The sequence below is a fragment of the Lactuca sativa genome, chromosome 9, assembly GCF_002870075.4.
Source record: "Lactuca sativa cultivar Salinas chromosome 9, Lsat_Salinas_v11, whole genome shotgun sequence".
NCBI classification, from domain to species: Eukaryota; Viridiplantae; Streptophyta; class Magnoliopsida; order Asterales; family Asteraceae; genus Lactuca; species Lactuca sativa.
This window is the reverse complement of record NC_056631.2, coordinates 96,902,803-96,974,652: the sequence shown is the minus strand read 5'-3', so window position 1 is coordinate 96,974,652 and position 71,850 is coordinate 96,902,803. Positions and strand designations below refer to the sequence as shown.

Here is a 71,850-nt window from a genome sequence, read left to right as displayed (position 1 = left end):
GATGCCAAGATTCAAGCCTCAAAATAGATCTACCAAATAAGGAGTCAAGATAGGAGCTCTTTACCTTGAATAACTGGAAGTGCAACCACAACTTTGGATCCACTGACTTGCTTCTTGATTCACCAAGCTTTCCCTTCCTTCTTCTAACTTCAAACCACAAGGAAAGGCGCAAATTGCTCAAGAATGCTCACAATTGATTAGGGTTTCGGGGACAGATCTTGAAGGTGATGGAGGCTGAGGTGGAAGTCTCATAAGATGTTTAAATTGGGTGTAAACCCTCCAATTTAGGGTTTCACTCAGACAGCTCCTACTCGCCGAGTTGATCCTCCAACTCGTCGAGTAGGTCACTTAGTCCCCCGACCCGGAGTCGATCCTACTCGACGAGTTGGGCCTCCAACTCGCCGAGTCCAAGGGTAAAATATGAAGTTTGGCTTGAATTTAAATGCGTACCTAAGACCAGGTGTTACAAAATATATGACAATTATTAACTAATAGTGATCCATCTATTATTAATCACCATTTGTAGTATAACTAAATTATCACTATATGTTTTAATCTCCACTCAATATCATCGATAATATTTCACCTACCATCAAGCACAACTCTTGGTCCTTTATTATTAGTAGTATTTCACCCACTATTGTCTACAATCAACCACAACTCTCAACTATTTCACTACTAATACTATTCCTTCCACTATTTGTAGCACCTGGTTCCTGGTACGTAAAATTTATCTAAATATTTTGCATTTTTGGCCTTGGACTCGGCGAGTTGTAGGCCCGAATCGCCGAGTAGAGACGGGTTTGGGAGCACGTTTAAGTTGGCGACTCGACGAGTCCCCGCTGTCTGATGAAACCCTAAATTTCAAGGGTTTGCACCCTATTTAAACCAACCTTATGCACCCCAACCTCGCCCCCGTCACCCTCAGAGCTCCCAACATCGTCCAAACCCTTATTCCTTGTGAGATTGAAGTATTTTGGTGTGTTTCTTGAAGATTTTGAGAGAAAAGAAGAGTAGATCAAGAAGAGAAGAAGGAGGCCTGACATCCTTGTGTTATCTCAGTGATTTCCTTGAGGTATAACTCAGTTTCCCTCTGTTTTCATGCTTATATTCCTTTGTAGCTCCATTAAAGTCCTTCTTGATCCATTTCCAAGCTTGATTACGAATTAGGGTTTGTAATAAGTTGATTAACCCTTAGATCTAGGCATGATTGAGCTCCAGGAGCTCGGATCTACTGCCTTTATGGAGCCATATTGCATGCAAGCCCTAAATCTACTCTTTTAGTGCATTTTGAGCCCTAAATCCTTCATTGGTGTTTATTTACACATAAATTTGGAAACTTTACATGTCAATCAGGCCCTAGAAACCCATATCTATGTATGGCATGAGCTGGATTCGAGCAAAATCGAGTATATAGTATTTACATGTGGACGACTCGGCGAGTCGAGTCGCGAGTCCCCGAGTTTTCCCCATTTTGTGTTTGTGGAGTGGGATAGTGAGTCATGGGGTGTGACTCAGTGAGTCCGAAGCCAGACTCACCCATGAAGGAACTCGGCGAGTCAATGCCCTGACTCGGCGAATTCAAGGCAATCTTCTTGCCTCAAGAACAGACTCTGCGAGTTGTTCATACAACTCGGCGAGTCTCAGCATAGCATGTTCTTCGGATGAAGATGAACTCGACGAGTTGTTCATACAACTCGACGAGTAGGAAGAAGGACTATTGGACCTTGGGTTAGAAGGAAAACTCGTCGAGTCAATGCCTAACTCGACGAGTAGAGACGGGGTTATGGTCAGACAAAGGGATAGGGACTCGGCGAGTTAGTAGGCCAACTCGGCGAGTCGGGTCAACTGGAAGTTGACTTTGACTTTGACTCTTGGCTTGGTTAGGGGTAAAAGGTCATTTTACCCTGAGGAAAAAATTTGGAGGTTGTCGAGGCCAACAAAATTAATAACCCTAAATATTACACACTAAAATAGTGTATAGTGTTAAAGGGATCGAATCCACGGAGATTGGTTCAATTTATAACTCTATGAAAGATCTCTTTGTGAAAATACTTGCTAAATGACAATAAATTAAAAATGGGGGTTTTGGTGTTTTGAAGTACTTGAAACAAACTAGAATTAAACTATGATTTAAATTGACAATTTAACAAAAACAATATTTGATGTAAATCAATAAAAGAAGGATGGTTGACTTAAGGTTTCCTCACTTTGACTTTTGAAGAACATATCATTAGAATACAGTGGTGCAATACTTTGATTTAAATCCTTAATTGGCTATAGTAATCCAAGAAGCTTGAGATTACCTAGACTTTTCTTAGTTGTTAAAATGGTTAGAGAAGCTCATAACAATTTCCTTAGTTAAAGTCACAATTTCCATTAAGCATGTAATTAGTGAAAGTCAACTAGCATTAAGAACCAAAAAGTCACCAAATCCAAGAGGGGTCAAATGCTTTCACCACCATGTTGGAGGAAATGTTTTATGATTGTGTGAAGCAAAAACAACACATAAATCATTTGTTGCTTACTAATTTGAGGATCCTTTACTTAATCAAGAAATTAGCCAACTAATCACTACAAACACATTTAAACTCATGAACTAAAACATACAAGTAGTGATAAGATGTTAAAACACAAAACATTCCCATAAAGATTTAAGAACATGTTCATGGATTCTTCAACATTCAACAAAAGTTCAAAGGATTAACCAAAAGTCAACCAAGATTAGTTTAGCCAAGCATGGCTTAACCCAAAGAAACAAAGTTAGAGAAGATTGTACCAAACATTAAGCAAGAATCAAGAGGTAAAAATATGATGTTCTTCAAGTGTTCTTGGCCTTCAAAAGTCTTCAAAACTCCATAGAGAATCTCCAAAAATCAGACGTCCCAGAGTATGCAAAATATGGGCACCAACCTTCCTCAAATAGCTCAAAAGAAGAATTTCCGAAACTGCCCTACAGTGGGTTACGCGACTCGCGTGCTGTTGCGCGGGTGGGTTGCGCGGGTGGTCCCTGGATGTAGCATCTTTGAGCTTTTGGGCCTCCATAGCTTAGCCCACTTGGCCCAGTTCAAGTCCAATCAGCTCCTAGCCCATTTTTCTTCAATTTTTCTTCAATTTAAGCCCAATTTGGCTTCTCCAAATGATTCATAGCTTGTAAACTCGCCCGATTAATAATCTATGCATGCTTGAATATACTCCCGCATCTTGCAAATTTAAAGTTTATTTCTCTCCAAGCCTTCAAATAATCATCAAGCTCGCTCCATGCATCATCTCCACTACCCATCAAGCCTAAGATCCTTGTTGTCTACCAACTCCCATCAATTTCCATATGTCTCGAACACTCCCGCTCCGCTAGACCCGAAAACCTGCAATCATGCTCACAAGGTTCGAAAGTACCCGAAATAGTCATAAAATAGCAAAAAGGAAAATATGCATGGAAATTATCTAAATTATGAATGAAATATGCTAAAATAAACTATAAAAAGAAGTAAACAAAACAAACTATCAGGTCGATTAGCAGTATTTGACTGAGTGTTTTGTGGGGATTTTAGCCGGAGGACTTCCGGGGCAGCAGCAGCAGAAGACAGTCAGTTCCCATGCAGATCAGCAGCTACTTTGAGGTGAGTTACCTTCCAGTAGCGGTGGGTCTACGGCCACAATACCAGTAGCATTCGTATGTTAGATGATTGTCTTTGTGATATCATCTAGGTTTGCTACTACCTGATATGTTATATGTTGGCATGATATGTTATATGTGACAGTAGTAGAGTTCGGTTGTTAGGACCGAAGGGTAGGTCAGACACCCCAGATATGTTTGACAATATGTGATGATATGTTATATGTTGGCATGATATGTTATATGTGATAGTGGTAGTAGGAGGGGAATAGTCCCCAAATTCGGTTGTTAGGACCGAAGGGTAGTTCGGACACCCCATATATGTCTGATAGTATGTTTATGTTATGATATATGTGATAGTAGCAGTAGGGGTGGAATAGTCCCCGAGGGTCGGTTGTTAGGACCGATGGGTAGGTCAGCACCCCAGAATGGCTTGACATAGGTAGTCAGCACCCCAGAACGGCTTGACACGGGTAGGTCGGCACCCCAGAATGGTCGTACCGGGTAGGTCGGGCACCCCAGAATTGCCCGGCAGTATGTATGATATGTGATTGTATGGTATGTGGTAAGATGGGGGAACTCACTAAGCTTCGTGCTTACAGTTTTCAGTTTTGGTTTCAGGTACCTCTTCTTTGAAGGGGAAGGAGCCGACATGGTAGCGGCACATTAGACACACGCTTTGTAGTCCGCACTATGAGATCTTCTTGGGGATTTGTACTCTGACATTATTATGTTTTATAATATGGTTTCCAGACACACAACATCTTTCATGAAATGATATGATCAGTGAATGTTTTATTTCTAATGTTTTGCAAAGTGTATGTTTTAAAAATGAAATTTTTAGCTCGTATTTTTGGGACGTTACAAGTTGGTATCAGAGCCTTGGTTTGAGGGATTCGGACACACCTTTGGGGGTGTCTGAACTCAAATCAAGGGATTAAAAGCTTTTAAAGAAGAAAATATTTTCTGAAAAGCTAAGTAAAGAGTTTTAAGAAGGAACGAAGTGTGTGATGTGCGTGACCGGCCGAGCTCAAGTAAGTATTCCCCAAAGTACCCATACTAGCTTATGCTATGTTTATTAGTTTCAGTAGAACAGCATGCTAGAATAGGACTAAGGATCTAGGAATGATGCCTTATGTGCCTGCTTTATGTACTTCAGTGTATGAAAAATGCATGCTAGAATTGAGTAGACAGCAGTAGGATAGCCTGTTAGGGTTATGCCTGATAGTATGAGTTTAGCATTATATGTTAGTTCAGCTTTTCTCTATGAGGACAGATTTGCTTGAGATTGTTTCCTTTTGTCTGAATGTTGCTTGCTTTGTGCTTCGTGGGACTCTGAGTGATGGGAGTTAGACATTAGATGAATACGTCATGTCACATGTGATCAGGGTGGAATAATCTTAGAGTGTTGGATTTGGCCCTACTGCGCAGCTCTTGTCTGAGTCTAACCATGTAGAGTCGAGTCTGTTACTCGAACGATTATCTGAGCCTCACCACATGTGATGGTATTCAGGTAATGACTAATTGGCATTACAAGGAGGCCTTCAGCAGCTGAGGACCGGGTAGGGTGGAGTTAGAGATTTTCCTGGGGCAAGCCTAGGATGAGTATAGCAGTGATCAGCGGTAGTGAAAGGGACCTGGTGGAGTCAAGGCAATCCTTGGATAAGGTACGGATAGATGTGGAAGGTAGTATGGGCCCGTACTACTGAAAGCAGAGGATCCGTACCCGAACCGAGGAAGGCCAAGATAAGACCACGAAACTAGTAGTAGGTGTGATCCCTCCAGAGGTATCAGTATCGCTAACAATTATTATTTATGTATTTCAGAATGCTACGCTCAAGGCCAGCAGTTGGCAGTTCAGGAAAGGGATCGGGTTCGGGATCAGGTTCCGAGCCAGTAGATGAGGGGCTACGCGAGTTCATCGCGTCAGAGATCACCAGAGGCATCCTTGAGTCGACCCCCATTATCTTCGGGTCGATCAAGGAAGGGATATTGGAGTTGAAGGAGGACCGCCTCAGGGCATTCAGGAGCGACATGGCATCTGGCCAGTCGGAATCTCGCATACTGTCCTTCAAGGACTTCCGGGGCAGTGGTGCACCAGATTTTCACGGGGTGAAGGACCCCATAGCTGCCAGACGATGGATTGCAGACATTGAGTCTACACAGATGATTAGCTTCTGCCCTGAGGGGTCGAAGGTGAGGTTTGCAGCAGCGTGTTTACGAGATCGAGCTAGGGATTGGTGGGAGTCCGTGGATGACTCATTGGGAGCCTCGGCTGTCGAGGCTATGACTTGGTCGGATTTCGCGACCAGGTTCAGGGCAGAGTTCGCGCCAGATGTCGAGCTTCAGAAGCGGGCCATGGAGTTCTTGGATATGAGACAGACGACAGAGACTGTGGAGGAGATCACCGCCAAGTTCCGGGAGAGGGCGTTGCTGGTGCCCCAGTACGCGGGTGATGAGGATATGAGAAGGACCCGCTATCATGACATGCTATGAGCTGATATTCGGGAGCATGTCAGTTTTTTAGCTTGCCCTACCCTGGACTCTATGATTGCCAGGGCAAAGGAGAGGGAGATAGACCTGGAGCACATCCGGAAGAGGAAGACAGAGGAGGGACAGGCAGGAGGGGCTTCGGGGAAGAAGACTATGGATTGGATCTCTGAGATGGAGATGGTGTTTGAAAGTTGCAGCTGTAACGAGAATCAGAAGACTGTCTTCGCTGTAAGACAACTGAAAACTGGAGTCTTGAGCTGGTGGAAGCTATTGGCAGATACGATGCCACAAGGAGAAGCCTTAAGGATGTCGTGGGAAGAGTTTTTGGAACAGTTGAAAATGCAGTACTGCTCAGAGGTAGATCTGATAGACCTAAACAACGAGTTTCAGAACCTGAAGAAAGGGAAGATGAGTGTTGATGAGTATGCCACCGCATTCACTGAGAGGATGAAGCTATTCCCCTACTTGGTGCCTACTGAACTCTCCAAGATTGATAGGTTTGCTAACGGACTGCCCACTGACTTTGGCCCAATGGTCAAGATGGCAACTACCTTGAAAGCAGCTGTTAGGGCAGCTAAGAACGTAGAGGCCCAGATAAGAGAAAAAGGTCTAGAAAAAGATAAGGCAGGAGAGAAGCGGAAGTTTGAAGGATCTTCGAGGTCGAACAAGGAAAGAAAATTCTCAAAGCTTGGAAGAGGAGATGGAGGTGAAGCAAGATGGTGTGATGGATGCAAGAAGAAGCATGGTGGGAAGTGCAATGAAGAAGTGACTTGCTACAAGTGTGGAAGGACTGGTCACTATTCCAAAGACTGCACACATGATGATAAAGTATGCTACGGATGTGGAGGCAAGGGGCATATGTCCAGAAACTGCCCAAAGAAAAATAAAGCAGTAAGACCAGAAACGCCACCAAGGCCAAGGGCATTTCACATGATCCTCGACGAAGCAGAAAACCGTGCGAGGAATCAAGGATGAGGACTTCATATCAGAAGATCAAGTTATATAGTAGCCATAGTATTTTATGATGTAGCCTAGTAGAGGCATAGTCTAGGGTGAGCTTGAACACCTATGTAATCGTTTCAAGAAATAATATAAAACCTTTGTTTTGTTATCTGATGTGTTAAGTTGTTGTGTGATTTGATGTATGATGACTTGGAAAAACTGCGAGACAATACTTGGGACGAGTATGAGTAGGTGTGAATGGTAGTAGAGGCCTATACTACCGGAAGCACAGGACTCACACTTGGATCAGGGAAAGTCACAAGGTTACCAAGAAGCTAGTAATTGATTTCGTTTTATTCAAGTGTGTTGTTACCATCGTTTCGGTAATGACTAAGAAGATTGTTGATATTCCGACCCTTGTGGTCATATCGAATCGAGTCCGACTACGATGAGTATGTTGTGTGGTTCAGAGAACCAAGTTTGATGTAGCGTCTGACATTAAACCAAACGGTTGAAATTAAAGCGATCAATAGAAGTATCGCACTCGTTGTTAAAGAAGTTAGTAGCTAGAAATGCCTAATGTTAAAGTGTGATTATATCACATTAGAACATGAAGGAAGGCATAGTCTGTTTTAGAATTTAGCTCTAAGAGACCTAAGTCTAAGTGTTGCAACATACGATGATAGGTCATTAGAATATGACACATCGATCCATAGTAATAATAAAAGAAGTCATCTCAAGTTCGTATCCAGTAAGGATCGAGATTTTGACTTGAAGATCATAATTTGGAGTCTAGCCTGAAGTAGAGAGCAGGTGCACGATCGAGTACTACATACCATCAATAAGTCTGAGAAATAGACTTGAAGGAATGTAGAAGTTATAATTATTACCTAGGATGAAGAGACGACGTATGGAGTCATTATACGACCATGTTTCGTTGATGATTCCGGGACGTAATCATCCTAAGGGGGAGATAATTGTAACGCCCGCAAATCCAGGCTAGTCAATTTAGAGGCAATAGGGGTCGAAAACGACTTTTCGACAAAAGATTATTTAGAATAAATAATCTTAACCAAGTTGTAGAGTATGTCACAAGGTTTCCGTACATATAAAGAATGCCGAAATCCGAGTTATAACGAAGAAGTTATGACCCGTCGAAATTTTACGGTAAAACCGGCACGGCACCGGGAAGCGTAAATAGTAAATTTACGATAGAGCGAGATTTAGCCTTAGCGATCTAAACGGAAGTCGTAGAATATGTTAAACTAAGAGCGTCGATAAAAAGAACGCCCAAATCTGACTTTGTATGAAGAAGTTATGATTTTTCGAAGTTTCGGAATAGCAGTATACAGCCCGAAATTCGAATATTAGATCGAGCGGTTTTTAGCCGACACGACCTAAACGAGAATCGAAGATCTCATTGAGAGTAGCGTAACGAGAAAAAGATGGGCGAAAACGGATGTCGGATGAAGAAGTTATGAGGATTTAACGGACGAATCGTGTCTCGGCCCGTTAATAATATAAAATTTAAAATCGAGCCAAAATTAGCCGACGAAGTCTAAACGAAAGTTGTAGAGTACGTTCCCACCTTCGCGTGGATATAAAGAACGTCGAAAACGGAGGTCGTACGCGAAAGTTATGAATTTTTAAAGATGGGCATGCAATTTGCGAAATCTGATGCGAGATAGATGACGTGGCCTCATCGCAGCCGTCCATCGTCGATCAACAGAGCGCCCTTCGGATCTCGCCACGTCGCCTCGCTTCGCTTTACGCCCCGCGTCGGAGTTCGGTACGCCCAGCGTACCCTCGGTCCTTATCTCTTCCGATGTTGCGAGCCAGCTGGTGCGAAGCTGGCACCCTTATCCGAGTTACGCGCCGCGTCCGAGGCTACGCCCCGCGTAGTCCGAGGACCTCCGGCCTATAAATTGAATGCGAGATTTCTCGGATTTTCACACCTTTCTTCACTCTCTCTCTAACTTCTTTCTCTCTCTAAGTGTTCTAAACATCCCCAAACCCTAGGGAACCTCCCTAGCACCCTAGGGAAGCCCCGAGGCTCCCGGAGTCCCGAGAAAAAGGAGTTTTTCGGTTTCGAAACGCTGCTCCAATTAAGTCCCGGTTTTCGATAAAATTCGCTGTAAGTGTGCTACGCTTACGCAATTTTTTATATAGCTTTCAAATAATTATAGGAATGTTATTAGGTCCTTAAAATAATTATTTGGGCTATTATTATGAGTTATATTGAGCGTTATTAGCGCTTAATAATAGTCAGACTAATTAATTTGTCGCGGTTATCGTTAAACTAAACCCTAGTGGTATCGAAACTAGGTTTCATCGAAGGAATATCGTTTTGAGAGTATCGAAGCGCTGTCCGAGTGCTGAGTCACCACCTAACCAGGTGAGTGCATGGTCCCTTTCATCTTACACATAGATATGAAGTATTTTATATAAACTACGTGCTATGTGTGCATATTATCTGAATACTTGCTGTCTGTGTTGGATGAACGTTTTATACATGTTTTAAAGGATTTAAAATGTATACGTATTTTATATATACGAATATGTTGGGTACGAGATGGGTAGATGAATGATGAGAGATAGAAGATGACGTGAGTATATATTGGCAGCTATAGACTTAGTGCCTATGAGACGAGCACCGGTAGCTATGGACTTAGTACCTTTTAGACGTTGGTAGCTATGGATTTAGTACCTGTTGGGAATTGGTAGCTATGGACTTAGTACCTATTAGTTAGACGCTGGTAGCTAAGGATTTAGTACCTGTTGAACATTGGTAGCTATGGACTTAGTACCTATTAGATAAAGACTGGTAGCTATGGATTTAGTACCCGATGAATAGACTATAGCAGCTATGGAATTAGTGCTTTATGAACGAACATTGGCAGCTATGGATTTAGTGCCAGTCCTATAACCCTGGAAGTAAGGGACTTCGGAATAAACGAATGCAGGATAGATGACTCTTAGGTTAAATCCTTAAGAGTAAAGAAGATAACGGGGATGGGTAATGGGGTTAATTGTTTGATGATTAAACATAACAATTATATTATTGTGGGTTGAAAACCCTATGTACTCACCAGGTTTCCCAACCTGACCCACTCAGTTTATGTATATCACAGGTGACGAAGTGAAGTGACATTACACTGAGAGATTTAAAGAGATATAGATCACTAGTGTAAATCATTGTAAGTTCTGTTTATGCTTATGTTTCGGTATTAACGATGACATCCCAAACATTTTAAAATGAAATAAATACGTTTCTTCGAAAATGTTTTAATAACGTATTTACCATGTTTTTCTGGGAACAAATTCCGCAACCTTTTTATAAAATGAAGTACTCTGATTTTTATAAAGCATAAACAAAATCGGTCTTTTCTGGCCGTGATTTTGGGGATGTCATATATAAGTGCGGCAAGACGGGGCATTTCAGCAGGGATTGTATCGTCCCTGCACCTATGATTCAGACATCGGAGTTGTTGTGTTTCCACTGCAACCAGAGGGGCCACAAGAAGGCCAATTTCCCCCAATTGACAGCATCAGCACCGGTTAAGGCGCCAGCTCCAGCTACCCTGTGGATTACAGATGGCCGGCAGGTCAAGACAGAGGCTCCAGTGGTGAGGAGCCGGGCATTTCAGCTGACTACTGAGGAGGCTCGCGCCGCACCCGATGTGGTGACGGGTATGATTCTTTCCCTCTATCTTTTTTTTATGATGTTATGATATTGATCTGTGCTCTATGTATATGCGTTAGGATCGTTCCATGTGAACGGTATTCCTGTTCAGGTGTTGTTTGACTCGGGTGCCACCTGATCATTTGTTTCAATTGCGCTTAGCAAGAGGTTTACTGAGTCTTTAGGCATGTTGGATTGCCCTTTAGAGGTAGAGATTGCCGATGATCAATCGGTGCGAGCGTCAGCAGTATTCAGGGATTGTGTCCTAAGGTTATTTGAGGAGCGCTACTTGGTGGATTTGGTTCCCATCCCTTTGCGGGGGAACAAGATGATTATAGGCATGGATTGGTTGAGCCCTAATGTGGTGGTGATAGATTGTGCACAGCAGTTAGTGCGGATCAGGACCCCAAGTTGGGGAGAGTTGGTGATCCACGGCGAGAGGCCACAGCGTGGACCCACAGTATGTTCAGCAGCGAGAGCTAGGCGCTACCTTTAGCAGGGTTGCGCGAGATATGTCGCGTACGTTATGGATACCCCTTCAGCAGGGTTGCGCGAGATATGTCGCGTACGTTATGGATACCCGGGATGCGGGTAAGGCAACGGTGAGCGAGGTTCCAGTGGTGCGAGACTACGCCGATGTGTTCCCAGAGGACCTTCCTGGAATACCTCCGGAGCATCAGGTAGAGTTCGGGATTGACCTAGTTCCTGGTGTGGCTCCGATAGCCAAGGCACTCTATCAGTTGGCTCCTCCCGAGATGCAGGAGTTGTCTACGTAGCTGCAGGAGCTGCTAGACAAGGGATTTATTCGACCGAGCAGTTCCCGATCCTGTTTGTGAAGAAGAAAGATGGGTCGCATCGAATGTGTATAGATTACCGGGAGCTGAATAAGGTAACGGTGAAGAACCGTTACCCACTCCCGAGGATTGATGACCTCTTTGACTAGTTATAGGGAGCATCTTGGTTCTCCAAGATCGATTTGCGTTCAGGTTATCATCAGATGAGGGTCAGAGAGGAGGATGTACAGAAGACCGCGTTTCGGACGCGTTATGGCCATTATGAGTTCGTGGTGATGTCGTTTGGGCTCACCAATGCTCCTGCCGCGTTCATGGACCTCATGAACCGTGTGTGTAGACCGATGTTGGATCGGTCTGTGATATTTTTCATTGATGACATCTTGGTTTATTCCAAGACACAGGAGGAGAACGAGGAGCATATGAGAGAGGTTTTGGAGACCTTGAGGAGGGAGAGCTTGTACGCCAAGTTCTCCAAATGTGAGTTTTGGTTGCGCGAGGTGCAGTTTCTTGGGCACCTCGTCAACCAAAACGGGATTTTAGTAGAACCGGCCAAGGTGGAGGCCGTGATCAGATGGGAGGTTCCGAAGTCTCCATCCGAGATTCGGAGTTTCCTAGGATTAGCAGGCTACTATCGGAGATTCATTCAGGATTTCTCCAAGATAGTCGTACCCCTGACACGGTTGACTAGGAAAGTCGTGGTCCTTCGATGGGGGCCTGAGCAGCAGGCAGTGTTTGAGATTCTGAGGTAGAGATTATGCGAGCCGCTAATCTTAGCCCTGCCCGAGGGCGTAGAGGATTTTGTGGTATACTGTGATGCGTCTATCTCGGGCTTGGGCGCAGTATTGATGCAGAGGGGACATGTCATTGCTTATGCCTCGAGGCAGCTGAAGCCTCACGAGGCGAACTACCCGACGCATGATTTAGAGTTGGGGGTGGTGGTCTTCGCCCTCAAGATTTGGCGGCATTACCTCTACGGGGTTCGATGTACCATTTACACGGACCACAAGAGTTTGAGGTACCTCATGGATCAGTCGAATCTGAACATGAGGCAGCGTCGGTGGTTGGACATGGTGAAGGATTATGATTGCGAGATCCTTTATCACCCGGGGAAGGTCAATGTGGTGTCTGATGCACTTAGTCGTAAGGCGGCACCGATCAGGAATGTGTGCATGAGGATGACGATGGTGACTCCACTGTTAGAGCAGATTCGAGAAGCTCAGCAGGAGGCTATGAAGGAGGAACATTGGAAGAGTGAGCGAATAGTGGGTCAAGTCACCTCCTTCGATTATGATAGCCGAGGATTATTAACACTACACCGTAGGGTGTGGGTGTCGTACCACAGAGGCGTGCACCAGATCTTGATGGAGGAGGCGCACAAATCCCGATTCTCTATCCATCCAGGGGCGACGAAGATGTATAGGGATCTTCGTTTAGACTATTGGTGGCCCTGCATGAAGCGGGATGTGGCGTGGTACGCGAGCGGTGTTTGACCTGCAGGAAGTTCAAGGTCGAGCATCAGAGACCGCACGGCAAGATCCAGCCGTTGGACATCCCATTGTGGAAATGGGAAGATATTACGGTGGATTTTATCACAAAGTTTCCCCGGGCTGCACGAGGAGTAGATTCGATTTGGGTCATCGTGGATCGATTGACCAAGAGCGCCCATTTTATTCCAATCCAGGAGAGTATCTCGGCCGAAAAGTTAGCCGATATCTATATCAGGGAGATAGTGGCGCGGCACGGGGTGCCCACGTCAGTGATATCAGACCGAGATGTGCAGTTCACTTCCAGGTTTTGGAAGAAGTTTCATGATGAGTTGGGCACTTTCCTGCATTTTAGCACCGCCTTTCACCCGCAGACGGATGGTCAGAGCGAGCGGACCATCCAAACTTTGGAGGATATGTTACGGGCATGCGTGCTAGACTTCGGTGGAAGCCGGGATACCTATCTTCCCTTGGCTGAGTTCTCGTACAACAACAGCTACCACGCAAGTATTGACCGTCCCCCATTCGAGATGTTGTACGGATGGAGGTGCAGGACCCCGATATGTTAGGGTGAAGTTGGCCAGAGGGTCATGGGGAGCACCGAGGTGGTGCTCAAGACGACCGAGAGAATCAAGCAGGTTCGAAGCAGGCTGCAGACTGCGCAGAGTCGGCAAAAAAGTTACGCCGACAAGCGTCGGTCAAACCTGGAGTTTCAGGTCGGGGATATGGTTATCCTGAAAGTGTCGCCTTGGAAGGGTGTCATTCGATTCAGGAAGCGGGGCAAGTTGGGCCCAAGATTCATTGGTCCATTCAGGGTTGTAGCCCGGGTGGGCAAGGTGGCATATAGGTTGGATCTACCAGTCAAGCTCAGTCAGATCCACAGCACCTTCCATGTCTCCCAGCTGCGGAAGTGCCTAGTGGATGATTCAGCGGTGGTGCCGCTAGAGGATATACAGGTTGATCACAGCCTGAATTACATTAAGCGCCCAGTCGCAATCCTCGACCGGAAGTCGAAGGATCTGAGGAACAAAAGGGTGGAATTAGTAAAGGTGCAATGGCAGCACCGAAAGCGTTCGGAATGGACTTGGGAGCCGGTGGAAGAGATGATGGAGCATTACCCCGAGTTGTTTCAGGATCGAGCAGCAGACTTCGAGGACGAAGTCTAAAATAAGTGGGGGAGATTTGTAGCACCTGGTTCCTGGTACGTAAAATTTATCTAAATATTTTGCATTTTTGGCCTTGGACTCGGTGAGTTGTAGGCCCGAATCGCCGAGTAGAGACGGGTTTGGGAGCACGTTTAAGTTAGCGACTTGGCGAGTCCACATTTTGGACTCGGCGAGTCCCTGCTGTCTAAGGAAACCTTAAATTTCAAGGGTTTGCACCCTATTTCAACCAACCTTATGCCCCCAACCTCGCCCCCTTCACCCTCAAAGCTCCCAACATCGTCCTAACCCTTATTCCTTGTGAGATTGAAGTGTTTTGGTGTGTTTCTCGAAGATTTTGAGAGAAAAAAAGAGTAGATCAAGAAGAGAAGAAGGAGGCCCGACATCCATGTGTTATCTCAGTGATTTCCTTAAGGTATAACTCAGTTTCCCTCTGTTTTCATGCTTGTATTCCTTTGTAGCTCCATTAAAGTCCTTCTTGAGCCATTTCCAAGCTTGATTACGAATTAGGGTTTGTAATAAGTTGATTAACCCTTAGATCTAGGCATGATTGAGCTCCAAGAGCTCGGATCTACTGCCTTTATGGAGCCATATTGCATAAAAGCCCTAGATCTACTCTTTTAGTGCATTTTGAGCCCTAAATCCTTCATTCGTGTTTATTTACACGTAAAGTTGGAAACTTTACGTGTCAATCAGGCCCTAGAAACCCATATCTATGTATGGCATGAGCTGGATTCGAGAAAAATCGAGTATATAGTATTTACATGTGGACGACTCGGCGAGTCGAGTCGCGAGTCCCCGAGTTTTCCCCTTTTTGTGTTTGCGGAGTGGGATAGTGAGTCATGGGGTGTGACTCAGTGAGTCCGAAGCCAGACTCACCCATGAAGGAACTCGGCGAGTCAATGCCCTGACTCGGCGAGTTCAAGGCAATCTTCTCGCCTCAAGAACAGACTCTGTGAGTTGTTCATACAACTCGGCGAGTCTCAGCATAGCATGTTCTTTGGATGAAGATGAACTCGACGAGTTGTTCATACAACTCGGCGAGTAGGAAGAAGGACTATTGGACCTTGGGTTAGAAGGAAAACTCGTCGAGTCAATGCCTAACTCGACGAGTAGAGACGGGGTTATGGTCAGACAAAGGGATAGGGACTCGGCGAGTTGGTAGACCAACTCGGCAAGTCGGGTCAACTGGAAGTTGACTTTGACTTTGACTCTTGGCTTGGTTAAGGGTAAAAGGTCATTTTACCCTGAGGAAAAAATTTGGTGGTTGTCGAGACCAACAAAATTAATAACCCTAAATATTACACACTAAAATAGTGTATAGCGGTAAAGGGATCGAATCCACGGAGATTGGTTCAATTTATAACTCTATGAAAGATCTCTTTGTGAAAATACTTGCTAAATGACAATAAATTAAAAATGGGTGTTTTGGTGTTTTGAAGTACTTGAAACAAACTAGAATTAAACTATGATTTAAATTGACAATTTAACAAAAACAATATTTGATGTAAATCAATAAAAGAAGGATGGTTGACTTAAGGTTTCCTCACTTTGACTTTTGAAGAACATATCATTAGAATACAATGGTGTAATACTTTGATTTAAATCCTTAATTGGCTATAGTAATCCAAGAAGCTTGAGATTACCTAGACTTTTCTTAGTTGTTAAAATGGTTAGAGAAGCTCATAACAATTTCCTTAGTTAAAGTCACAATTTCCATTAAGCATGTAATTAGTGAAATTCAACTAGCATTAAGAACCAAAAAGTCACCAAATCCAAGAGGGGTCAAATGCTTTCACCACCATGTTGGAGGAAATGTTTTTATGATTGTGTGAAGCAAAAACAACACAAAAATCATTTGTTGCTTGCTAATTTGAGGATCCTTTACTTAATCAAGAAATTAGCCAACTGATCACCACAAACACATTTAAACTCATGAACTAAAACATACAAGTAGTGATAAGATGTTAAAACACAAAACATTCCCATAAAGATTTAAGAACATGTTCATGGATTCTTCAACATTCAACAAAAGTTCAAAGGATTAACCAAAAGTCAACCAAGATTAGTTTAGCCAAGCATGGCTTAACCCAAAGAAACAAAGTTAGAGAAGATTGTACCAAACATTAAGCAAGAATCAAGAGGTAAAAATATGATGTTCTTCAAGTGTTCTTGGCCTTCAAAAGTCTTCAAAACTCCAGAGAGAATCTCCAAAAATCGGATGTCCCAAAGTATGCAAAAGATGGGCACCAACCTTCCTCAAATAGCTCAAAAGAAGAATTTCCGAAACTGCCCCTACAGGAGGTTGCGCGACCCGCGTGCTGTTGCGCGGGTGGGTTGCGCGGGTTGTCCCTGGATGTAGCATCTTTGAGGTTTTGGGCCTCCATAGCTTAGCCCACTTGGCCCAGTTCGAGTCCAATCAGCTCCTAGCCCATTTTTCTTCAAGTTTTCTTCAATTTAAGCCCAATTTGGCTTCTCCAAATGATTCATAGCTTGTAAACTCGCCCGATTAATAATCTGTGCACGCTTGAATATACTCCCGCATCTTGCAAATTTAAAGTTTATTTCTCTCTAAGCCTTCAAATAATCATCAAGCTCGCTCCATGCATCATCTCCACTACCCATCAAGCCTAAGATCCTTGTTGTCTACCAAATCCCATCAATTTCCATATGTCCCGAACACTCCCGCTCTGCTAGACCCGAAAACCTGCAATCATGCTCACAAGGTTCGAAAGTACCCGAAATAGTCATAAAATAGCAAAAAGGAAAATATGCATGGAAATTATCTAAATTATGAATGAAATATGTTAAAATAAACTATAAAAAGAAGTAAACAAAACAAACTATCAGGTCGATTAGCAGTATTTGACTGAGTGTTTTGTGGGGATTTTAGCCGGAGGACTTCCGGGGCAGCAGCAGCAACAGAAGACAGTCAGTTCCCACGCAGATCAACAGCTACTTTGAGGTGAGTTACCTTCCAGTAGCGGTGGGTCTACGGCCACAATGCCGGCCCACCAGTAGGATTCGTATGTTAGATGACTGTCTTTGTGATATCATCTAGGTTTGCTACTACCTGATATGTTATATGCTGGCATGATATGTTATATGTGACAGTAGTAGAGTTCGGTTGTTAGGACCGAAGGGTAGGTCAGACACCCTAGATATGTCTGACCGTATGTGATGATATGTTATATGCTGGCATGATATGTTATATGTGATGGTGGTAGTAGGAGGGGAATAGTCCCCAAATTCGGTTGTTAGGACCGAAGGGTAGTTCGGACACCCCATATATGTCTGTTAGTATGTTTATGTTATGATATATGTGATAGTAGTAGTAGGGGGTGAAATAGTCCCCGAGGGTCGGTTGTTAGGACCGACGGGTAGGTCAGCACCCCAGAATGGCTTGACATGGGTAGTCAGCACCCCAGAATGGCTTGACACGGGTAGGTCGGCACCCCAGAATGGTCGTACCGGGTAGGTCGGGCACCCCAGAATTGCCCGGCAGTATGTATGATATGTGATTGTATGGTATGTGGTAAGATGGGGGAACTCACTAGCTTCGTGCTTACAGTTTTTAGTTTTGGTTTCATGTACCTCTTCTTCGAAGGGGAAGGAGTCGGCACGGTAGCGGCACATCACACACACTCTTTGTAGTATGCACTATGAGATCTTCTTGGGGATTTGTACTCTGACATTATTATGTTTTATAATATGGTTTCCAGACACGCAACATCTTTCATGAAATGATATGATCAGTGAATGTTTTATTTCTAATTTTTTGCAAAGTGTATGTTTTAAAAATGAAATTTTTAGATCGTATTTTTGGGACGTTACACTATTAGTCATAGATTTTAGTTATACCTTTGTTAAAATACCTCAATAGTTAAACCAATTTATCCTCGAATACAATAATTAATACAATTAATATTGTATTCTGCATCATTAATTATACTTAACAAATCACATCATAACACTCGTTGTGTGTTATTACCAACATGGTCTTTATAAGACTCCACAACGCAACATATATAGTTAGCACATCACTCATATTATTTACACCTTTTAATTTTTAGTACTCAATATACATCTTAGTCACCATATCTGACTGTCACCAAATACTAAACTTACGGATCAACTTGTATGTCAAGGGTATATAACACAAAATTTACCCTATAATACCCTCTGCATATGTACTATAAAAAATTACATATAGATATTGAATTTAAACACCAATAAGGCTCACTACATTTCCAGTATGCCACTCTGATCTTACACCAAATGGGTATTGTATTATAGCACCTAATATGACTTATCAATATCATCAGCAACTACAAATTACCTCTTTGGATCTTCACCATCCAAAATAATAAATTAACTTAGATGTATAGCATTTTACATCTAAGGCCCCACATACATATACATACTACAACACTACCTTAATATCATAAGGTACATAATACTACACAACACCCCACAACTAATATACCCAACTACTACCACTACTACTACCTGGTACTCGATTTATAATGTCACGAGTAAATAATATATAGCTCACATAGATGCTAAATAAATACCATAATCACCGTATTGGGTAATACAACAAAATTTTCACCAAATATAAATATTTGTTGCCACCTGATTTGGATATCACACCGATGAATCATCATATTCAAATATATGTTGCCACCTACATTGGAAACTTCACTACATCAATAATAAATATTCGTTGTCACCTGCATTGGATATATCACTGATAAATCACTAACAAGTATATGGTGCCACATGCATTAGATATCAACCAACAAATCACCAATAATTATCCATTTCCATCTGAATTAGATATTAATCGACATTCGACATACCTCACTCCAGCTATAAGGCTCTACTATCTACTAGGCTATAGTCATTCAACACAACTTCACCAAGTTATCTGCCCTTCACACGATCAACTTCAACGACTGGGTATTAACATATCATCAAAACTTTTGTGATATAGCAACTTATTACATCTTCCTCTTACATCATACATCACAATGAATCGACATATCATTATTCTTTAACACCAAGAATTCCTCCAGATTCTTCCCAAGAAACCATACATTAATTCTCACTTGGCATACTTTTGGCTTGCGACCCATCCCTACTACTTTTGCTATAAATTTAGAGTAATATCAACAATGTTTTGGTGTTACCAAAATAATATCAACAACCAAAATAAAAACTAACTTCACATAAAATAACCCACCTTGCTATATACCCAGAAAATCCACATGTACTTGCAAGACAAGTTAGTGAATACTAACTTCTATTTTGGCCTCGCACTTTGCGTTACCTCTTAACTTATCATTTCACCAAGACCTATTTAATCAAAATATCAAGTTCCTCAGAACTTGTATTAGTTCTTTAAGAGCATAATTATCATTTCTACCTATAGTGATTATTTTCTTGACCACTAATTGAACTCGATGACTATTTGTTACCAAACTAATTAAGCTCCACAATATAACTGCTAAATGACTCAACTTATCAAGATTTTATCTTAATATCACATTCCTAGCATTTCCATAAAATTAGGGTTTATAACCCTAGTTAACCAAATCAAGGTTCCACTGTGAAATTCACCAATTAAATTTAGAATTGTGTTCATAATATCACCATATTATGAACTATAGTAACTAACTTCGTTTCTACCAAACCTCCATAATTATGTTACATAAACATATTTACACAATAACAAGATAATTGGACAACTTCGCTCATTCGGTAGTCTATACCCTAGTGTTAATCATCCTTTCAAAAGCCTCAAGAATTACCCCTCAAGTTATCATATAAACAACATATATAATAGAGAGCATAACTATTAACACAACATATCTCTATATTTTTTTACCATGTCATGAAAATGAATCGCGCTCTATTCTTGTATGTGTTGCGTCTATGTGTATCTCCAAATCTTGCCACATATATAGCTCGTTCTTGTTACACACGTCCAACACCTGGACATGTCAATGCGATGCGTCTATCATAAAGACGCATCGTGTTCTTGCGTATTCTGTATAATTTGCCATTTATCATAAATCTTATACACATATGACTTAGCATGTACATGTATTTACGCATCACATTTATTAAACACATGCATCACATTCTCTCGTTGACTTCTTAGACCTTGAATTTGACCAAAGTGTATCGCACTCTTCTTACAAACATGTCGCGTTCCTCCAAAGGTAACAAACTTTGGAGTGCGTTGTGTATGTTCCTTTTGCACACAGTTTTCAACTAAAGTAGGATGCCCTTAGTAAAATAGCAACTCGCTTTAATGATTACACCAAGATTGGCTCTTTACACCGTGTAAAACATAGATACACTTTGTGTATCATATGTTGATAACTTTCTCATATGTATCTTCTTTTCCTCTTTTCCAGTCTACCATACTTGCATCTGTATGCGTGATTCCCTTTTTACTTCTTAGCTAATTACAAAAGAAGTAACAAATTTTCAGATCGTTATAGCCTAAAAACTTGATGTATAAAATCTTGTTTTAAATTTATAAAACTAATTCACCATAACATGGAAGTGCTACACAACTGGGAAAGTGTGACACATTCTTATCATAGTGTAGACTTGGTAAGAACATTTGTCGAACACTAGTGGAATGGAGTGAATTAGTGTTAGAAAATCTGTTATAAGTTAAACTAAAGACAACAAAATAAAACGGAAAATTTTCATTAAAACTAAATATATCTAAGGTACAAAAGCGAGTAGAAGTGAACAAAAATGGAAAACTAAATTGGAAAATAGATAACTAAAGGTACTTTTCTTGAACTCGAGTGCACCTTTCATAAGTGGTTGATTCATATGTCATGCAATTCATATGGCTCATTATTTACCGATTCCTAAGTTGATTAGTTCTCTTAGCTCGTTTACAAATCCTAATGACTTTAAGAGACTATTAACATAATGGTTATATAACTAATTAATCTCTAAAATTATTATTTAGTTCACATCGTGCAAGATTTGATGGGTTAATGTTCTTCAATGGTTATGTCAATTAATTAAATGGCTATCTAATGCAAGTATACACATTAAAGTTTATTCACTTAACCCTTGGATTTGGTCAATCACTAGTCATAATAGTTTAATGGTCATAAAACGACTATAATTAAAGAAAACGTAATAGATTTGTCCTCTAACTACATAAACTCAACAATATGCAATAAAGTTATAATCTTCAACACATGTGGATCTTTGATCAAACAAACATGTACAATAAATTAAATAACTTCATAAATCTAAATAACAAGAAAATAGAAAGATCAAGGTTTTATCTACATCTAAGCACAAAGCAAAATGTTTTAAAAACCCAAATTAAAGACATGACTGCTAAGAATTCTGATTAAAATCTAAATATAGATAGTAAAGCAAACCAAGGAATTCTCCCATGATTATGCATCTCAATCCTTCATATTCTTGCTGCAAATTAGTTTAATGTAACAACTCAAATTTTTCAAACAAATTTTTCATTTTTAAAACATAATTAATTTCCATTTAAAACAAGGCATAAATAATTAAGTATTCTGTCAAATACATTTATTCAAAATCCCAAGATCATAAAGACAGTCTTCGGTGTGTATCGATCATGCCGGCGCCTTCCCACGGTCCTCGCTAGTACCTGAAATACATGCACAACAACTGTAAGCATAAATGCTTAGTGAGTTCCCCAATATACACTTACGCACATACGCCTTTCCAGGCCCTGACCTTTCGGTCCTCATTACAACGCCTTCCGGCCCATAACATAATCGCCTTCCGGCCCATAACATATTGCCTTCCGGCCCATATATCATACATAACACATATAACAATTAACTTACCACATATAGCATACATATCACATAACATATCCGACCTTCCGGTCACACAGTCAAAACCCTTCCGGGTACAGTATAGTGAGAAGACTCACCTCGTGGAAGCTGAACGCTAGCAAACTCCGAAATGACTCGTGCACAACCGACGAGCTACAACCTCCCTATAACATTACATAACTCATTAATACTTATCTCTTCTAAGTGTGACTATCCCTAAGAAGTCAGACTTAGGTCAACTCTGGTCAACGGTCAACTGTCAGTTCGACCGGACTCGGCGAGTACCATGGCGACTCGGCGAGTCTGGACGTCTTCCAACTTCCTGAGATTCCTTATCTACTCGTCGAGTACCCTCCTCGACCCGACGAGTTACTCCTGGAAGAATCGCGGGGCCACCCCGACTCCACTCGCCGAGTCTGAAGAACAACTCGGCGAGTCCCAGTAAATCTTCAAGCTACTCGCCGAGTCTGAAGAACAACTCGGCGAGTCCATGCCATGCAGACGAGCAACTGCTTCCTGAATTACGTGTGGTCCCGAGATATACAACCATGGGACTTTCTGGACTTCTAAACATCTCATTACTGGGGTATAAACGTTTGGGTAATAACATAATAACCCATCTAAACTCCAAATGGGTTCCATGAACCCTAAATCTATAAACACATCAAACCACAGAAAGGAATCCGAATTATTACCTGGAATATGACCTCTCTGTGTCCCCCAAATCTCAGGACTCGATCCTCCTTGATATTCCTTTAGCCAAATCCCTCTTCTTCTTGCCTAACTAATTCTTCCAAGTTCCCAAAAGCTTTCTCTCCTGCTCTAGACGTCCACAACGATTAGGGTTCTTCTCAATCGACCAAAAGACTGAAAATGACGGCCTAAGAGGCGTTATATACGATTCAAACTGAACGGTTAGGGTTTCTGCTGAACAGCGTCGACTCGCCGAGTCCATACCTGGACTCGTCGAGTCCAGTCGCGATCCCACGACCAAGTCTGCGATCCTACTCGGCGAGTCTAGGCTCCAACTCGCCGAGTCCCCTCTTAAACCACCCAAAAAACATAATTAAACAATACCTGAGATTTCGGGCTGTTACAACTCTCCCCCACTTGGATTAGACTTCGCCCTCGAAGTCTCACTCCGCAAATAGTTCCGGATGATGCTCCCGCATCTCACGTTCCGGTTCCCAAGTCATTTCCGATCCCTTACGGTGTTGCCATTGAACCAACACCAGAGGTACTTCCTTGTTCCTCAGAACCTTGATCTTCCGATCCCTGATCGCTACTGGTCTCTCCGCGTAATTCAGGCTCGCATCCACCTGAATATCCTCCAATGGAACCACTGCCGACTCATCGGCTATGCACTTCCTCAACTGCGACACATGAAAAGTGTCATGGATCTGACCCAACTCCGCTGGTAACTCCAACCGATAGGCTACCCGGCCTATCCTTGCCACCACACGAAATGGTCCAATATACCGGGGCCCCAATTTGCCCCTCTTCCTGAATCGAATCACTCCTTTCCAAGGAGAGACCTTCAGGAGAACGAAGTCGCCGACTTGAAATTCAAGCTCGGATCGGCGCCTGTCTGCGTAACTCTTCTGTCGACTCTGGGCAGTCAATAACCTTTGTCTCACTTGCTGAATCTGCTCTGTCGTCTGGAGTATGATCTCCGTGCTGCCCATCACTCTCTGTCCCACCTCTCCCCAGCAAATGGGAGTCCGACACCTCCTACCATACAACAGCTCGAAAGGTGGCATACCAATGCTCGAATGATGGCTGTTGTTGTAGGAGAACTCTGCCAACGGTAAATACGCATCCCAACTACCCCCGAAGTCTAACACACACGCTCGGAGCATGTCCTCCAGCGTCTGAATCGTCCGTTCGCTCTGACCGTCTGTCTGGGGATGGTATGCGGTACTAAAATGCAATTTAGTACCCAGCTCCTCATGGAATTTCTTCCAGAACCTGGAAGTGAAGCGCACATCGCGGTCTGACACAATCGAGATCGGCACCCCGTGCCGAGACACCACCTCTTTCACGTATATCTCCGCCAACTTTTCCGCTGAAGAACTCTCACTGATGGCAAGGAAGTGTGCACTCTTCGTCAACCTATCCACAATCACCCAAATTGCGTCAACCCCCCTAGCAGTCCTTGGCAATTTGGTGATAAAATCCATAGTGATCTGTTCTCACTTCCACTCGGGGATCTCCAATGGCTGTAACTTGCCATGCGGTCTCTGGTGCTCAGCCTTAACCCTACGGCAGGTCAAGCACCTCTCAACGAACCATGCCACGTCCCTCTTCATACAGGGCCACCAATATTCCTTCCTTAAATCCAAATACATCTTTGTAGCACCGGGATGGATCGAGAATTTCGATCTATGAGCCTCTTCCATCAACGTAGTACGTGTACCGCCCACGAACGGTACCCAAATCCGACCCTGAAACGTCATAAGCCCTCGACTATCCTTAACAAACTCTGGGATTAACCCCACAACCCGCTCTTTCTTCTGCATTTCTGGTCGTACAGCCTCTGCCTGGGCTCCACGAATAGCGTCCAATACTGGAGTCATCACAGTCAGTCTCAAGCATGCATCTCGCAATGGAGTGCTCTCCGCCCTGCGGCTCAATGCATCGGCTACCACATTAGCCTTGCCTGGGTGGTACAGGATCTCACAATCATAATCCTTGACCACATCCAACCACCTCCTCTGACGCATATTTAGGTTGGGTTGATCCATCAAGTACTTCAAACTCTTATGGTCCGTGTATATCGTACATCGAACCCCATACAAGTAGTGACGCCAAATCTTGAGAGCGAACACTACTGCCCCCAACTCTAAATCATGCGTGGGATATCTCGCCTCATGAGGCTTCAGCTGCCTCGACGCATAAGCTATCACATGACCCCTCTGCATCAACACTGCACCCAATCCCGAAATTGATGCGTCGCAATATACCACGAAATCTTCCATCCCTTCTGGGAGAGCTAATACCGGGGCTTCGCACAATCTCTGGCGAAGTGTCTCAAAGGAGGTCTGCTGCTCGGGCCCCCATGAGAATGTAACACCCTTCCGGGTCAATCTGGTGAGTGGTACTGCGATCTTGGAGAAATCCTTGATAAATCTCCGATAATACCCTGCCAACCCAAGGAAACTCCTGATCTCAGAGGGTGACTTCGGCACCTCCCAACTCATCACCGCCTCGACCTTGGCCGGATCGACTAATATCCCTTTCTGATTAACCACATGTCCTAGAAACTGGACCTCCCGCAACCAGAAGTCACATTTGGAGAACTTTGCATAAAGCTTCTCCGACCTCAATACCTCAAGGACCTCCCTCAAATGCTCCTCATGCTGCTCTCTCGATCTCGAATACACCAGAATGTCGTCGATAAATACGATCACCGACCGATCCAACATCGGCCTGCATACCCTGTTCATGAGATCCATGAACACAGCCGGGGCATTGGTGAGTCCAAAAGGCATCACCACGAACTCATAATGCCCATATCGCGTCCTAAACGCTGTCTTCTGGACGTCTTCATCCCGTACTCTCACCTGGTGGTAACCCGACCTCAGATCGATCTTGGAAAACCAAGATGCTCCCTGCAACTGATAGAATAAATCATCGATTCTCGGCAACGGGTAACGGTTCTTGACCGTTAGCTTGTTCAACTCCCGGTAATCAATGCACATCCGGTGTGAACCATCCTTCTTCTTGACGAACAGAATAGGTGCTCCCCATGGCGAGCTGCTTGGCCGAATGAATCCCTTCCCCAGCAATTCCTGGAGTTGCGAGGACAACTCTTGCATCTCTGGAGGTGCAAGACGATAGGGCACTTTAGCAATAGGCGCTGCCCCCGGAACCAGATCGATATTAAACTCTACTTGCCTCACAGGCGGTACTCCCGGCAACTCCTCGGGAAAGACATCTGAAAACTCACGCACCACAGGGACCTCCTTAACTGACTTCGGTTTTTCGGAAACCTCCCGCGTATCCATCACATACGCCACAAAACCCTTACAGCCCTGCTGTAGACACTGCCTCGCTCTAGCGGCCGAGCAAAAAGCTGATCCTGAACGGGTACCCTCGCCGTACACCGAAAGAACTCCCCCGCTATGGTCTCGTATGGTCACCAACTGACGCTCGCAGTCGATGACAGCGCCGAATCGGCTCAACCAGTCCATGCCCACGATAACACAGACATCCCCCATCGCAATAGGAATCAGGTCAATCGGGAATTCAACCCCGAAAATCTCTAGTACACATCCCCGAAGAACCTCCGTAGCACGAATCACTTTCTCGTCAGCTATAGAAACTCGCAAAGGTCGTCTCAACGACTCACGACTAACGCCGATCTACTGACTAAAGGCTAAGGACACAAAGGACCTACTCGCATAATAACATAAGCATAACATATCAACATTAAAATAATTACACAAATTACAACATACCTGCCACAACATCGGGCGCAGCGCGGACCTCCTCTGCAGTCAGCTGAAAGGCTCTCCCACGAGCCCTCGGGGCCTCGACCTTCACCGGTCGAGTCTCAGTAGTCCTGGCAACAGGTGCAGATCCCTGACGAAGTTGCGGACATTCGGCCTTCCGATGGCCGGTCTGGTTGCAATGGAAGCAAACCATAAACCCCTTGGGGCACTCCCTAGCAATGTGCCCCTCCTTGCCGCACTTGTAGCAGGCACCGGCTCGACACGCCCCATCATGACCCTTGCCGCACTTTATGCAAGTGCGGTTCTTCGAACCTCCCGTCCTCGAATCGGCGGACTTGATCCGCTTGGCTGCCGGCTGAGACTGAGTCGGCCGCCGGTCTGCCCGCTGAGACTCGGCCTCCTCCCTGGCCTGAGTCTCTAACTCGATCTCACGCTTCCTGGCATTCGCCTGAAGCTCAGTAAAAGTATGGTAAGTGGAGTTTGACACAAACTCCCGGATCTCCCTCCTCAGAACACCCAAGTACCGGCTCATCCGAGCCTGCTCTGTGGCCACCAGCTCGGGGCAAAACATCGCCCTCTCATGGAACTTCCGCGTGATCGCCGCCACCGAATCAGTACCCTGCTTGAGGGTTAAGAACTCCTGAACCAATCGTTCCCGCTCCACCGGGGGAGCGTACTCCTCCCTGAACATGGTAGTGAACCCCTCCCATGTCACTGCCGCAGTCTCTGCCAAAGTGAAGTTCGCCGTCACGAACTTCCACCAGTCCTTTGCTCCCAGACGGAGCTGGTTCAAAGCGAACCGTACCCTCAGGTGCTCCGGGCATGAACAAGTGTAGAAGCACCCCTCTATATCTGCGATCCACCTCATCGCAGCAATCGGATCCTGCGTCCCGTCGAACTCTGGTGGCTTCGTGTTGCTGAACTCTCGAAACAGCAATGAATCACCCCCCTGTGGCCTAGCAGCGGCCACAGCTGCGGTAGCTGCAGCGGTTGCAGCCTCAGTCAATGCGGCGTACCGCTCATCGAACGTCTCCATCAGGGTGGTCTTGATAGACCCAAACATCTCCGGGATCTCAGCCCGGATCGCCGCCGCCACCTCCTTGTGGATCATCTGACGAATATCCTCGTCACTCACACCGCTCGTACTTGCTCCGTGACGCGGTCTAACCATGATATCTCTGAAATACAACATAAAACTATCAGAGATTCTACCGAGTATAATCGTACTCGATACGCAACCCTACTCAGTCCCAGATATCCAGGGATTCTTACTTGGGCCTCCCACTGACCCGGTGTCCTCGGTAGTACGGGCCCAATACTACCGACCACACCGCATCAACGTTCATCCCAAGTCCTCCTCCCCAACTCCGGAAAGTGAGTACTCTACTTCTGATGTGCACTATCTACCCGCATACTAGCAAAGCATCTCATATAAGCAAACTTCCCTAGACTAAGGCATCACAAATCAGGCCACTCTAGTCCTATCATGAATACCTAGTCTCCTAGCATGCATAACAATTCATATCATATAATATTGTAAGGTATTTTGGGGATCTTTACCGTTCGGGCGCTGACTGATCGTACACACTGCTTCTTTCTTTCTTACCACAAAACCATTTACAAAAATTTATGCCTTTATTTGAAAAGTTTCTTCAAATCCTCGGTTTGAGTTCAGTTACCCCCAAAGGTACACCCGAATCCCTCAAACCAAGGCTCTGATACCAATTGTAACAACTCAAATTTTTCAAACAAATTTTTCATTTTTAAAACATAATTAATTTCCATTTAAAACAAGGCATAAATAATTAAGTATTCTGTCAAATACATTTATTCAAAATCCCAAGATCATAAAGACAGTCTTCGGTGTGTATCGATCATGCCGGCGCCTTCCCACGGTCCTCGCTAGTACCTGAAATACATGCACAACAACTGTAAGCATAAATGCTTAGTGAGTTCCCCAATATACACTTACGCACATACGCCTTTCCAGGCCCTGACCTTTCGGTCCTCATTACAACGCCTTCCGGCCCATAACATAATCGCCTTCCGGCCCATAACATATTGCCTTCCGGCCCACATATCATACATAACACATATAACAATTAACTTACCACATATAGCATACATATCACATAACATATCCGACCTTCCGGTCATACAGTCAAAACCCTTCCGGGTACAGTATAGTGAGAAGACTCACCTCGTGGAAGCTGAACGCTAGCAAACTCCGAAATGACTCGTGCACAACCGACGAGCTACAACCTCCCTATAACATTACATAACTCATTAATACTTATCTCTTCTAAGTGTGACTATCTCTAAGAAGTCAGACTTAGGTCAACTCTGGTCAACGGTCAACTGTCAGTTCGACCGGACTCGGCGAGTACCATGGCGACTCGGCGAGTCTGGACGTCTTCCAACTTCCTGAGATTCCTTATCTACTCGTCGAGTACCCTCCTCGACCCGACGAGTTACTCCTGGAAGAATCGCGGGGCCACCCCGACTCCACTCGCCGAGTCTGAAGAACAACTCGGCGAGTCCCAGTAAATCTTCAAGCTACTCGCCGAGTCTGAAGAACAACTCGGCGAGTCCATGCCATGCAGACGAGCAACTGCTTCCTGAATTACGTGTGGTCCCGAGATATACAACCATGGGACTTTCTGGACTTCTAAACATCTCATTACTGGGGTATAAACGTTTGGGTAATAACATAATAACCCATCTAAACTCCAAATGGGTTCCATGAACCCTAAATCTATAAACACATCAAACCACAGAAAGGAATCCGAATTATTACCTGGAATATGACCTCTCTGTGTCCCCCAAATCTCAGGACTCGATCCTCCTTGATATTCCTTTAGCCAAATCCCTCTTCTTCTTGCCTAACTAATTCTTCCAAGTTCCCAAAAGCTTTCTCTCCTGCTCTAGACGTCCACAGCGATTAGGGTTCTTCTCAATCGACCAAAAGACTGAAAATGACGGCCTAAGAGGCGTTATATACGATTCAAACTGAACGGTTAGGGTTTCTGCTGAACAGCGTCGACTCGCCGAGTCCATACCTGGACTCGTCGAGTCCAGTCGCGATCCCGCGACCAAGTCTGCGATCCTACTCGGCGAGTCTAGGCTCCAACTCGCCGAGTCCCCTCTTAAACCACCCAAAAAACATAATTAAACAATACCTGAGATTTCGGGCTGTTACATTTAACATCCCTCTAGCCTCCTTCTAAACTCTCAAAATGGTGTTTCTAGAGTTTCTTCCAAGTTACGATATGTGGCTGTTAAATACCTTAGGTCATGGCTAATGGTCCTTTTATTGAGTTTGCTGCCGACGTGAAAAACATGGTCTGTCGGTCTTGTGGACACGTCGTGTCTAAAAGTTTTTCTTGTATCCTCTAAGTAATTCCATGTGGGCACATCGTGTGTAACGTTATTGGCGAGTCACGCAAATCTTAATTCACTATTTTTCCGCAACTTTTGTTTTAGTCAAGTTTCCAACTCCTTTTTTACTACTTTTGCTTCAGCAACTTATTATAAGTGTAATAATAATAATTCCAAGTGTTATAATCACCCTTTATCTAAATTTACATCAAAAGACAGCTCAGGATAATAAGATAACATATAAAATATATCTATAATTTAAATGTTGTCAAAATAACTCATACTTTGGTTTTGTTTGTCCTTAAGCAAACTAGAATCAATTTAGACCAAAATCTTAATTCAGTTCCAACATTACTACATAAAAACATTATGTACCAATATTTTGCAAAACAATTCAATTCAAGACCACCAATTACACTTAAAATCATTGTATAATTGTGTTCTAAACATTAATTTTCCAAGCCTCAAATACTCACATTCATAAATATTCACCACTTAATTTCAACAATACTCATTTCTACATCTCATCAAAATATACCCTTCAAAAACCACTCAACCTCAAAGTATGTTTGACAACTTCTCAAGCTTCTTAGACTCAAATAAAAGATAAATAACATAGAAAAACAAAAACTTTACTGATTGTTCGACTATTTCCTTTCTTTTGTATTTCTCCATTTTATTTTCCTCGTTCTTTTATTTATTCATTCGACTCTTCTTCTACAATTTTCAAATAATTCACTTTCTTTTTAGTTTGTTTTCATTTTATTTATTCATTTCACAAATTTTTTTATTTTCCTTGTTTTTTTTTCAAATAATTCATTTTTTGGCTCTCTTATTTTCTCTCACTCTTAACTATAAGATAAATACACTTAATATAATAGAGTCAATGACTTTCGATGAAGCTCATGTAACAAAATTCTTCCAATCGATCTCATGCCAATCGACTTATGGTCGCCAGATTTAAAACATCCTTAAAGGGGTACTAGCTGAACTTCAAAGGCAACAGATTGACTTCATACATATCCTATAGTAACTAAATAATATGTAACTAACAATAACTTGGAAACTTAACTTTAACATACATAGGTCAAGACTTAGCGAATCCAAAATATATTCTAGGTGTGGTGGGTACCACGTGTCGAACTCCATTTATATAGAGGATCACATAAATGGGTAGTGTTTGTCGGATCTTAGGATCAAAACGACCCATTCTAAAATTTGTGACTAAAACCGTCACAAAAACTCATCATAATAGAGATTCCTTCGAAAAATTCTAGGAAAGTTCTTTCCTGGGAAATCCGTAGGATAGGTTTTTCTTAAAAATTCTTAGGAAATGCATTTTCTTGGAAATCCCTAAGAAAGGTTTTTCCTCGGAAAGCTTCTCGGCAAAGACATGTGTTCAAAACTCCTTGATAATTCATACAAATAACTTTTCTCAAAATTTTCTCGACAAATTCCTAGGAAATATTCCCTATAAGATTTTTCCGAGGAAATAAAATTCCTAGGAAAAGTCTATTTCCGAGAAATATCCTCGGAAACTTTTTCTAGGAATTCCCGCATTTTTCTAATAGCATATGGGCTTGCTGGTCATTTTTTTAAAATGCAAAAGAGTTGGTATCCCTAGTATACTAATTAAAGAAATAGTTATTTTTGTTAACATCCCGCACAAAAAAATAATGATGTTACGTTTTCAAATAAAGGAAATACTAAATAGAATAGGGGTAAGTGAATAAACTTGATAGATCGAGGCTAAATATAATAAATACCCATATGAATTTAAAAACACATTTTTGATTCACAAATAACAAGAAAAGAAAAAAAACTGTTCTTTGTATGATAATTATGGCCTTTTATAAGAACCAAGATGGCATGCACATGTTAACTACAAAGACGAGTAAAAGATTTGGATCGACCCTTGGTTATAAAGTTGTACCGGTATGGATGCTCTAAGAATCTTGAGGTGGTAGATTGTATGAAAATCATTCTCAATTCTCTTCGATTTATTAAGAAAAACAATCCTTGAAGATATTTAGTTATGACATTCACAAAATACTTTGATCCTTTCTCAACCATAAGATCCGGAACAAAGTCACTTTATATCCTCAATGAACACAATAAGCAACGTGAAACAATCCATACATTAGTAATCAACATCAACCCCACTTTGCAACGTATCCATTTCTGTTTACCACAAACAGTAATACATGATACTCATAAAGTAAAAAACCGACGAACCGCTATTGTCTACTAGTATCGTGAAAGGTTTAAATTAACCAAAAAAGTCACCCTTTCTGCATTTATGTGTCAAGACTATTAAATTTACCATTATTATATGTATCTTAACTACAGCAACACATTGTAGCATATAGGTGTAGTGTGCAAAGATTTATTCTTTATGAGGAAACTTGTTATTAACCTTTTGTTAGGGTACACTTTCTCTCCGTAAATATGGGTAAGATAAGATGTGTAACTAAATGGACAAGAAACGATGGGGATATTTTGAGTTTAACGTATATTTTTTTTGTTTTTAGGTATTAAGCCTAATGTTATGAGATATGTTGAAAATGTATTCCACCCCAAGTGGGGCGAGGTCCAAGTCGTGTTGCACAAAATATGATGATTTAAGAATAAAGTTAAATGAAAATATGTGTTATCCGTTCTAATAATAATAATAATAATAATAATAATAATAATAATAATAATAATAATAATAATAATAATAATAATAAATTATATAAATATAATAACAAAAAAATATTAATATATATACTTTAGGCAAACATTCATAATCGATGGAATTCGACTAAAAACGGCCAAAAGGATAAATAGATTGAAATCTTGGAGGATTCATATGGTTTCTTTAAAAAAAAACTCAGTATCCTAAAAAAATAAAAAATAAAGTATAAAAATTTATCATATCTATCTAATCATCTTGTAATTTTATAATTGGTTGTGTTTTTCTATATATATCCTAAAAATAAAACAGTTAGGGTTGTGTTTAGTTAGGGAAATTTTCAATTTCCGTTTTTTGTTTTCCCTTTCTATTTTTTGTTTTTCGTTTTCAGTTTTCATTAGAAAATCTAGAAAATGCGGTTAGATGTGAATACTTCTATTGGTTTTCATTTTTAGAAAACGGTAGTGGTGGTAGGGTGGGAGTGGGGGCAGCGGCGGGGGGCAGTGGTGGTGGCGGCGGCGGCGGCGATGATTGCGGCGGCAATGGTGATGCTGGTGATGGGGTAGTGGTGATGGTGATGGAGGTCGGTGATTGTGGTAGTAGTGTTAAGTGTGTGTGTGTGTGTGTGTGGGGGGGGGGGGGGGGGGGGGGATGTTTGTGTGTGTGTGTATGTGAGGATGGGCTTGGGAGTGGGTGGGTGTAGTGGGTTGGGATAGATAGAGGTGGAAATAAGTGTGTGTGTTTATATTCTAGAAATATTTTAGAATTAGAAAAATGTGGAAAATAATAATTATTGGTTTTCTAAAAATTTTCAACTTCTTTGTAATTTAAAAAAACAGAAAATTTTTATTTTTCATGAAAAATTTAGAAAAATAGACGAACTAAATGTGTTTTCAAAATTCTCAATTCTTTTGGAATTTTTTTCCGGAAAACAGCCTATTTTTCCGCAATTAAACGCACTCTCCAAGCTTTTTTAGAAAAAGAATTATGTAAAACCAAAAGGTTATCGGTAAACAAAGGCCAAATAGAAAATGTGAAATAACTTTCTAGATAGAAAAAAATAATAATAAGTCTAATCAGAAGAAAAAAATCTATCAGGACTTTTTTATGTAATAAACCAATGATTAAAATGTGCAAAATGATTCTTATTTTACTCGAAACACATAATAATTTTGATTGTTTCGACAAATTTCTTTAGATGATATGTTTGTCTATAAATAATATGTATTCTTTATTTTATATAATCAATAAAATAAACTAATTGGTCAAAGAAAATGACAAATTATAAAAGATTTACAAAAATCCACCAGAAGGGATGCCTTCATCTCGTCATCCACTCTTGAATAGTCAGAATGATAACAGAATTATACAGAAAAAAAAAGTGTGTTAAAGAATAAATCAGAGCTACACCACAACATAAGCAATCAAATTACAAAATTTAAACCAATAACTTATCCACAAAATCTATCTTGCCATACACATTATAACGCCTCTATAGAAAAAAAAAAAAAAAAGAATGAACATCTGATTCTAATAAAAAACAACATCTCATCTCATCTCACCTCATTTGTTTTTTTTTTTTTTTTCTATTCCATGATACTACTAGTAGTACACTATCTCGATCCCAACATCAAAAAAACCCAGCCACATATTAAATTCCAGGCTGGCTTTCTCCAGGATCCACGTCAGCAAAAACCTAGTTTTCTTTTACATGTGTCTTGTCTTGACTCTTGATATATTTATTTATTTATGATTATGATTATGATTATGATTATGACAATGAACGTGTCAAAAAATCATTAACAGCAAGACTGGCATCCCCATGGGACACTGCATCATCTGGCTCTGGCATAAACAAAGAAGCCATGGAAGCCTGCAGTAGAAATTATATATATAATGAATGGGTAAAAAAAAAATAATAATAATAAAGTAAATGAGGATGAAAGCATAGTATATTGTATAAAAATACCTTGGCATCAATCATCATCTCTCCAGAATTATCCATAGCAAGAGATGCACCATGAGCCTTCAACCATTCTGTACACTCCTCCAATCCATTTTCTTGGAATCCAAGAACCTGAGCCACATAATTCACAGGTAGTGTTGGCCGATATGATCGCGTCATGCATTTCACTGCTGCATACCTCATCTTCTCCACATAAAGATCTGTGCACATAATATTATTATTATTATTATTTATATATTTAATTAATTAATAAAAAAATAGTAATGAAAAGTAAAATGAGGGTCTTACCCATAAGACAGGTGTTGAGGTTAGGAGCAATTTTATATAATCTGAAAAACAAGACATAGTTTCCGGATGTCACGGCTGCACGCACTGCAAGAGCATGCTTAACTGCTTCGTCTTTCCTTGCTTCGACTGATAATCTACACTTGAAATTCAATTTTTTTAATAAAACTCAAAACCCAAAACTACGTCGTTTTGAGTTTATATATATAGATAATATAATAATATTAATAAAATGGACCTAGACATGGCTGACAAGTGATCTCTATTGTTCTTGGAGTGCAAGATAACACAAAGTAAATTGTAAGCAGAAAACTCCATATGGCATCCCTTAATTCCTTCAGCATAAAGAGTCTGCAATTGTGACTGGCACTGGAAAATCAAAATACCTTTTCATTAATTTAAAATTGCTAATTTTTTTTTTCATTTAAACATAAATAACTTTGTTTTACAACTAGAGATTAAAGACAAACCTGATTAATCTCGGACAAGTCTCCGACTTCTATTGCTAATCTTGCATGGGTTTCATACACCTGAAGATTATATACAAAGATATAATTAGAAATTATATTTAATTTCTATATGACCATTCTATCCTTACATTACATAAGTCAAAGCATATGTACCTTGACAGTCAACTCATTGCGTATCCGTTGTACTGTAAGGTCTTGTCGAATAGATTTGAGCTGATCACATTTATAAAGATAGTTCTTTTGAGACTCTTGAACCATAACCAAAGCCTTTTCCAATACTTCCTCAGGTCTTACCTGAAACAAACACAAATTAAAACCCTAAACCCTAAACCCTAAACCCCAGAAGAAGATGATGATTTACTTACAGTTGCAGGATCTGGTGCAGAAGTAAGGCGTAAGTAACGTTTTTCAATTTCTTGACAAGTTCCTTTAACAGTTAAAGAATCCCAATCAATATCTTCAACTGCCCTGCTGGCACCTCCACTGTCATCTGAGGTGTTGGTGTTGCTACTATTTGCCAACATGGACATAGACGCCCTTCTAGTGTACAAGTTTTTGGCTTTATTATTATTGTTATTATTATTAAATGTTGTTCGATTTCCATGGTTTTTTTCAAAACGTTTTGAACGACTTTCACGTCTCTTTTTTTCTTCGGGTGAATCCGCAAGTGTAATTGCACTTGCATAATATGCAGTTAGGCCTTGTTCTTTGTCACTATCACTTGATGATGAGTCATTGTTGTTGTTGTTGTTGTTGTGGTTAACAGGTGCGCTTTTACCTTCACCTATATGTTGCCTTTTAGCTGGACGAAAACCTGATTTATTTGCTTCTTTTTGATTTGATAAAAAGAATCTCAGGTTACTAAACTTATTACTCTCCTTATTCTCTGGTTTTCCTGTTGAAAACTGTACAAAACAGACACATGATAAAAAGAATTACTAATCAACAAAAGTACATTTCTACTTTTTGCATTTAACCCTAGAAAGCAACAAACCTGCTTATCTCTTTCAATGCTATGAAAGCCTCCACTGGATTTTACACTTTCGGGGGTAAAAAATGATTGTTTCTCAACTGGTTTCTCATCTGGCAGAGGCTCCCACCTACTTTTTGCACGCCTACTTGGACTTCTTCTGTTCTTCATCAGTGATGGAGGAGTTGATCTATTCAATAAAGTGACAGAAAAATGGTTTAAAAGACTGATAGAAAAACAAGTTAAAGAGAAGAAGCATACTCATTATTAATGGTATCAGTGTTGGGAATTGGGAAAAGGGGCTCAGTATCCCAGTCTCGTGTAGAAAGAGTGCCTTCAGTACTTGCTTTGGTGATAACCTTCAATAATAATAAAAAATATAAGTGCCAATAGCAACATATTCAAATGTGTTTTCGGGTTTAAATTATATAAAACCATGAAAGTTACAAAAGCAACCAAACCTCCTTGAGGACATTTTGGCAAGCTGCCATCTGTCTATCATCCTTGCAACGAGCCAAAGCCCTTTCTACATACCCACGTAGTGACTTGGGAAGCGTGCCAGGCTGTAAAAAAGATAATTTTCAATGATTAAATAAATGATAAAAAAAAAGTAGATTCTTTAGTCCATATCAAGTCTTACCTTATCTGTAGAATCTGCAGCAGCAGCAGCAGCATGTGATGATGTGTTGTCATTAGGGTTAGGAAGTGAGACACCGATATAAGCTGGTTTTGTGGGTCCAATTGTGGAATTGTGGTTTTTGGGTAAATTAGAAGAGATTCTAGGGTTTGTTGGAATCTGCACTTTGTTTACCCCAAAGGGTACAGAAGTTTGTGGAGGTGGTTGATAGGTTTGAGGCACCTGATGAGAAGCTGTATATTGTTGTACATTTGGTCTTTGAGGGGGGGCTTCCAAAGGCTTCTGAAAGCCTGATTGCATTGGGGTAACATGGTAATTTTGGTACCCTTGACTCCCTTGTTTCCAGTAACTTTCATGGACATTGTTAATTGCTGCACTAGGCTGAGAACAAAATCATAAAAGACTTAAGTATGGATGCAAGAACGTGTAAGTATGTAGGAATACAGGGCTTCTTGTATGCATATAAGTCGATGTATTGTTTGTATGCATGTAATGTAAGCATGTCTTTAAGTATTAAAGATAGTTCTTGGATGTTTAATTTTTTTTTTTTTCACTAGAAATAGAACAGAATAAAAAAACAGGAACGTACCTTTATATGAGATGAAATATATAATAACAAATAAACTCTTACATATTGATGATGCTGTAATAATATAGACAAGATTCATTTTTATAAAAGTAAATTATTGAATGTGAACTCAAGAAAGTTAAACAGGTTAGAATGTTAACATGGTAAGAAGCATATTTCTGATTTCTGACCCATAAAAAAAATAACATGGTTTCTGTAACCATTTAATTATGCACAAATAAGGAAGTTACATTTTAAAATTTATATGGAAAAAGGAATATCACCAATTTAGTTCTACATTCATTTTGGAAGCCCCACAGAAACATTGTATATGTAACTTCTTAGGTTACATATACTCTTAAGTCTTAAATACAAAACTTGCTCATTCTAAGAATAAGAAAAAAATAAAATTACAATTAGAACTTCAAAAGGTTCATAAACCCTGGCATATAACATAGCAGTTAGGATTGATACATAGTGTTATGTTTAGATATTATACTATTTTTGAATGCAACACAGGTTTTTTTTTCTTTTTTTTTTTAGTAAAAGAAGCTTGGAAAGACCAAAACAACAGCACAAACATCCATCAGACACCAACAACAACATCAACAATTCCTAAGTCCCATAACAAATGGTGTTAGGGGAATTCCATACATGATGCTTCAGCAAAAGGAAATATGCAAACAAATAGGTATAAATATGCATATACAAGCAATAAAGCAAAAAGTAATACGTAGATACAGGCAATATAGAGTACAGAAGAAAGTAACAAGCAGATACAAGCCATAGAGCAATAGAGCAGAAAGTAGGGAGCAGATATAAAGAAGGAATAAATATAAAGATAAAGACTACACTTAGAAGCTCACACAGAAATAAAAGGAAATTGAAACCTATGCAACTCCACTACCCTAATTTTAAACCTCCACTCCCTCCTATCTACAGTCTTCTAAAGAACCAACTTCTTTAAGTCTAGCCACACACTATCCTCCTACTTCATCACACAGTCAATTACAATTAGTCTCCTACAATCTACTATGCAAAATTATATTATTGGTTATTCATTTGGCAATAACTACTAAGCATGCAGTATTACTGAATCCAGTTAAGAACATACACAAGAGGCATGACAATGGTATTAAATTATATGGGAAAAGCAATCCCCAAACCTGCACTGAGGGTAACTCAGATAAGCCAGATTCTGGCTTCCAAGATGATGGAACTGGAGCAGTAGATGCCACTTGTTGGTTGTTTGGAGCAGAATAAGCATTGGCAACAACAGGAACAGGAACAGGAACAGGAAGAGGAGACACCAGATTGGGTGCACTTGTAGAAGATACATTTTCTGTCCCAGGAGCACATGTGACTTCAGTTTGGCTATAATAATCTGTCCATTGTTTACTATAATCTTGTTGATATTGTACAGATGCCACAGGAGTATTATTTTGAGCAGTATAAGCAACATTAGAATCTGTAGTGTAGTTTGGATATTGATGAGCATAACTTGGATAGCTTCCTTGATTCCATGAATTCGTCTGAGTATTGTAATTTGCAGTTGGGTAACCACCAGATGTCTGATAATCACCAGGATTGTAATAAGTTGTTGAATAACTTGCAGGCCCAGGATAGGACCCTGTATTCTGAAATGAGGAAATAGGCTGATGAGGAGCACCTGTACTTTGATAGGCTCCTGCTTGCTGAACATACGTTTGACTAGGTTGAACATACGTTTGACTAGACTGATTTGGCTGCTGCTGAGGGTATGATTGATTTGGCTGCTGCTGCTGCTGTTGAGGATATGAATGATTTGGTTGCTGCTGCTGTTGAGGATATGATTGATTTGGCTGCTGCTGCTGTTGAGGATATGATTGATTTGGCTGCTGTTGAGGGTATGATTGATTTGGCTGCTGCTGCTGATAGCTACTATTATAGTAACCTGCATATCCTGTGTTTCCATATCCATATGGATCATTGTTCGGGTATGTAGCAGTTGCAGTTGCAGTTGCAGTTGGAGTTGCATAGTTAGCATACTCTAAATTAGCTGCTCCAGAACTTGAAACAGTGCTAGCAGATGCCACACTCAATCCATCTTGAAGGTTTCTTGATTGAGGTTCTGAACGTTGATCATGGCTGAAGTTGGCACTGGGATAAGTTTTGTTCCCTGTGGAATCGCTAACAGCTCCATACATGGTCCAGGATGCAGATTCAGGGGCGGAAGATGAGGCATAATATGATTGTGCTTGTCCATGGCTTGAATCAACAGCGTGATGCTTAAAAATCAAAAGAATCAAAAATGGTTTTAGTTGAAATGCACCATTATTAAAAATCAATGAATGACTAGCAAAAGAATTTGAATATCATCCATAGGCATCGATTAGAGTTATATAAACATGCTAAAGTGTTGTTTCTGCAGGTGTCTTAATGCCTACCTCAAGTGAATTCGGGTCCAGGGTGGTTATGGTGTCCGTAACTCCTTGATTCATCATAGCATCAAAAGCATCCTCCTGCTAAAAGAAAAAAACAAATATTAACTTAAAGCCTTAAACCTGGAATTTTCATGAATCTACAAACAAACCTAAGAGATACACTTATAATCAACAATAACCAATAAAAGCAAAAACCCTAACTAATTCACTGGAAACAACAAATCAACCTTATGAATATCTAGAGTCAATCGCGAGCTTGTAATGCAAAACACCTTGTTGCCGACGTCTGTGTTGATTCGAGTAGATGATTATAAACAAAAAGAAGAAATTTAAAACGGGTATTATGAAGATTTGTATGTTCGTAGAGATTTGAGAATTAAGGGAAGATCGGAGAGAGCGATAAAGGGGGATTAGTGAGGAGATTCAACCGGGCGTCTACGTTGGGTCCAATTTGGGGTTCCCGAATGCTGTGTGGAAGTGGGTTAAATTCGGAGGTTTGGTTGCAACGAGTAATTTCTGTTTTCAATTATTCTAGGGATACTTATTTAGGCAAGGAGGTTAAGACGTTAAGTGGCTCTTCCGATTTATACAAAAACATTGCTTTCCTAATAAGATCTCTTATAATATTTTAAATATGGACAAATTATATTATATAACTATTTAATATGAAAACGCTAAATGTTTCTTGCTACATTAGTTTACATATGTTCGAAAAAAAAAAAAAAAGTGATTTGTGCACAACATTTTTCTAAGATTATAGAAAGAAAACATTTGAAGAATTGAAAATAACTTTATCAAGAAGAAGACCGGTCAATTGGTCGATGTTGACGGTGAGATTGAAGCTTGTATAGACTCAAAGAGCGTTGTCTCCACTTTGACTTGGAGCGAATGATGAGTTTTGGCCAAATAGTGAAGCCTTCCAAAGGAGTGTAGTCTCGGCTTCGGCCTAGAGCAAATTATGAGTTTTGGTATCAATGAAGGTTGGAGATATCAGGATGAAGCAAAAGGGTCAAGCTTTTCGGCTAAAGCGAAGTTTGAAGTCAAGGCAAAAGCAAATTCTCGATCAAATGTTTTGAAGTGCAGTCTTTCCCTCGGTGTTCCTAGAAGCTCGGTGTCTAGTAGACTAGTCCTGAGCTTCAATGTTGTCCTTTCAACCATAGAGAATAAGTTTCTTATTATGCCAGCCTAGCATATGGTCATTGGCCTAACCCATAAAGTTAGGTCAACGAAACTATAAATATATCTCATTTCTTGTAACCCTGATAGGTGTGTGTGTGTGTGTGTTGAGAATGATAGTCCAATTGATGCATAAATCTTGCATAGCATTGATAATCAGTAAAAAGGAATTTCTCTAGTTTTTCTGTGGATGTAGACTGATTACTCTAATCAAGTGAACCATGTTAAATTTGTTGTGTGTTCTTGTTTAATCTTCTTAGCTTTATCATCTATACTATTATGATGAATTTTGTTGAGTTGTTTTTAATACCTAACAACCGGTATCAAAGTTATGGTTGAAGATGGAAAGATGGGAAGTTTAAGATCGATAAAATTTAAAGGTCGCATTTTGGATTTTGGAGGATGTAGATCGAAGATTATCTCTACCATAAAAGTTACACCTACCCTTCAGTAGAAGAATATCAGAAGCCATAAATTAGGAGGTTTGAGATATGTTAGATCAGCACACCCTTGAAGTAGTCACGTTATCGTTGGCAAATAACGTTGTTTTCAACATTGACAATGAAAAAACAACATTTAAGTTAATCAAGGAGTTGTCTAACATGTACAAAAAAAAAACACCCTTAACGACTAACAAGGGTTCTTGATTAGATATTTGCTTATGAAGAATGGTGGTTCAATGACGGATCATGTGAACGAGTTCAACTCAATAATATCACAAAATTGATATTTGTTGATATTAGATTCGAATACGAAGTCCATATGTTGTTATTATCTGCTCTCCTTAAGAGTTGGTCTGTATCAGTGAGTAGCTCACATAGAATCATGAAACTCTCATTTGAAGGCATTTGTTACTTAATCCTCAGTGAGGACATCTGGAAAAAGAAGAATGATGGAGAGTGCCATAGAAATATATCAAGTATTGAAGACATGTGAAGAAAGTATATTAGAAGGTATCGTTGTAGAGGAAGGTCAAACTTAAGGAGGAGAGGGCAGTTCAATGGGAAGGTCTTGGTATTCCGTTGCTTTCCTAGATGACTCCACGAGAATTAACATAACTCTAAATGAAAGGGAGAAGAGCAGGAAACAACTTGCATGATTGTCAAAGATGTTTTGAGCAAATACAATCAACATCGCATCCTATTTAATGACAAAAGACCCTCAATCCCCATTGGGTTCAAAATTTCAAAATAGGAATGGCAAAATCTAAGAGATATTTCACTCGTCTAAAAGTATCCAGGTGTCTCTTACATCATAATAAAGATGCGAAAAAAGATAATTTATACTTTAAAAGGTTGAATTGTACAACTCTATAAAACATTAATTATTGTTTATAGAGAAAAGTTATGTGTGAATCGCTTCCCACTTCTCAAGCACAATCGATTAAATCAAATATGATAACACTGAACGAAACTGAAAGGATATATTTTTCCACGAACTGTACATTTTTGGACATGAAAATAAATGTTTTCCAACAAGACATGTTTTTGGTTTTAGGTACAAACAACAATTACGACAGACAAAGAAACAAAGAAACAAACACATGATTAGCATATTATATATTTATATGAGTAAGTATGTAGTAGTGGCTACATTGGTATTATGAAATAAATGCTTTTGTCACTTGACTGTAGCTGAAAACATCTCTTGTTCTTGGGCAAGTAATTGTTCCATTATTATTACGTGCCATTTCTTCAAGAGCCTTCAAAACAAAACAAAACAAACATTATTTTCCCAATAAAAGTTTTGTACAATCTTTTAACATTCCAAAATCTAGTTGATGGAGACATGATTGAATATGATTTAGCTAACTAACCTTAGTGCTGTAAACATATCCATTGGGTAAAACAAGTGGTGGATTCTCTGTATCCATCAGCTCTTTTGTTATGTAGCAGACAAGTTTTGAATGATGCTGCTTTGAGTAAGGCAATGGCATCGCAAGCTTCCGGAAGCTTTCTTGAGACAGAGGATCCTCTTTTGGACAATCATCCTCATAACAGAATCTAAATCCCAATAGTCAAGCCAAAACTACACAAGTTTTTTTTTAAAGTAAAATGATAATAATAAATGTAGGATACGGAGTTTTCAGAGCTGATAAGCCTGCTTGGAGATAGATATTCAACAAAGGCTCAAGAGTCATCCCATATAACCTACAAAACTCCTGTTTGAATTGTTCCATTAAGAAATCCCATTGCTTTGCATCAAATAAAACCTGCCAAACACACAAAAAGATGTTAGTTAATCAACAGAATGAAAGGAATGGTTGATTCCATTCCATTCTTTCATTCTTTCCCAGATCATGGAATGTTTATACTCATTGGATATTGAAAAGAACATTAACCTTGTATGTCTCACATCCAGTATTACAAGTAAAAGCCAATGTGGCAAAAACTTTCTGAAACTCTTTCATATAAGAAGCTGCCCATGGTGAAAGGTGTTTTCGGGAATATGTAACTGCCTGGAGATTCTTTTCATTGCGCACCAATTCAATAAACTCCTGAAGCCTCAATTGAAACTCGAATTTGCTCTGTTATCAAGAAAAAGAACACTCAATATCAGCCATGTTTATGTATCTTTTCTTTTATCAGTAGCAATTACAAGATTGAAGAAATAAGTATAGTATACCTTAGACTTTTTTAACCTAGACTTGTTATCAGCACACCAGGCTAGAGCAGGAGCTACCTCCTTGTTTCTTAGAGCATCCATCACTCTTTTGGCTTCATAAAAGATTTCAATATCAACAAGATCCTGTAAAAGATGAAGCAAGAACGTGTGACAGTTGTAGAAGAATCAAGAATCTAGGAATACTTTCACAAGATAATTGTAAAAGAATCTTGAATGAAGAGAAACAGAAGATTATTGCGAAATACCTGTATGTGACTGCTTTCAGCAAGCTGTGTGGCAGTGGTATAGTATGACATTCGCAACATGTAGTCTACCAGTATACGCTTCAACCGCGTGTTATTCCACTCTGATATATTGTCGGCGCCGGCGGATTCTAGATGATCAAGTCGGGCCTTACACCGTTGCGCTTGGAGATGCTCAGCCCTACTCCCATCTTCCAACTGTTTAGTTACAGATTATCAGGCATTGATGGGAATGGGGTAACAATTTTCCTATCAAGATTCTTAATCATCCAATAAACCAATAGAAAACAGAAATTGATCGATGGAATACAATTAAGTACGGCATTTAGATAATCGGAACCCTAGAAAAATAATTGAATTAGTCGATTAGGTTTACGAGTATGAAGATTAATTACCTTCCGCTTGAGACCTTGTAATCTAGAAACGAGCGAATTGAGATGCTTAACGGCATCGTCTTGGGAGAGATCACCGGAATCTGAGAGAGTGGACATGACGGCAGAGACCTCTTTCTCGACAGCCCTGTGGTTGGCGCGGATCGTCTTCTTGTAGTGTTCGAATGGGACTCTCAAGAACTGATGTTCTAGTTTTAAGGACTCCGTCAGTTGGGTGAGTTTCGAAGAGGGAACTGCACCTTGAACTGATGGGAGGGATGTGGCGGTGGCTGAGGAGATGGTGGCGTTGGAGACGGCGGAGTTGCCGTTCGTATTGGATTCCATTTTTGTTGGGAGGAGGAGGACGGAGGTGAATCAAATCAGGGAGAAGATGGTTTGTGTGTGGGATTGGGACAAATGGTTTGGGGGTTGCCGGTGCCCCTACTAGAAGAAGAATATAAACGACGTCGTTTGCAGGTGGCTTCATTCGAGTCCCTTTTAAAATGGAAAAATAAAATTTGTATTTATGTAGAATTAATGAAAAAAAATTGAGACAAATGATTTTGAGAGTTTCTGTAATCACTAATCAGTTACATGTCATGGTTCATTTCATTGTAACGAAAAGAAGATGTTTGTTTGGTCTAGTGGAGCAGAATGATCACTTTGTGAGTAAACGGCTTTTATCTTATTTTTTGTTAGTATAATGAAACTTTCCTAACATGAGTTTTGGGTCAGCTATAATGTACCGATTAATCTCCGTTGTAAACATGAGGCTATGTCTCGTGTTTTGGAGTTACTGCAGACAAACATCCATAACTACATGACCAGAGTACTATCATGATTTAAACATGAATCAATTGGTTATCCATCATATATTTCGTATGTTTTACCAAATCATCACAACCCAGTTGGTTTTATTTTGTTAATTTTAATATCGTAAAAATTATTGGTTTTTAAATAAACATAAATCAATAGGTTATCTATCACATCTTTCGTATGTTTTACCAAATCATCACAACCCAAGTGGTTTTATTTTGTTAATTTTAATATCGTAAAAATTATTGTTTTTTAAATAAACATGAATCAATAGGTTATCTATCACATATTTCGTATGTTTTACCAAATCATCACAACCCAAGTGGTTTTATTTTGTTAATTTTAATATCGTAAAAATTGTTGGTTTTTAAATAAACATGAATCAATAGGTTACCCATCATATTTTTCGTATGTTTTACCAACTCACCACAACCTAAATGGTTTTATTTTGTTAATTTTAATATCATAAAAATTGTTGGTTTTTAAATAAATACGAATCAATAGGTTATTCATCATATTTTTCGTATGTTTTACCAAATCACCACAACCTAAGTGGTTTTATTTTGTTAATTTTAATCTCTTTAGAATGCTTGTTCTTTTCTACTCCATCGTATAGTGGGTGCAAATTTGTAAAAAAAAAAAAGGAAAAAAAAACATTTTGTTTATATAATTTGTAATGACATAAATCCCTTCTATATAATCCTTTTCTTTCTATCTTAAAGTGTTAAGACAGACTTAAAGAAGTTTGATACTCGTATACTTTCCTTTTAGACAAAAATGAATTTTGTTCTTAAAAGCTTAAAAGTTTTTTATGTAAAGAAGTTTGATACTTTTATATTATCATTGTATTTATTTTCTTCTTATCGTCGTGTTTTAGTCTTTCGTTCATATTAAAATAATCATTGGTGGATATAAAATAATTTTATGTTATTTAAGTTTAAAATGTTCCTGTTATTATATTTATCATTTTTAAAACCAAAATTTTGAATAAATCCCAACAATTCTTTTGGTGTTTTGAGATAAATATTGACTTTTGCCAACCGAAAGCTTAATTAACTTGAGTTGTTTTGAAAACTGTGAGAAATATACATTTCTTTTTATTAATGATGCTTTACAAATGTTTTTGGGGGGTTTGGCTTATGTAAGTTGATTGACATCTTCTTACTCTACTAAGTCAAACCCACGTAACTTATTAGGCAAATATATTGTCTAACTTATTTTTATGTGTCTTTAGATTGAAGGATACAAGGCTTGGCTAAGTGGATATGTTTAGAAAGGCGTGACTTGTAGGGGGTACTTGAACCTTGATTAAATAAACATTTGAAATACTTTAGGGACCCTTTATTTCTACAAACTCTATGAAACTTTGAACTTAAGGTTTTAAAACTTAAAAGGTGTGTTTTTAAATGCTACTTTCAATCTACCTGGTCGACGGGTGTTATCCTTATGACAATGATTAATGAATATATCTAAAATTTGGTTATAAATAAATGCAAATAAACCTTATGCAACTTCTTGCCTATATTCGAAATATGGATCATGTGTTTATTATTATCTTAGTTTATTGTGATTCTCCCAACAATGATCGAGTAAGGATGATTTAGAATTAAGAGAAGCCATTCAAAAATCGATCATTTGTTTAAAAAATCCATTCACTTAAACATGTGAAAACAAACATAATAAACATGTAACTACAACTATCTAATAAATAAATAAAAATGTTACAAAACTTTAACATTACAATTAATCATTTAATCAGAGTACTAATTCCATTTGTGTAAGAACCTGATTCTATAGCTTTCCATTTATTATATGTCCAGGTATTGATTATGATTGTAAAAGTTATATAAAAAATAATTTAAAATAACAACATTAGTTTTAATAACCATAACACTTCATAAACAAAATTATAAATGGAAAAGTCATAATATAAATTATAAGGAAAATATAAAATAACATTAATTTAAAAATTAACTAACTTCATAAAGATTTTTACCACAAAAAGTTAGTATGTAAAAACTACATTACATATATATTTTTTTAAAATGATATTTGAAGAATTTACCACAAAAAGTTAAAAAAAAAATTTGGTTTGTTTTGTTGTGTTTTTTTCAGGCAAACATATAGTATTTACACATATCACGAAAGGAATTGAATTTACAATATGTTATTTGGCATGATCGTTACTAACTTCTGTCAATTTTGGACTATAGCCCATCAACCGAATCGACCCTGAACAGAGCCCACAGAAATTTAGACTCGTGTGAGGCGTGTGCTATTTATAGGCATACGCACAACCCCTCTTTCTTTGCATCCAAGAATCCTCCGAAATTACTCCAAACCGAAGACCAATTCTCCCCCATTAAACCAAACCGAGAGCTGCTAATGCTATGATTACAATTCGGTTTGTAAGCATCCGCCATATATGAAAAGCTTTTGATTGGAGGTCAGTTTTAATCATGTAATGTTATAAATTCTGCTTAATGTGTTTGATTTTTGGCACAGACAAACAATTTTCATGTTGGTTTGCGTCGAATTTTTATAAAGTTGATATTTTTTCTTTACAACCACCATAAATTGTTTCTTCATGTTTGTGATTTTGCAGATTTACGATATCCGATATCCGCATGCAATTTTGTGGTAAATTTTGTAGACGGTGATGTGGGTTTTGAGATTGAGCAGAGATTTAGGTTGAAAATCTAGGGTTTTAATCATCTCATTGTCAAAAAGTTTCGTCTTTGGGTTATATTAATATGCGAAAGAAGGAGAATGGTTAGAATTACATTGAAGAAAATCGTGTATCCTTGTTGGAAGCCATTTATGGAAGGAGATAGTCAAAATAGCGGTAGAAAGGGGGATTTCGGTGGAATTGTGGATGGATTATGGTGGTATGAGGACTCTGGAAAACATGTTAATGGTGATTTTTCAATGGCGATGATCCAAGCCAATAGCGTGTTGGAGGATCAATGTCAACTTGAATCCGGATCATTAAGCTCAATCGAACATGGGCCTCAAGGAACCTTCGTTGGAGTCTATGACGGACATGCTGGCCCTGAAGCTTCAAGGTTTATCAATAATCACCTCTTCAACAATATCAAAAGTACACTCTTCAATTCCTCATATGTTTTCTATTCATATCGTGCGTTTTCTGTTTTCATCTTTATAGATTCTAATTTGTTTTCCATATTCACGACTCCAGAATTGACATCAGAGAATGAAGGAATGTCAGATGATGTTATACGCAAAGCATTTTTGGCAACTGAAGAGGAGTTTATCTCTTTAGTTGAGAGCGAATGGCTAAGCAATCCAAAAATGGCATCTGTAGGGTCGTGTTGTTTGGTTGGTGTAATATGCAATGGAGTGTTGTACGTTGCAAATGCAGGGGATTCTCGTGCAGTTTTGGCAAGAGAAGAGAAAGGCATCAATGGATTCAAAGGTGTTAGGGTTTCAGAAGAACACAATGCCAGTTATGAATCTGTTAGGGAAGAACTACGCTCATTGCATCCAAATGATCCAAATATTGTAGCATTAAAGCACAATGTCTGGCGTGTGAGAGGTCTTATCCAGGTAATTTCTCTTACAGAGCTTATTCAGATTCTCTCTCTTTTCTTTTTTACTTAATGAGCTTAATGCTTTTAAACACTTAATCTCTAGTGTTAATCTATATTTGGGTGTTTTGTTTCTTTTTTTCCTCATTATGTCAATAATCCAAGTGGTTAGAAACTTAGAATGTACTTTTTGTGGTTTTTAGCTTTTAAAAGACCTTCATACCCCCTCTCATGTTTTCTTATCGGTTTATTTTCAGCCTAATTCAACCACTAATCGCGATAAAGGTTTGTTCAAGTTGCATAGTTTTCACATTCAAGATACACGGTGACTGTACTACCCTTGTACATGTGTACACATTAGTCATTTACCTAAACTACCCTTGTAGATTAAAATCCATCTTTAATAACTTACAATCACAACCATGTCCAAGTATGTAATAACTTTCCCAAATGAAGGATATTATATTCTAACAAAAATTTCACAATCTTGCAGATTTCTAGGTCTATTGGTGATGTCTATTTGAAGAAACCAGAGTTCAATAAAGAACCTTTATTGCCAAAATTTATACTTCCAGAACCCTTCAATCAGCCTATTCTAAAAGCCGAACCTTCTGTATTGGTTCAGAAGCTCACTCCAGAAGATCAGTTTCTTATTTTTGCATCTGATGGCCTTTGGGAACATCTTTCTGATCAAGAGGCTGTTGATATAGTCAAATCTTCTCCACAAAATGTAAGTTTTTCAACATGTAATGTATATTTAGATCTTTTATGCAAATGGTTATGAACTTATGATAATAAATATATAATATATGCAGGGAATTGGGAGGAAGCTTGTGAAAGCTGCACTTCGTAAAGCAGCAAAGAAGAGAGAAATGAGATACTCAGATTTAAAGAAAGTAGGGGTAGAGGGAGGTGTAAGAAGACACTTTCATGATGATATTACAGTTATAGTCTTGTTTCTCAACCATAATTTGTCATCCTCTGCAACTCCCGTATCGTTTAAATGTTCTTCATAAAGTCCTGAAAAACTGAATTCAGGGATTTTTTTATTTCTATTGAGAAAGGTTTTTGATGTTTAGAATTGGAGTAATAAAACATGGTTGATGATTATGCCAAGAAGAAGAAGCTCTGGTGATTGGCATATGAAGCTGATTTGCAGTTGGGTTGTTCTTTGTTATTCAAACACAAACACTAGTTTCATGTTTCTATTGGAATTAATCTTCATTGTTTTGTTGTTATTAATGGCGTTTTTACAAGATTTGAACTTGGTTTGTTTATGCTTCCTTGGTTTGATTTTATTATTAGTTTTGAGGGTGTTATGTTATGTAGGAATGTAAGGTCAACCCATATGAAGAAATAATAATTTTTTGATAGATCGTTCAAATAAATGTAACAAATAAGGTTTAATAACTTCTAAATGTCGAATCTTTATAGTAAAGTTTATTTTATTTCAAGTTTTTTTTTTCGTTCATAAAAAAGATGATCCGTGAAGTAAATGACTTCATTTAGACATCACATACGCTTAATCACTAGTCTATTTCTATTCTATTTTTATATAATAAATCCATTGACTTGAAACCGATGGTGAACAAGTCATGAAAAAAAAAGATGATATCTATTAATATTGACATTAAAAATTAAAGTGTTTTTTTTTCTTTTTTAAATTTAAATAAATAAATAAAGGAAATTAATGAAACTTTAATTTAGTAATTTTGAAATTAAAAGGAAACTCCATTAATGAAATTGATATGCATTTATTATTAGATTTAAATAATATTTGAAATTTAATAAAATAGAAAAACATAAAATAAAACAAGTGCAATAAAAATTAATTTAAAATTACCATAAAATTACATGTGGCAAATTGAATGAGATTATGACAAGTGACAAAAAAACCTTCATTTATTTGGGTAGATTTATATAATAAATCCATTGACTTGAAACCGATGATAAACAAGTCATGAAAAAAAAAAAAGATGATATCTACTAATATTGACATTAAAGAGACAATGACACGTAATCATGTCATCATGTATTATTCAATTAGGTGTGAGACCCATGTATTACATGAGTTTATTTAAAAAAATTAATATAAAATTTAAAATATTTGAGAAGTTTGAATTTATAAGAAAAATGAGAAAAATATTGAATTATAAAAATTAAAGTGTTTTTTTTCTCTTTTAAATTTAAACAAATAATTTAAATAAATAAATAAAGGAAATTAATGAAACTTTAATTTAGTAATTTTGAAATTAAAAGGAAACTCCATTAATGAAATTGATATACATTTATTATTAGATTTAAATAATATTTAAAATTTAATAAAATAGAAAAACATAAAATGACAAGTGGAATAAAAATTAATTTAAAATTACCATAAAATTACATGTGGTAAATTGAATGAGATTATGACAAGTGACAAAAAAAACCTTCATTTATTAGGGTAGACTAGGTGTGAGACTCATGTATTACATGAGTTTATTTAAAAAAAAATTAAATTTAAAATTTTAACAATTTGAAAATTTTGAATTTATAAGAAAAATGAAATTTTTTTTGAATTGTTAAAATTAATGAGTCTTTAATATATTAGATACATTACATATATAAACCCTTTTTAATAAATATCTTACATATATATTACCTTATATATTAAATGTGGAACTTTAATTTAATAAAATGAAAAATACAATAAAATGACAAGTGGAAAATAGAAAAAATTTAAAAATTTTAGAAAATGTCATGTGTCTAAATGAATGAGAATAGGACATATGACAAAAAAAAAACCTTCATTGTAATAGATTATCGGTTGACATGAGGAAACAAGAATAAAAGATACTTAGTTTAAAATCCAAAAGCATGTGTATTAAAAAGAATTTAAATTTTATAAGAAAAAATTAGGACAAAACTCAAAAAATTGATATAAAACTTATAGATTTTCTCATAATTAACCACGTGTCTTTTGATTAAAACAAACCGGAAGAGAGCTTGAGTTCAACTGATTTCATTTTCTGTCCCCCACCACCACCACCAGCGCGCCACCGTCCGTGCCATTTCCACTGACTGCTCAAAGATGGCGGCGGTCAACTCCGTCCGTATCGCCGCTGCTCAGATGACATCCATTAACGATCTTGCCGCGAATTACGCCACATGCTCTCGCCTTGTCAAGGTTTCCCTTTTCTCTCATATCCTCTGGATGAATCAAAGTCAAGCCTGTGTTTTTGTTTCGAAACTTATCAATTCTTTTCATGGTTACATGATCAATTAAATTATACAGCTCTTGCAACTTCAAAAACACTTCAATTGAACATGATAATGATGTTATTTGAGTAGCAAAAGGTTTTTATTCATTAGGGTTTTGTATATCTAAAACCCACCCCATTATCGTTTACGACCGATGATCAATTCCAGATTATAACTCTCAATTCCTACTCGTTTTTTATTATAAGTTATGATTCACAGGAAGCAGCCTCAGCTGGAGCAAAACTTCTTTGCTTCCCTGAAAATTTCTCGTTTGTGGGTGCTAAAGATGGGGAAAGCCTTAAAATTGCCGAACCTTTAGATGGCCCTGTTATGAAAGGTTATTGTGCTCTTGCAAAGTAAGTAACCAATTTGAATTTATCATTCAAAAGCTATACATGTATTGAAATTAGGGTTTTAATGTGATGAATTAAGTTTACAGGGAGTCAAGCATGTGGTTGTCTCTTGGAGGGTTCCAAGAAAGAGGATCAGATGATGCACACTTATGTAATACTCATGTTTTGATTGATGATGCTGGAAATATCAGAAGCACTTACAGGAAGATGCACTTGTATGTGAGAATTTAGATGCTTGACATTTTCAATTCCAATTAAATATTATCAGAAGCTCAATCTTTTCCTTTTTTTTTTTTTTTATATATTTGAAGGTTTGATGTGGATGTTCCTGGAGGTGCAGTCTATAAAGAGAGCAGCTTTACAGAAGCAGGTATGTGAATATGAGTCATTTGCAATCTTTGATTTGAAAATTGAAATTCAAAAGTTTTGTAGGGAAGGAGATAATTGCCATTGATAGTCCCTTTGGGATTTTGGGTCTTACTGTATGCTATGATTTGAGGTTCCCTGAAGTTTATCAACAGCTACGCTTCCACCATGGAGCTCAGGTTCTTGAAAATTTCTCAATCTTTATTATTTATATTTGGATCAGTAATTTTTTATATAATTAGTTTATAATCTGATTTGCAGGTTTTGTTAGTTCCTGCAGCATTTACAAAAGTTACAGGTGAGGCACATTGGGAGGTTCTTCTTCGTGCACGTGCCATAGAGACTCAATGTTATGTATGAATCATTGAATTTCATATTTTATCTTTTTCTTTTGGAAAAAAAAATGAAAGAAAATATATATTTTTTTATGGTTTTTTAATGTTGAATTAGGTTATAGCTGCTGCACAAGGTGGGAAACATAGTGAGAAAAGAGAGAGTTTTGGTGATACGTTGATAATCGACCCTTGGGGCAGTGTAATTGGTCGTTTACCCGGTAAGAATTTGATATTTTTTTAAAATTATTTTATAGAGTTTTAAATATTTAAAGCATTTTTTCAGATAAAGTGTCAACGGGAATCACGGTTGCAGATATAGATTTCTCATTGATCGAATCCGTGAGAAGGAAGATGCCAATTTCCCAGGTAAAATCCAGACAAGACAAAACATGTTGTACTGTGTTTGTGTTTGTGTTTGTGTTTGTGTTTGGTGTGACTGAGAATGATGTCAATGAGACAAAAATTCAATTTTTGGTCCCAACCGAAAAGGGATTTCCTGAGGATTTCTCATTGGTGCAAAAGACGTGAATGCCCTTATTCTACTGACCGTGTTATATTGGTTTTATTTATTTTCAGCATCGGAAGCCGATTGAGTTCTGGAAACAAGTCTCTAAATAACGGTGGTACTATTCGTGATCATGATTCATAAAATGAATAGTTTGTTAATCATGAATTTTATGAATTTTATCTTGATTTAGTTGAAGGGTGAAACCATTTAGAAAAACATTTTATATTTGATTAAGTTGCTTTTGAAAGCTAGCATTCATTATGACAAGTTCTCATCTCAAATTCTCAAATGTTAATAATCGTCATCATTGCACATTAAACATTTATGACTTGTAAATGTAACACTCGATCCTTAATCACATAATTGACCAATATTATCTATATCTATAACTCTTATAAATAAGATCATCAAAATCAATTTGGTTTAAAATAAATTATATATCTTGAACCATATTCATTTGAAACTTCCCAACCTTTTATGTTATTTAATGATTTGTTAATTGATTTTATTTTATCTATATAAGAACTTATTTAAAGTGAATGAAAATGAAAAAAAAAATGTTCTAATACGTAAAGTTTTTATTTATTTTTTATTTTTTTATTTTTTATTTTTTATTTTTATCTTTAAACAAAATTGCAAAAATGGTCTCTGTGGTATGTATTTTTCTAAGGTTTTGTCCAAACCCGATTTTTTTGGCTTTGTGGTTTTTTTGAGCTAGTTTCGTTGCAGATTTTGTCTCTCGGTGAACTGAAATGATTATAATACCATTGGAGTATTTATTTTTCATTTTTCTTTCATTTTTTTTAAAATTTAATAGTTATTTATTTATTTTAATAATTAAAAAAGAGGGCTCTCTCTCTCTCTCTCTCTCTCTATATATATATATATATATATATATATATATATATATATATATATATATATATATATATATATATATATATATATATAGGGCCGGTCCAAACGTCTTGCGGGCCCAGGGCGAAAAGAGAAAAATAGGCCCCTAGAATAATAATTTAATTTAATATAAAAATAAACACATCTTTACAAAGTCCACAAAAATCACTATTAATATTAAAAACATAAATATGACCACAACATTACCTAAAAGAGAAATTAGTATCATTTTAATTCAAATTAGTTCTCCTTCATTCAATCTAGACGGACTCATAAGTTTGAAAAAATTATGCATAGATCCTTTATAAGTTTGATTGAAGGCATGAAAAAAAAATTTGTTTCTTCCTTTTCTGGATTCCGGATAATTTTTTTTGGAAAACATTGTAGATTGTAAATAGTTAAACACTATCTACTCATGGGAAAATATTTCATCTGATTTTTGGTATATGACTTATGTCTCAAAGTTGTAGAAGCCTAATATCATATTCAATTTAAATCAAGGTGCAACTGCAAATTAAAATCAGAAACAAACAATCAAACATCTGAAAATTAGAACTGGATTTAAAGTTTTGAATTCTGAATCATATATCAACAAAAAATATTACCTTCTTAAGAAAAAAATCTAAAATGTAGGTAGAAGATATAAAATCAAGTCTCGAGAAATCTGAGAACATCTAAAACCAGAAAAAAAAAAAAAAAAGTATATAAGCTTTTAGCATTTGATTAGATACCAGGACTAGGACTAGGAACGTAAAATCAAATCAGAAACAACACTAAAACATCAGAAAAATTAGAATTGGATTTAAATTTTTGAGTTCTGAATCAGATATCTACAAAAAAAATTACATTGTTAAGTAAAAAATATGAAACGTAGGTAAAAACTAGAAAGAATTGACAGTCTAGTCTCCAGCAATCTGGACACAGATGCACAAACAAAATAAATAATATAAGAAACATGAATAAGAAATCAAATCAGAAACTAATAATAGTTGAAAAACAAAAGAATCAGAGGAGAAAAAACAAACAATAAAAATCTATAGCCAACCTTATGGTTTTTATCTCATTCGCCGGGTGCTTTGCAAATTTGCATTCACTCGACATAACTGATTATAATCTGAAGGCTAGTAAGAGACTATGAGAAGGGAAGAAGTCGCACGACATAATTGATCATGAATCATTATTTTTATTAGGATTCACGAGGCAATGATTAGGATTCACGAGGTGTCGATTTGATTAATTGGTTCCCACTAGATGTAGAATCCTGAAAGATGCCCTAAGCGGCACTATTTGATTAACGTTACTTCAAAACGCATTCCAGAGTCCACATAAAAAGATGTTATTTCATTGAGCTAAAGTTAGGTTAATTTGATAATTGGGCCCTTAGAAGACATATACATAAAATTTATTTTTTATATATGTATATATATTATATATTTCAAAAATTTTGGGCCCCTAAGAGTCGTGGGCCCTGGGCGGTCGCCCGGGTTACCCACCGTCAGGACCGGCCCTGTATATATGGAAAATGACCCACCTACCACCATCATCTTCCTCTCCCATCTTTCGTCCACAACCGAAACTCGAAACACACATACACTTGAAAATTTAAAACACATATCAAAACTCCAAACAAGAATTATGATTTTGTTACCTAGAAAGTTTAGGCTTTCAATTTGCAACAAAAAGGCTATAATCGGACATGTAGGATCTCTTTAAACCCCCTATCTTCTTACAGATTAAATGTAAATGAAGTGATTTCTCCAGTTGGTTGATGTTTAAGCATTTCTATCCAGATCGCAGGTAATCTTTAGCAATAATTCTCGATTTTCTGATACGAAGGGTTTCTAGATATGCAAACCAGATATTCAGCTCCATCTTTGTTGCTACCACCACCACCACCAGAGAAGACGAACCTTAAGCTCGTCACCGTTACTAGATCTGCAAACGAGATCCTTAGATCTGAAAATGAGATCCTCAATTTTGAAAGTCATCATCACTTTGAACTCGTCACCGCTACAAGAGACGGCCTACCAGGCGGCAATGCTATGACTTGCTTTAACAAGAGGAGGAGGAGCTCGTCGTCTAAGAAGGAGATTGGAGACCCATACACTCGATCTGATTTCATCTTCTTGAAGGTGTTCATCCGAAAACCATTCATCAGATCTGATTTCGTGTGTGTGGAGAAAAAGGAGATGGTGGAAGTTACCAGAAAATCAATTTACAGAAAAATAAGGTGTGGTAGTCGGTGGTGGTAGTGGTAGTGGTGGACGGTAGGTGGAGTGTGTATGTGTTTTTGAGTGTGTGTTCATGAATATGAATATGTGTTCTTGAGTTCAATGTCTTCTTGAGTGTTTTTGTATTTTCATAATTGAGAGAGAGAGAGAGAGATGTTGTATTATTTTAATTACTAAAATTTTAAAATAGATATTAAAAAAGGAAAAGATAAAAGTAAATGTATCATAGTCATTTTAATTTTCGGATGAACCATTTCCATGTACAAAATATGTCAAAAAGACCATGAATCCAAAATAATCGAGGTTTGGACTAAACTTTAGAAAAAATGCACACCACAGTGACCATTTTTGAAGTTTTGCCTTTTTTTTAATCTCTTTTAATTTATATATTTATAAGAAGTTTTATGATTTGTTTGATTATTCACCCTTGCTTCTCTTCTTTTTATCATTTTAGCTATCTATACTCTATGAAAAATAGAGAAGAACGTTTAAATAGTTAAATCTATCTAGATTCTTTTCTCTTTTTCATATTAGGGGAAATGTCACTTTAGCCCAACAATGTTTTTGGAATTGATCGAATTAGTCCCTAACTTTTTTGTTGTTTTATGGGGGCATAAAATGGATGCAAACCTGCTTTTTTGGTCACCTTTTATAAGGGCATATAACCGTTCAAAAATGCCACTTAAACACTTAAAGTTGATGTGTCTGCCTTGTCAGCAATGAAGCAATTGGATTGTTAAAGGTGGTTGCAATGAAGTAGTTAGAGGGTTACTATGGTGTTTATTCAAAACATATGCATCAACAATGACATTCTCAGCTAGTTTACTTCATCCTTTATATTTTTTTTATATAAATTAACATTATATGTATTTAGAAAAAGTAGCAATTAAGCTCAATTTGGCCCAACATATCATATCTTACAGCGACATCAAACCCGGTTGAAATCATCAAAACCTAATTCAGTATAGTTTGACACATGACCGACAAGTGCAACACTATTTCTAGATAAAGAAGCAAATTGACAATCAAACCCAATATCTGATAATACCACATCTCTAGATACAACATCACCGCCGTATTTGTCGATGTAGGGGCTAGGGTTGACGATGCTTTGTGCTTGAAGGAATTTTTGGATTGGGAAGATGCAAGTTTACGCAAAGATCTACGGGATGGGTATGATGATGAAAATAGAGGACGAGCTTGCGATTTCTTTAGATTGGTCTGTTAAAATAAGGAGTGGTTTAGAGAAAATGTAGATGAACGTGAGAGGAATGCCTATCAGCACTAAAAGGATGGTGGGTCTTTGGAAAATGTAACGCTCTAAAAATTTCAACCAATTTAAACTTTTCAAAAACAACCCGGTTTTATTAAGTTATTACAAAAAGGTTTTCAATACAATTATTATCAGAGTCTTCCCAGAAACACATCAAAAACATAATCATGAGGAGCGGTACGATCACGCCTTTGCCTTGCCACGGTCTCCTAAAGAACATGAAAAACATTAAATCACAACTTTAAGCCCGAAAGCTTAGTGAGATACCCCCAAAATACCAACCACACAGGTTTGTTTCTTTGATTGCCAGCTAACCAACTTCCCATCGAGGAATTGGCAGCCTCCGGTGGTGCTTTTCCTGTCTAGTCCACAACCTCCAAGGTCTGCATCTGAGTAGGCTTGAACGAAGAAGCCCGAGTTGGATGGATACCATAGACCTAAAGAGGTAGTTCGCTTGAGATAACGGAGTATGTTCTTCACTGCAAGTATATGAGGTTCACGCGGATTCGCCTGAAATCTAGCACAATAACAAACAGAGAACATGATATCAGGCCTGCTAGCAGTAAGATACATCAGTGAACCGATCATCTGGCGATATAGCGTAATATCAACTGCTGGCTTATCCAAGGATGGAGTGAGCTTGGTGCCGAACACCATTGGAACTTTAACCTTGGAATCTCCCATCATGCCAAATTTTGCAAGGAGAGTCTTCGTGTAAGCTTCCTGATTAATAAAGATGCCTTCGGGTCCCTGTCTAATATTTAAACCAAGGAAAAATTTAATTGGACCCATTGAGCTCATTTCAAATTTAGTCTCCATCAGCTTTTTGAATTCATCCGTTAAGCTAGGATTCGTTGAGCCAAAGATGATATTATCGACGTAAATTTGAACAATCATAAGGTGGTTACCTTTCTTCTTACGAAAGAAGGTTGGGTCAACCGAACCTTGTTTGAATTTGGACATCTTTAAAAACTTTGTTAGCGTTTCATACCAGGCTCTCGGAGCTTGTTTCAGTCCATATACGGCTTTGTCCAAAATATAACAATGATTAGGGTACCTTTCATTTACAAATCCAGGAGGTTGCTCTACGTACACTGTTTCTTCAAGTTCTCCATTTAGAAATGCACACTTGACATCCATTTGGTAGACCTCAAAGTTTTTATGTGCAGCATAGGCAAGAAATATTCTAACGGATTCCAGCCTAGCTACAGGAGCGAAAGTCTCTTCATAGTCTATTCCTTGCTCCTGACAGTATCCTTTCACTACCAGACGTGCTTTGTTTCGTATCACGTTCCCTTCCTTGTCCATTTTGTTTCTGAATACCCATTTGAGACCAACAACTGAGGCATCTTGAGGAGTTGGAATGAGGCGCCAAACTTTGTTCCTTTCGAATTCACTCAGTTTGTCTTGCATAGCTTGAACCCAATCAGAGTGATCAAGAGCAGTGTTAACTGTCTTTGGTTCAATTTTTGATACGAAGGAGTTAAACATACATAATTCTACTTTTGAAAACAAGGAAGTTTGTTTTGCCTTAAGTTGTGATCGGGTCAGAACTTTTTCAGAGATATTACCAACAACCTGAGAGACAGGATGATCTCTGGTCCATTTGACGAGGGGAGGGTAATTTGGATCATAGGATGGATCCAATTCAGCGTTTACCATCTCTTCTAGTTCGGATTGACTTTCATCGTCATAAAGCATATCGGCATTCTCCCCCTCGACAGATAAGCTTTCAGGTATTTCTTGAGTGTCTTGAGCTACAGAGGTTTCTGGTGGTGCTGAGCTTTCGGGTGTTGATACACTTTTGGTTGGTGTGGCACTTTCGGTTGGTGTTGCACTTTCGGTTGGTCAAGCACTTTCGGTTGGTGAAGTGCGTTCATGAGCAGCTTGAGAACTGTTCCCCCCCTCAACATGTGAGCTCGGCTGTGATGACGAAGATGGATCCTCCCCCTCAACTGAAGCATTGTGCTGTGGAGGGTCGTCAGAACTTGATCCTCCTTCATTCATTCGCTTTGTAGCATCTTCGACAAGTTGCTTCAGATGATCTACTCTGTTGTCTGCTGCACTGGCTTCTGAGAGAGTGGCCTTCTCTGGTTCATCGAATAACTCAACGAACTTCTCAAAGAGGTTTGCGATTGAGGCTGTGACTTGGCCAGTTTGAGGAAAGATTTCTCCAGCTGTGTCTTCGTTGGCCTTTAGCTTTTTGATATAGCTATCATCAAAAGTCACGTAATAAGTTTCTTCTGTTTTCCTCGAGTGTTTGTTTAAAACCCTATACGCTTTAGAAGTGAGAGAATAGCCCAGAAATATCCCTTCGTCGGCTTTGACATCAAACTTGTTGCGGTGTTCTTTAGAATTGAAGATGAAGCACCGAGAACCAAACACATGGAAAAATTTGACATTTGACTTCCTGTTGTTGATGATTTCATAAGGAGTGAGAGTGAATCGCTTATTGAGATATGACATGTTCTGTGTAAAACAAGCAGCAGAAATAGCATCAGCCCAAAAATATAAAGGTAAAGAAGCGAAACTTAGCATGGTTCGGGCCGCTTCACACAAAGATCGGTTTCGTCTTTCGACAATTCCGTTTTGTTGAGGTGTGTAGGGAGCTGAGAAGTTGTGACTAATTCCTTTTTCTGTCAAGAATTCTTCGAATTCTTTATTTTTGAACTCCAGCCCATTGTCGCTCCTGATGTTGCGAACGACTTTCTTCAGCTGCACTTCAACCTGCTTGATGAACATCTTTAGCTTGTGAGTCGCTTCAGATTTAAGCTTCAGAAAGAACACCCATGTAAAATGCGAAAAGTCATCAACAATAACAAGAATCTACTTGCTACCGCCGATGCTTTCGATAGATGATGGACCACATAAGTCAATATGAAGTAACTCTAGTGGTTCAACAACTTTAGTGTTTATAATTGATGGATGACTTTGACGACTCTGCTTCCCCATTTCACATGCAGCACACAAATGTTCTCTATCGTACTTGAGCAATGGAAGACCTCAAACATGACCTCCAGTGACAAGTTTGTTGATATCCTTAAAGTTGAGATGTGAGAGCCTTCGGTGCCACAACCAACTTTCGTCAGATTGTGCTTTGGATAACAGGCAGATAGTTGGGTTCCCTTTGATAGGTTTGAGGTTCAGGGGAAACATTTCACCTTTGCGCTCCGATTTGAGAATAACTTTTTTCGTCTTCTTCTCAATTATTTCTGAACCCTCATCGTCGAATGAAACCTTGAGACCGGTACCTCCAACAAGCTGAGATACACTGATGAGGTTATGTTGTAGTCCTTCCACGTATGCAACCTTCCTAATCGTGAAATCACCGTTTGTAATCATTCCATAGCCTTTTATGGTGCCGAAGGAGTTGTTCCCGAACTTGACATTTCCACCATTTGAAAGAGACCAAAATTCTCTTAGCTCTTCCTTCCTTCCTGTCATGTGACGTGAGCAGCCACTGTCAATGTACCATTCTTCGTCAAACTGCTCGTCACTAATAACCTGCAAAAATTAAGCAGATTCAGGAACCCAATGTTTCTTGGGTCCACGTGAGCCTTTCACAGGAACAGGAATAGTAAGAGAGATGTCAACAAGATATGTTCTTTTTATTAGTGTTGTTTCATCTTTCTTTTTGATGGTGAAAACCTTAATTTTATTGGGATTTGTTGCTTTTGGTTTGGACTCTGGTTTAACTGACGAAACCTTCAATTTTCCTTTCTGATCAGTTGATGATTTAGGTTTTTGAGAGTGAGAGGAATTAGACGAATTGAAAGAAGAGTTAGAATGAGAGAATTTAGACTGAGATGATTTCTTGACTTGAGATTCTAGGTGACCCTTTTGTTTTTGATCATCAGTGGGACCGAACCTAGAAGTTTGGTCACTTTTGCTCTCTGAACCGAATTTTTGCTTTCGGTAGATAGTGTTCTCTGAACCGAACCTCTGCTTTTGGTTGATATTGTTTTCTGAACCGAACCTCTGCTTTCGGTTGATGTTGTTCTCTGAACCGAACCTCTGCTTTCGGTTGATGTTGTTCTCTTGTGATCTAACAGGACTTTTCTCTGACTTTAAGTTTCTGTCATGATATGAGAAATAGGCATTTTGAGATTGCCAAAACTGTTTTCTTTCAGAGAGATTCTTCTTGTATCTCTGATTCCTTTGCTGTTTTTGATTTCTCACCTGCTTCGGCTGATGATGGATATTGGCTTTTGGTTTTTGTTTTCCTTTAGCTGGTTCACTCTGAACTGAAGATGTTTCGCTCAAAGGAGTGACATCTTTTGCAGGAATTCCTTTTTCTTGAGGAACATGTTTTGTACCACTAGTACTTGGCACATCGAAGCTATCAGGCTTGTTCAAAGGTTCTGGCACATATCTGCCTTTGGTTTTCCATGAAGTCCTTTCAGACAGACCTACTGTTTCGTCAGCATTGTCGATAGGAGCTGACCAGAAGAACTCATCGCAGCCATTAGCATTATCTTCGTTTACAATGGCTGTAAGTTCAGCTGTCTGATGTTCGGTTACGCCTGTGACCTTATACACTTGATTTGGAGTTGTCCTTACCTTTTGATATACTACTACCTTTTCTGCAAGGATCGGGGACTTTTGTTGGGACAGACGAGCAAACTCCACTAAATTTTCTGAAATGAGATTCATGTGGTTTTCGGGTTCGCTCTTGACAAATTCTGAACAATCAACTGTGTCCTCTACATAAACTTCACTCATATTGTCGTCCTCATTAAGCTTAGATGCATTTTCAACACCAATTTTGTTTTCTGAGCTCAAGTTGGCATTCAATGAGTCAAATTTTTGTATGGTTTCGGTCCTCAGTTTTAGTTTATCATTTTCATCCAAAAGGTTTTTCAGCATGTCCTTATGGTCCTTGGACTTTATGAAAGATTCGATTTTGTCTAGACCATACATATATGTAGGATTAACATCCTCAGACGAAATAACACTCTCACAATTATACGCTTCAGCATCAATTTCATCCTCCTTAAACTCAAGGAAGGGCAAAATCATGCGATGAATTTTCTGTCCTATTTCACAGTCCAAATGAAGCTGAGTGATATTAGTATAAAGACGCTTAGCAATTAAACAAAAAACATTTCTTTGTTTTAAAAGCTTTAAATTGTCTCTTTGCAAATAAATGTTTTCATCTTTGGTTTTGATTAACTCCGACTCCTTCAGTTCGATCCACATCCTCCGTTCCTCACTCTTTGAAGACACCCTGCTTATTTGGTCAGTTAGGTTAGAATTGGTGACTCGTGTTTGAGTTAAACTGCTGTCTAGATGAGAGATTCTTGAATTAACATTTTTTAATTCTTTTTCATATGAACTTTGTGGAACTTTGAATGCAATAAAAACGGATTGTACCTTCTTGATTAATTCATCAAGTTCGTTGAACTGCACGCTGAGCGGTTTTGCTGTGAAGCATAAGTCCTCACGCTCCTTTGTGTCTTCATTTCCACCATCTGTGTTGTATCCCCTCATCTGAGATACGTCGGACACCATCAAGCATTTTCCACCGCTACCCTCATCTTTCGCCACATAAGCCTTTCCATGAGAAGGCTTCCTTACTTCATCATCCTCCGAGTCGGTTGACCAGACCTCCACGCCACCGAACTCATCATTCGCTACGGAACCCTACACAATCAAAGCATTCATAGAAGGGTTAGCAGTAGACTTCTTTCTCTTGATCTCTTCCAGCTTTTTCAACAACACTGCCTCTTCATCTTTCTCTTCATCCTTTTCTGCCATTTTCTTAAGAACACAATCTTTGGCATAGTGGTTCTTTCCTCCACAATAATAGCAGCTCACTCCCGAATCTCCTTCAGCTTTCGGTTCCTTCTTTGGTTCTTCTGCCTTCGGTTCTTCCCTGACCTTTTCAGAACTATAACTTCCCTGCCAATTTCGGTTCTTATTGGTGGGGAACCTTTTCTTGATGAACCTTTTTGGGTTTGACACCATCATTGCATAGTCTTCAGAGGTAAGGTCATAATCCTCTAGGTTGAGGTCTTAATCTTCCATCACAGCTTTGCTTTTGGACAGAAGGGCCAATGAACCCAAGCTTGAAACCACATTTTTCTCCTGCAACACGATCTTTTCTTGAGATTTCAGAATGCCTACCAGTTTCGCCAAGGAGTAAGATTTGAATTGCTCATGCGCTTTAACTGTGGACACAATCGCTCTCCACTCAGATCTGAGACCGTTTAAGAAGGTAACCTTTTGTTCAATCAACTTCCTTTCAATATCATGTTTAATCATCTTACTAAGAAGATGATTAAAGCGATCGAACGTCTGAGTCACAGTTTCATCAGGACTCTGCTTGAATTCACCAAACTCGGATAGCAGCAAGGTTTGAATGGAATGCTCAAGATCCTCGTCCGTAGAATATAATTCTCGTAGCCTGTCCCATATTTCTTTGGCAGTTGTGCACGAACTCACCAGCCTGAAAGTGTCAGATTGAAGAGCGAATCTGATTAATCTCAATGCTTTAATCTTGCACTGAAATTTATCTTTTTCGTCTTGAGCAATATCTTTAACGTCTTTCAAAAGATCATTATACTCCTTCTGAGTTTTAATAATTCTTGAAGTTGCTGAATGAGCGAAAGGTCCAGACACAATGGCTTCCCAGATGAGATACCCGTTGTTCTCAGATCCAATAACATAATCTTCAAAGTGATGTGCCCAGACTTCATAATCCTGGGTGTAAAGGATGGGAATCTTCGTGGTTGATCCAATGCTGTTAGAGATGTTAATAGGGTTTGATTGTGACTCGTCCATGCTTGATCGAATAACCTGTTTAAAAGATCAGACTTGTAATGTATTAAATTAGGGCAACACAAATAAATGTTGAGTTACGTCAATTATGGGATGACGGCCCAATAATTATCAGTAAATGCGGAATAACCCTAATCGCAACCTTTTTCACAGAAAAGAAGTGTATGAATTACACAGCCTCCTGCTCTGATACCAATTGATAAGATAATAAATAAACTTGAAGATCGATTAGATCTTTATAACAGGTAGTATGAAGAACATAAACAATAAACAAGACAAAGTTGAATCACAATATGTCGAATGATTGATTCAAACAATCCTCAGCAGAGCTTGACTAAGAACTTCCGTTGTAGAGGATTTAGGGTTACAAGAACGATAAAAACTTCTGAATAATGCTCTGATCAATCGTAACTATTGTTTTCAATCGTTAACCTAATATGCATGCAAGCACATATATTTATACTAAACCCTATCAAGCTCTCGGTTGGACAGGCCCAAACCGGAGTTACAAAACTGGACTAATAAGCGAGCCCAATTGACACAATACTTAACAAAACACGACCCAACACGCACAATATGCCATATCATAACAGAACACAGAACAACCATGCACTTCGGGTCTACTGTGTGACTGGTCCGCCGCACCGGCCTTCAGTCCACCCTCCGAGTCTAACCATATACATCGAGTCTACAGTGTGATTGGTCCGCCCGCACCGGGACTTCAATCCACCTGGTCCACTCTTTGAGTCTACAGTATGACTGGTCCGCCCGCACTGGGCCTCCAGTCGGTCTGGTCCACTCTCCGAGCCTCGGCACGTCTGGTCCGCCCTCTTGGGACCTACAGCCTATCCGGACCGCTTGCCGGGCCTTCGGGATAATCGGTCTGCCCTTGGTATGTTGGCCTACAGCACAAAGCAGGACTCGCCTCAACCTAACCCCAGTCCAACAACCATGTGCACATAAACATTCAATCATATAACAATTCACATCCAATCAAACCGATCTAGCAGATCACATAGCATAACATCATCCTAACCAGGATACCGACCTAACCGGTCACTAGCATATACCATCCTAACTACCAGGATGTAAACATAGCAAAGCAATAACATAACAACGATACCCGGATCACAATCTGATAAAGGGTCGGCCTTGGTGTCGTAGACCCTGTTGATATAGTGAGGATAACTTACCTCGCAACTGTCGACTGAAAAGATAAGACCGAGCTGCTCCGACCACTGACACGATCTCCACCACTAGCCAACACCAACACTAAACTCAAAACAAATGCCAACAATTACCAAAATGCCCCTGGAAGACAACTGGTCAACCCTTGGTCAAAGTCAAAGTCAAAGTCAACCTCCTGACTAACTCTACTCGCCGAGTCAACCCGATGACTCGTCGAGCCCCCATGCTCAGAACTTCCCCAATCCGCGACTCAACTCGCCGAGTCACCCCGAGACTCGCCGAGTCCCAAAACTCTGAGTCCCCTCGCAATCAACTCACCGAGTCCTCCCTTGACTCACCGATTCACGGCTCAACCAGAAGAAGGTTAGGACCTCACGACCAGACTCGCCGAGTCCAAGGCTATCTTTAACCAACTCGCTGAGTTGTTCTTCCAACTCGTCGAGTTCCTGCCCATCTTCAAGCAACTCGCCGAGTACACCCTTGTGACTCGCTGAGTACCCCCTAGATCTTAATCCATACAGAAGCTTTCCAGGCCATGCAGATGATCCAAACCATAGATCTACCCTTCTATAACCCATCCATCACGTAAAGTGGCAAACTTTACGTGAATCCAAAGAGATCTAAGCATATAACACTCTAGAGTTAGGGTTTGGGACAAGATGGCTTCACCAACCACTCAAGAACAGGAACTTTAATGCAATCTAGACCTTCTCCATTTCCAGATCTGTGGTAGCAACCTCAGATCTAACCTCCAAACTCAAAATATCACAAACTATTCTTTCCAAATACTCCAAAATGATGAATCTAGATGAATATCAGCCCAATCAACGAAATAATACCTCAAAAGAAAGCTCCAACAGAAGAGAAATCCAAATCCTTGCGAAGCCCCTTGCTCCAAGCCTCTAACTCTCTAAGATCTCTTCCAAAATCTCTTCTCCAAGGTTCAAATGCTCTCAAAACACTCACAAACGCGCCTTAGGGTTTTCTAAACTTCAAGAGAAGGTAAAGAGGCTAGGGAGAGGGTATAATGTCCTTTATGAAGGGCTCATCCTCCGAAATTAGGGTTTTCTCCACACAACACCAACTCACTGAGTCCAGCCGCCGACTTGCCGAGTTAGCCACTTAACACGCGACCAGAATCGCGACCCTACTCGCCGAGTCCACCCATGGACTCGCCGAGTTGCCCAATCACATTTTCACTTTGAACCCTGAACTTGCACTCCTGAACTCGGGATGTTACAGAAAAAGCCTTAGCATCTTCAACTGCCATTATTTCAAACTTGGAGATGAAGAACCAGAAGAAGAGATAAGAACTACAAATCCTAGACGAAGAGTGTGTCACCATAGCCGAGGAGGTTGATTTCCAGGTCCTAATTTGTGAAGGATCATAACATAAGGATGGAGAAGAGAAAGGGGGAACACGAGGGGAGAATTCATTTTCTATTGAGGGAGAAGAAAGTCAAATTAAAGTGTCAACATAACCATCATAGTTGATGAGATGGCAAGGGCTAACCAGGTTATCCCTTTGGAGTTTCGAAAATGACCATTTAAACCGATAAAATCGAATTTATGCCCCTATAAAGCAACAAAAAAAGTTTAGGGACTGCTTCGACTAATTCTGAAAACATTGTTGGGCTAAAGTGTCATTTTCCCTTTATATTATAGATTTATATTTTTTTATTTGTTTGTTTATTCATACTTGTTTCTCTCTTCTTTTTGTTTTAGTTTTCTAGATTTCATGAAAATGAAAATGAATGTTGAAATAGATAAGACTATCTAGGTTTTTTTCTCTCTTTCAATTTATACATTTATAAAAGTTTTATTTATTTATGTGGCTATTCACATTTGTTTCTCTTCTATTTTTGTTTTAGTAGTTTAGAATATGAAAATGAAAATGAATGTGGAATTAAATACAATTATTTAGGTTCTTCTTTCAGTTTATGTGTGTATATAAATAGAAATATACATAACATGTTGCTATATTTTTTGTTATGTCAAAATTTGGCTTTTTAACATTGGAATCCACAAACATGATTTTTCTTTCCTAATACCTACAAACTTTTTACTCCTTACAACTTTATATAAAAAAAGTTCTTCTAGTTCTTTCAGTTTATGTGTGTATATAAACAGAAACATGCATAACATGTTGCTATATATTTTTATTATGTTGAAATTTGGCTTTTTATGAAACACATGTGTTCCATATTGGATCAGCGTAGGGCTTTAATAGGTCAAGAGCATGATTTTTGGAAAAATTGGGTGTCACGACATGACCATATGGTGGTCACGACGTGAAAAGCCAATTTAAGAATGTGTACCCGAAAGCAATGTCACAACGTGACATGTATATGGTCACGATGTGACAAGGGCTACAACCTAAGCCCATGCCCTTTTAGGGTTTCCTTCGTATTTAAGCACCCTAAACTCAGATTTAGGGTTCATTTCTCAGCCTCCATCTCTCTCAAACCTCAAAAACGCTACCCTTAGTCCATCTTAGTGGTTTTGGCTCATTTTTGGTGGTTTTGGTGCTCTCTGAAGAAAGTAAAAGGATAATTGGTGCAAGGATTAAGCAAGCAACACTTCCTCATCTTTGATATCACCTTTTGGACCATTTGTAAGGATTCAAGCTTCTACCTTTATGGTTTAATCTCTTCGATCTAAGATGTTTTTGTCCCTTTTGGTTCAAGGTTTTGATTTGAGGGAATAAGGTTGGCAACTTTATGATCCTCGAGAGTCCCTAGAGCATTATACCTTGTAGATCTAAGGAATGGTTGTGGATTTTGAGTCTTGCATGAGTTTTAGGTCATTTCTTGCCTTTTGACCTAGGTTGGGTAGAGGACATGCATGGAGCATGCATGTCCATAAAGTTGACATTTTTATGAACCTTTGGAGTCCTTAATAGCTTTCTGGAAAGTTGGAGTTGAATACTTAATGGATTAAGGGCTTAAACCATTAAGTTGTTGCCTCAGACTGTGTCACGAGGTGACATAGAGGATGTCACAATGAAACGATGGAGGTTTACACGACTATCTTGTCGTGATGCATTCACGATGTGACCAAGGAGGGTTCACATCGTGATGTCTAATGTTGAGCTATCTGTGACCACGTTGGCTGAGTTGGCGTGTGACCGATCTTGGAATCGGGTTGAGTGTGTTCTCACAACGTGACCAAGGATTGGTCAAGATGTGAGGTTCAATTATTGGAATTATTGGTAGTTGACTCGGACTTTAACCATTGACTTTTTAGTATGGTTGGCTTTTGGTCAAATTGTTGGATTCCGGGTATAGGCTAAGGTTGAACCTTGTATGTTTTGATAGGTGTGTTGTAGCACCAGTTGTGTAGCATTGAACTGTGGTTTAGCTAATTTTGTGAGTCATGTGGGTCTTCTCACTATACTGTGTAAGATGCTAGCTGTCTTTATGACTCTTGCATTGTGTGTTGGGATGGGCCCATTTGCATCTTAGACTGGGCCCATAGATATGTTGGGTTAGGCCCATTTATATGTTGGGTTGGGCCTATTGATATGTGGGGTTGGGCCCGTTGGTATGATGGGTTGGGCACGTTGATATGTATGATATGTGGTATTTTGGAGAACTCACTAAGCTTTGTGCTTATAGTTTTGTGGTTTAACATTTTCAGGTACTTCCAATTCCAAAGGGAAGAGCCCGGCTTAACTGCACAACATCCTCTGATGGCTTTTTACGAATTGATTACTTTTGATTTACTCTAATGTTTGGGAAATACATTTTTACCTTCTTGGTTTGGAATATATGGTTGTATGACTTGATGGCTTAAAAATAAAAATTTTTATTGAAAATTTTGGGACGTTACAAGTTGGTATCATAGCCTGGTTTGACGGATTCATGCACACTCTCGGGTATGTCTGACTCAAACTGAGGAACTGGTAATCTTTTTGAAAGAAAATAAATTTTCTAAAAAAAAGATTTTTTTTATAAAGAAAGGGGTGCGATGCATGCAATCATCCGAGCTCAAGTAAGTGATTCCCAGAATACCAGTACATGTAGATATATTATATGTTTTGCATAATAGGAGTTAGCATGAGGATATGTTCAGGGTTGCATGATAGAATGCATATTAGGAAGGATGTATTTTGATTTTTTGTGGCCTATAGAGTTCTACTGCTCGAATGCTACTAGCTTTGTGCTTTGTAAGACTCATATTGATGTGAGTTAACTATTAAATGAATATGTTAAGTTACATACTACAAATGTTAAATAATCTTAGAGTGATTTATTTGTCCCTATTGCACAACTCTTATCTTAGTCCAACCGTTGTAGGGCTGACTCTTTTAGTCGAAGGATTATTTAAGCTTTGTTACATGTAGTTTTATTCACGAAGTAGTTAGCTGACATGAACAGGGGTCTTTCAACAGTTGATGACAGGGTGAGGTGGGGATCCTAGGAGAGCCTATGAAGTGCTTTAGTGTGATTGGTGCGTTGTTTAGTAGGTATTAGGAGTATCAATATCAAAAGGTAACTTAGAATATTTAGGATGATTCTTAAGAAAAGTATGGATAGGTGTGGAAGGTTGTACTGGGTCCGTACTACTGAAAGCATAGGATCCATACTCGAAGCGAGGAAATTCACGAGGATTCTAAGAAGCATTTAGAATCAGGAATTCTTAAGGTATGTTCTGATCATTTGTAAGGTTGCTTTTCAATATGGTGATGAGCACTCGTGGAGGAGGTTTTAGTTTTGGTTATGGTTCAGGCTTGGGTGCTAAGCCGATTGATGGGATAATTAGCGAGTTCGTTTCGTCTAAGATCACTCGTGGTATTTTGGATGCGACTCATGTAATGTTTGGTACTATCAATGAGGGGAGCATGGAGCTGTTGGATGAGCAACTTGGGGTTTTCATGTAGAGATTGAGGCTGGCAAGATTGGGGCACGAACTCTCTCTTTTTGGGAGTTTAAGGCTTGTGGAGCCCCAAAGATCTTCGGGAAGAAGGACCATATTGCTTGTAGGCGCTGAGTTTCTGTTTGGATGGATTGAAGGTGGGATTTTCATCTTGCCTTTTGAGGGATAGAGTTCGTGACTGGTGGGAGGAGGTTGGTTACTCTTTGGGAGCTAAGGTCGTGGCAACCATGTCTTGGACTGATTTTTCAACGAGATTCAAGGTTGAGTTTGCAATTGCCATTGAAGTACAACAGTTGGCGAGGCAGTTTTAGGACCTTCACCATACAACAAAGACCATGGGGGATATCACCGTCAAGTTCAGGGAGAGAGCTTTATTGGTTCCACAGTATGCTCTAAATGAGGAGATGAAGAAGCTAAGGTACCATGATATGCTGTGAGATGATATTCATGAGTTTGTGAGCCTGTCGAGCTGCAAGACTTTGGATGACATGCTTGCTAGAACCCATGAATGGGAGATTGCGCTGCAGCTTTGGACAAAGCACGGTCCGAAGCAGGTTCAGACCGCAGTGGGTCAAGCGAAGAAGAAGCCCAAGACGCATGATTCACGATCGGGAGGCCATCTGGGTTGGGGTTGTTGTGCCAAGTGTATGGGGAATCACAAAGGGAGTTTTCTTGAGAAAGGAAAGGGTTGCTTCAGTTGCAGCCAGACTAGTCATTTTAGCAGGAATTATCCTCGGGGTTCGACTCTGATTTGTTTTCAGTGCAACCAGATGGGCCACAAGAAGGCCGAATACTTGAGGTGACGAGTGGAGCAGTAAGGGAACCTGCTCCAACTATATTGAGGATTACTTATATTCGTGAGGGCGGAGTGGAGACTCTAGTGGCGAGGAGTCGAGCATTTTAGTTGCAGGCCAAGGAGACCCGAGTTCCATCAGATGCAACTGTAGGTATGTATCGAATTCACTTCCTTCATGCTTTTATTATTTATTCTTACAATCATGTGATTATATGTGTAAGACGTTATGTTCTGATTATTTAAGTTTTTACATAAGGATCGTAGTTTATTTATGATTGTCTGGTTATTATATTTCAAAGAATTGGCATATGTCATTTTGCATACTAAGAGCCTTTTTTTAGAGGGTATTTAGATGAACTGGTT

At 39.0% G+C, this 71,850-nt stretch overlaps 4 protein-coding genes across 6 annotated transcripts; 2 read left to right on the top strand and 2 right to left on the bottom strand.

The window, feature by feature from the left end:
* Positions 1 to 33,962: 33,962 nt before the first annotated feature.
* On the bottom strand, positions 33,963 to 40,491 carry LOC111895261 (SAC3 family protein A). 3 transcript variants are annotated; one of them, XM_023891351.3, is made up of 14 exons: positions 40,092 to 40,491; positions 39,868 to 39,945; positions 38,608 to 39,708; positions 36,877 to 37,254; positions 36,698 to 36,799; positions 36,498 to 36,595; positions 36,261 to 36,426; positions 35,632 to 36,171; positions 35,420 to 35,560; positions 35,267 to 35,326; positions 35,035 to 35,165; positions 34,800 to 34,933; positions 34,515 to 34,711; positions 33,963 to 34,418 (listed from the first exon to the last, which is right to left on the bottom strand). In XM_023891351.3, the coding sequence occupies exons 2-14, from the start codon at positions 39,922 to 39,924 to the stop codon at positions 34,317 to 34,319; spliced, it is 3,207 nt and encodes a 1,068-aa protein (XP_023747119.1). In that variant the 5' UTR covers positions 39,925 to 39,945; positions 40,092 to 40,491; the 3' UTR covers positions 33,963 to 34,316. The 3 variants fall into 3 exon arrangements, with proteins under 3 accessions (XP_023747119.1, XP_023747118.1, XP_042754164.1); XM_023891350.3 differs by having other exon boundaries at positions 39,868 to 39,942; positions 40,092 to 40,486; XM_042898230.2 differs by lacking the exons at positions 39,868 to 39,945; positions 40,092 to 40,491 and having other exon boundaries at positions 38,608 to 39,012; positions 39,111 to 39,390.
* Positions 40,492 to 42,444: 1,953 nt separating this feature from the next.
* LOC111895249 (protein MAEA homolog) lies at positions 42,445 to 44,744 on the bottom strand. Its single transcript, XM_023891339.3, has 7 exons — positions 44,303 to 44,744; positions 43,911 to 44,105; positions 43,666 to 43,788; positions 43,382 to 43,567; positions 43,119 to 43,252; positions 42,857 to 43,043; positions 42,445 to 42,742 (listed from the first exon to the last, which is right to left on the bottom strand). The coding sequence occupies exons 1-7, from the start codon at positions 44,621 to 44,623 to the stop codon at positions 42,641 to 42,643; spliced, it is 1,248 nt and encodes a 415-aa protein (XP_023747107.1). The 5' UTR covers positions 44,624 to 44,744; the 3' UTR covers positions 42,445 to 42,640.
* A 2,641-nt stretch (positions 44,745 to 47,385) lies between these two features.
* Positions 47,386 to 49,880, top strand: LOC111895271 (probable protein phosphatase 2C 48). Its single transcript, XM_023891362.3, has 5 exons — positions 47,386 to 47,540; positions 47,700 to 48,194; positions 48,294 to 48,661; positions 49,136 to 49,372; positions 49,458 to 49,880. Exons 2-5 carry the CDS (start codon positions 47,864 to 47,866, stop codon positions 49,656 to 49,658), a joined length of 1,137 nt encoding a protein of 378 aa, XP_023747130.1. The 5' UTR covers positions 47,386 to 47,540; positions 47,700 to 47,863; the 3' UTR covers positions 49,659 to 49,880.
* A 1,727-nt stretch (positions 49,881 to 51,607) lies between these two features.
* LOC111895279 (deaminated glutathione amidase, chloroplastic/cytosolic) lies at positions 51,608 to 53,711 on the top strand. Its single transcript, XM_023891370.3, has 9 exons — positions 51,608 to 51,808; positions 52,102 to 52,238; positions 52,322 to 52,450; positions 52,547 to 52,605; positions 52,668 to 52,780; positions 52,863 to 52,955; positions 53,052 to 53,154; positions 53,220 to 53,302; positions 53,513 to 53,711. The coding sequence occupies exons 1-9, from the start codon at positions 51,713 to 51,715 to the stop codon at positions 53,552 to 53,554; spliced, it is 855 nt and encodes a 284-aa protein (XP_023747138.1). The 5' UTR covers positions 51,608 to 51,712; the 3' UTR covers positions 53,555 to 53,711.
* The last annotated feature ends 18,139 nt before the right edge of the window (positions 53,712 to 71,850 follow it).

Excerpts from the sequence above, each read along its gene's own strand:
- LOC111895261 (XM_023891351.3), bottom strand. The coding sequence starts at position 39,924 with ATGATGAATCAAGGAGTTACGGACACCATAACCACCCTGGACCCGAAT. Across the intron at positions 36,800-36,876 it reads CTGCAGATTCTACAGATAAG|CCTGGCACGCTTCCCAAGTC; the intron begins GTAAGACTTGAT and ends TCTTTTTTACAG. Across the intron at positions 34,419-34,514 it reads AGATGATGATTGATGCCAAG|GCTTCCATGGCTTCTTTGTT; the intron begins GTATTTTTATAC and ends TTTCTACTGCAG.
- LOC111895249 (XM_023891339.3), bottom strand. The coding sequence starts at position 44,623 with ATGGAATCCAATACGAACGGCAACTCCGCCGTCTCCAACGCCACCATC. Across the intron at positions 44,106-44,302 it reads TACAAGGTCTCAAGCGGAAG|TTGGAAGATGGGAGTAGGGC; the intron begins GTAATTAATCTT and ends GTAACTAAACAG. Across the intron at positions 42,743-42,856 it reads GATATGTTTACAGCACTAAG|GCTCTTGAAGAAATGGCACG; the intron begins GTTAGTTAGCTA and ends TTTGTTTTGAAG.
- LOC111895271 (XM_023891362.3), top strand. The coding sequence starts at position 47,864 with ATGGTTAGAATTACATTGAAGAAAATCGTGTATCCTTGTTGGAAGCCA. Across the intron at positions 48,195-48,293 it reads CCTCTTCAACAATATCAAAA|AATTGACATCAGAGAATGAA; the intron begins GTACACTCTTCA and ends TCACGACTCCAG. Across the intron at positions 49,373-49,457 it reads TCAAATCTTCTCCACAAAAT|GGAATTGGGAGGAAGCTTGT; the intron begins GTAAGTTTTTCA and ends TAATATATGCAG.
- LOC111895279 (XM_023891370.3), top strand. The coding sequence starts at position 51,713 with ATGGCGGCGGTCAACTCCGTCCGTATCGCCGCTGCTCAGATGACATCC. Across the intron at positions 52,781-52,862 it reads GCTTCCACCATGGAGCTCAG|GTTTTGTTAGTTCCTGCAGC; the intron begins GTTCTTGAAAAT and ends TCTGATTTGCAG. Across the intron at positions 53,303-53,512 it reads GGAAGATGCCAATTTCCCAG|CATCGGAAGCCGATTGAGTT; the intron begins GTAAAATCCAGA and ends ATTTATTTTCAG.